This window comes from Euprymna scolopes, chromosome 28, assembly GCF_053919585.1.
Source record: "Euprymna scolopes isolate OS-2025 chromosome 28, ASM5391958v1, whole genome shotgun sequence".
NCBI classification, from domain to species: Eukaryota; Metazoa; Mollusca; class Cephalopoda; order Sepiida; family Sepiolidae; genus Euprymna; species Euprymna scolopes.
Window position 1 is genome coordinate 56,105,203 of NC_136509.1, and position 72,089 is coordinate 56,177,291.

A 72,089-nucleotide genomic window follows, 5' to 3' on the forward strand; every position below is an offset into this window, starting at 1 on the left:
CTTCAGGTCCAACTTATTGAAAATTTTGTACTGTGATAGTTGGCGTATGATATCCGAGATTTTGGGAAGCGGAAAAGCATCCAAAAGTGTAAACCGATTTATAGTTGCAGAATAGTCAACGACCATGCAACGTTTATGTCTTTCATTTCTAGTTACTAGTACTTGGGCTCTCCATGGGGAATTCGATTTGATTATGATACCTTCTTTTAATAATTTTTGTATCTCATTCCGGATAAATTCGCAGTCCGATGCTGAGTAGTTTCTGCTTTTTGTTGCGATGGGTTTACAATTCTTTGCTAAATTAGCAAAAAGAGACGGTGGCTCGATTTTCATCTGAGTGACGTTACAAATCTGTAAAGATGGTATCTTTCCGTTATAACGGAATTCCACCCGGTTATGCAATTGCATGAACTCTTGTCCTAGTATAATTGGAGCATACAAGTTGGGAAGGATAGACGCATATTAGTGTAAATTTGTCCATTAACAGCGATGGACGCAACACAGTGTCCTAATGTTTTGCTCGTGAGATTCGAGGAAGCCATGCTTACCGTATCATTAGAAGGTAATATACTAAGGCCGAGTGATCTCACGATATTCATTCGTATAAAGTTATGAGTGCTTCCACTGTCTACCATAACTTTCAAACAGGTACTATTAATTGTTGCATTTACTACAGAATATTGTGTGCATGGAGTGCATTGGGATGACGCAGTGAGGGCAATATACGCAGAACTAGTCCTGGTATTATAAGTTGTTTGTTTTATTTTAGATCGGCAGACTTTAGAGAAGTGGCCCCTCTTTCCGCATTTAAGGCAGTCAGCATTCCGAGCTGGGCAAATATTTCGAGAATGGTTTTCTCGTCCACAGAATTGGCATCTGGTGAAGTGAGTCGCCTGATTATTTCTGGAAACAGCAGCACATTCATTAGTTAGTTCCAAACTAGAGTTATTTTCAGATTCATCTGCATGAATAGATGTCTTTGCTACAATTGATGTGTCATAAGCTGCTGCATTATGTTGGGCCATTTCTAGACTTCGTGCAGTTGCTACGGCATGATCTAGGTTAATTTCAAAACTTTCAAGTAATCTCTGCCTAATAGTTGAGGAAGTGAGACCTGTGATAAATGCGCATGTTGAGAGGCAGTAACATCTTCAAATTTACAATCCGTAGAAAGTTTATTTAGTTTTAGGAGAAACTGATCAATTGATTTACCTTGATTTTGTTTCCTAGTGGCGAGAAGGTGACGAGCAAACACAGAATTTACCGGTTTTACATAGGTTGCTTGAAGGATGCTAATAGCCCCCTCGAATGTTGAACAGTGAGATATAAGAGAATAGACCTTCGGTGAGATGAAATTAATCAGAATACTTAACTTATTCGGAGGATTTTGAGGATGAGCGACTGTGAGAGAGTCGATGCAGTTGATGAGGGTACGATACCAATGATTCCATTCGTCAGCGGTTGTATCTGACGATCCTTCGAATTTACCAGGTCTCAGTATAGCATCCATTGTTGCTTTTAATTTTTAATTTTATGTTGAATAAATTGTAATGAAAAATAAAGACCTTTTAAGATATTAGAAAGGTTTTATTCAACATAATAAATTCAGCAGGTACAACAACATGGTCGGTAACGAACGACTAAGCTGGGAAAAGGCGCCAATTTCGTTCTATTTGTAAACATCTGGTGCGCATGCGCACTAGCGCTCTAAACTCACAACAGCTTTAACAAAAATTATTTCAGTTATGTCCTATGTGAGTTTGCGTTGTTGTTATTTTCATATACTACTTGTAGACTAGTGTACGCACCATCGGCTGTCTAGAGAGGCACATTGGTAATGATACTGCATAATTTAAACAGATTCAGCTATCATGTAAACCGTGGCCTACACAGAGAAATGGACATCTTTATGTTTCACTTTCTATAAGAGAAAAACCTAAACGGATAGTTGCTATTTTAAGAAAAGATAAACGGTTTATGAGACTTTCATTCTGAGAGATTAAATCTCAAAACATGTAGAGGTTATAAATGACGTTTGTTATTCGAAGCATGCTGATCCGTAAGACATTTCGTTTAACTCTCGTGATTTTCTTTTGTTTTATGGTAAATGTTCTATGGAAAAAACAGCAGGAAATTACTAGAGACGAATATGTGACTCTTTGTTCCTCTTCGAGTTGCTCCTGTTGCGGATTATAACAGCATGGCTATCGACACGCAACGTTTAGTTATTTCCTCTATCGTCGATCTAGAACTTTATTGATAGTATCGACTTAATACTTTCCTCGGATCTGAATGCCCAATTCTCTTTATTGGGCAACTTTAATGTCTACAAAAGCGATTTCATTGATTTCTCGAACTCAACAAACCCAGTTAGCAATAGCACGTAAGCTTTTTGGTTGTCCGTTCCTTTGCATAAACCGTCATCTTCCTGATCCGCCTCCCAGATTGTGAGAAAAAGCGAGCCTTACTTCTCAACAGCAATGCTACATGAATGTTGATCACCACGTAATAATGATAGATATCACTATAATCTGTAGACCTCAAACAGAAGCATCGTTACTTAAAATATTACCAACGTGATGAGTATGAATCGATCAGTGCAATTACTATTGTGTATAAGCACCAAACTTTTCAACTTTAAACCACTGTTAGAACTGAGAGTATGTATATTAAGATGAACATGACTAGTAATTACATTGTATCACGCCAGTTAAGAACTTGATTTGTGGAATTCCAAATAACAGGCGATCAGCAATTCCTCCACTATGAAGTCGCTTACATGGCAATGAACAACGCTGAATTGCTTGGCCAATGGTTAGCCCGAAACTCTATCTTGGGCTTTACAAGCGCCTCCTTCACTAATTTTCCATTATAGATAGAAACTGCATTATATGATTTGATCGTTACTGCTTTCCATCATAAAAACTTTGATGCCTCCAAAGCATGTGGATCAGATGTTATCTCTGATAGAATCCTGTATATAATATTTTGATTGCAGAAATTCCCCTCTGGACCAAATTATCGTAGATTTGCAACAACAGATGCCACATACAAATTTATTGTGACTATTAGCCACTACATTATCTAACTTTACACCTTCGTTATAGACAGATTTACGCCTTATGAATCCTACAATTCACCCAAAGAGAGAAATCATCACTATCGCCAATATTATTTAAAAAAATTAGTTCCTATTTTCCCCTACAATTTATAACTGCTCTCATCGCCCCCACTTTATGGCGTGTAAAATTTTACACAGTACACTTGTATTGCCTCGTCACCCTTATAGTCATAAACTGATAGAAATAGCGTTCACTTCCGATTCGCAGATTCGGAAAATAATGATTTCTCCCTTAGCAAGTTCCACCTTGTCGGTTCACGTTACAGTTGGGGAAGCAGGAACCCGGAAGGGAATTCCAAAGTCTAGCAGTTCTGGGGAAGAAACTACTAGAGTAGAAGGCTCTCTTACATCTAGGGATCTCTACTGTGAAGGGGTGAGATTTAGCTGCTTGTCGGGTTTGTCAGGGGTATTTACGTCGAGGGAGTACAAGTGCTTGCAGTTCGTCAGAGCATTCTCCGTTAAAGTACTTGTAGAACATGCAGAGGGATGCTACATTTCGTCGATGGGACAAAGGCTGAAGATTAGATGACAGTTCAGGACCTATCAGGTTGGCAACTCTCTTTTGAACCTTGTCTAGGAGCGAGAGACTAGTAGCAGATGCACCAGCCCAAATATGACAACAATACTCCATACAGGAGTGAATGGTGACCTTATAGAGGTACAGGATACTTTCGGGCGTTAGTAGCATTCTAGCACGGTAGAGAGAACCTACCTTCTTTGCAGCGGTCTTGGCAATACTCTCAATGTAATTGTTCCAACTCATGTTTACAGTGAACGTTAGGCCGAAGAGTTTAAAGGATGTACTTTCAGATAAAGAGTCTTTGGCCATTGCTATTGGTGGTAGAGATGGTTTCTTGTAATTATTGAAAGAAACAAGTTTAGTATTGGCAGTATTGAATGTGACCATCCATTTTTGTCCCCATTCCACTACAGATTAGAGGTTATCCTCTAGTGTTTCTGCCTTTTCTTTAGATATGTGTTCATTTGTTTTCCTGTCATGTCTGTTATAGAGTGTGGTGTCATCAGCATATATACTCATCTCACTGACAATTTTGTCAAGGAGGTCATTTATGAATATTAGAAATAATAGAGGTCCAAGGATAGACCCTTGAGGCACTCCCACATTTATATCATATTGTTTAGATGTATGACCATCAAGGACAACCCGGATATTTCGCTTATCTAAGAAGGATTTAATTATGTTAAGTATTCGTCCAGTGATACCGTATAATCGGATTTTCCTGAGAAGACCCTCATGCCATACCCTGTCAAAAGCCTTAGATATATCTAGAGCTACTGCTCTATCCTCCCCTACTTTGTTCAGTGAATGGTATATATGTTCAGAGATTACAGTTAGGATGCCTGCTGTGGAACAGACTTGCTTAAATCCATATCGTTGGTTGGTCAGAAGTTTAGTATCTGTAAGGTGATGGACTCTAGCTTGGTTAATTATGGACTCAAATATTTTAGCAAAAAGTGTGAGGAGGCTAATGGGGCGATAATTTAATGGGTCAGTTCTTTCGCCAGAATTCCTGAAAACTGGTACCACAGAAGCAGTTTTCCAGCAGGCAGGAAAGCAGGATTCATTAAGGCATTTGTTGTAAAGTTTGGAGAGAACTGGAGCTACTTCGCAGAGCACTTTTTTAATAGTACAGCCGGGATGAGATCAGGTCCACATGCTTTTGAAGTGTCAAGATTTTTTATGATAGCATGCACCTGAGAAGGAGTGATTTTCAGATCATCTAGTGTGGCGTCTGTCTGCAAAGGAAAGTGAGGGAGGGGGTAGTTAGCAGGGTCCAGTGTGGAGTTGGAGGCAAACCGACTGGCAAGCATGTTAGCCTTCTTGGTTGCCGAGCAAACAACCTCATTATTGTTGGATAGTGAGGGAATTGTTGATTGCCCATTATTTATTATTACTGTTGTAGATTTTCCAGAAGTCACGGGTTCCTAATTTCTGTGCTTCAATGCGTTTTTTTGGTGGATTCAGTAAATTCTTTCTTAGCTGTCGCTATTTCTTTCTTACAGTTACTTCTGGCTTTTATATACTTTTGTCTGTTTGAACTGGACTTATGTCGGTTAAATCTGTGGTATGCATGCTGCCTTTGTGCAATGGCAGCTGCACAAGTAGAAGTAAACCATTGGGGAGAGTGGAGCTTGCTATAAAATTTCCACATGGGAACATGTGCTTCAATTGCCGTTTTGAACCATTCAGTGGTCTCATTTGCGCACTGTTCAGCAGGAAGTGAAAAGATATTTCGCCATGGAGCATCTCTGATGAGATCCCTGATGGCTTCCCAGTCAGCCTTTTTATAATATCTCGTTGTTTTGAGCAATGGCTATTCAGTTTTGGCTCTAGAGTTTAAGGCGATTTCAACCATTATCACTGCATAATCAGCGTTCTCAAGTGGGCTGTGGGCATTCGTAACACAATTATCGGGAACTGTTGTCAGAAACAGATCTAGAAGTGATGCGTGTTGTTCTTGTTGGTCAGGAAAACGGGTCGGAAACGTAACCATCTGTGATAGGGAATGAGATATAGAGAAGCTATGCGTTGTGCTACCAGCTGCGTCTGTGTAAGTAGAAAATCCAAGCCAGTTGCTGTGGTGGACATTGAAGTCCCCAAATACATGCCCTTGTGCGCTAGTGTCGAGAGAGAATGCTGTATCTATACTATCAGAGACTTTGTTTATTAGGGTACAGTCCTGGGTCGAGGGAGATCGTTAGAGAAAATAAAAGTAACTAATGTTGCACACAAAGGCTTGATCGTCCGATTCTAGTTTTGTTTCTCTAGTCAAGGGGAGGGTGTTTCGACTATAGACTCCAACTCGTGCATATGTCTGTCAGAGTCCTTACGGCAGAGTGGGAGATATCCAGGCATGTTAAAGTAGTTAGAGGGGATGGAGGAGTGTAGGTTAGTCTCACTTAGTGCTAAGATATCTGGGGTGTTTGTTAGGAGAAATGCTTCAACATCATTTAAATTAGTTCTAAGCTACGGATGTTCATAAATGCAAGCCTCAAGGGAGGAGGCAATTTGGTTTTGTTTGAGTTTTGTCCTGGTTTAAACGTAATTTTTTATTGTACTGTGATTTTTTTTAAGAGTTTCAATTTAAGTAAGGGGTGCTGAACAAGAGGTTATGCAGAATACCGGACATGCAACACAAGTAGACCATCAGTTGACCTTCCATCTACTAGGATTGTGGCCTCAGGAAAGCCCGCCGGGAATGAGTGCAGGGTCCCTTTCAATACATGACATGGCACTACAAACATCCCAATATTATTCAACTGTTGATGGAGCAGCCACTGTAAGCGCTGCTAAAGAGTTAGGGCTTTGTGCTACCAGTCGGGAACAGCAGCCAGGAACTGTCAATCCGGTACCCTCAACCCATCAGACGATGGTTAACCTAATCTACTTGCACTGGCGTTATAGCATTCAGGCACTCCGAAGTGCTCAGTTTAGAGGGATGGGATGTGTCTGGAGTGGGGAAAACGGTGTTCATTGCCCTAGTCAGGAAACAAGATCGACCACTGAGTGTTTCTGTCGAATCCCTGTGATTTGACCTCTATGCCTAGCTAATAGGCAAAGAAGGAGTATGGAAGCTGGGCAATAGACAGTGCCTATTTACTCCTTAAGCAGTTTAGGTTTGCAGACCGGTAATTTGTTTGAGTCACCAGTTCTAGGAAGGTTGCCACCCAAGACTGGAGAGGCCTCCCTCCCCTTAGGTTTAGTTTCAGAGCTTTCCTTCTCCTAGACAGATGACCTGAGAAGATCTACGGGCCCATCAGCACCGAGAGGGTTTGCCTCATGCCTGGGTCCTAATCCAGGTATTTCTGCGACCCCACGTGGGTAGTTAATGTTACTGGGTTAGTTTGTAAAGGTTATATATATCTACTGAAAATTTACACTTCTCAAAGTGATTAAGGGACATTGCTATTTCATGGTTACTGGAGGAGAGGGTGAGTAAAAGTACATGTAGTGGAAGCAGCTATATTTGCAGCAGGTTTGTTGGAAGGAGTTAATATATGGTTTAATATCTTTCCTTTAAATTTATAATTAATTTTTTTTTATGTTGGCTTAGAAATAGGATAACGCGTTACATATTAAGATAATGCTTGATATTAAGAATTAACTGAAAATTTTGTTGCCCAAGCTTTGGATATTTTACATGGCAGCAGGGTTAAGATGTATATTCAATTCGAAATTAATGTTTCTGTTTAGAGAAGAATTGAACCAGGGAACTTTACGTTTGCATTTTAAACTTCAAGTGAGCCATCATTTACAGATAATTTTATAAAATCAACAGTAGACTTTCTACGGTGCAATTCAGACTACAATGTATTATGAAGTTAAGTCACTGCAGGCAAGCATGTGAAGCTTCGGTTGAACACTTTGTAAATATATTTTCACCCGACGCGTATTTAAGCAATTAAGCAAAGCCCACTATTTGTTTGTAAAACAAATGATTGTTTGAGCACTTTTTGCAACGGGCAGGTGTGGATTTAATACACACTCGGGGAGAAATATTTACGGCACTGATTCGTGGTCCGATGGTTAGAGCTGTCAATGCGACGGTTGTAGGTTCGATTCACGGCTGGGAAAGGTGTTGTGATACAACGAAACAGTACTGTGTGTGGATGACAAAATATATATGAACACGGAAATTCTAAATTTTATATATATATATATATATATATATATATATATATATATATATATATATATATATATATATATATATAAACTGTAGAATTTTCGCGTTCATATTTAGTTTTTAATCAATGATGAAACATGGCCATTTCTTAATTTCGATCGCCACAAGCAAGAACTCAAAAAATAGATGTTAATATTGCAGATATTCAAATAATAGACATCGCTTGCCACGACATACAGGCATCGAGTCGGACAAAATAGATTACAATTGGCATTCCACAAATGCTTTAAATTAAATCCTGCTAGTCCAGTCCTTCTTCATAAACGCTAAAAGCAACTAGAAATCCTTTGTTTAACATTAAATCACAGTAACCTTCTTTGCTATTTTTCAATACCCTATAACGAGGGTCGGGGAAAAGAGAGAAAAGTGGACGAGTGAGAAAGATCATGTGCGCACGTGAAACCAATTTCATATGAATACTTCTATTCAGTGTGTATTCTGCCCACACCAACACGCGCTTAACAAATACAATAAGTAAATAATGGAAGTCGGAACATTCAACAGTCGCGAACCTCTGTCTCAAAATGTGTGGGCGTATTTAAGATGTCCACATTTCATCAGTTCTGCTACGCCCTTGTGTGCGCTACGCCTTTGTCAACGTCTCATGCAATACGCAACGCCCATTGGCCAATCACATCAGCATTTCCAACATAAACTTACTTTCACTTTGAGAGTTTTGTTACACGATAAAACGTAGACCGTTGATCCGTTAACACAGTGTTTCTACAAGTCGATCTGCACGCAACCTTTTTTTTCAACGCTAGGAAGATGTCGAATATGTTACGGAAATTACTAGCATTTCGACTAAGCGTGCATTCCCTAGTTTTATATGTCCTCTTACTGTTCAATGTTGCCGAATCTTTACGCATTGGTGCATTCAATATTCGAGCTTTTGGGAAAAATAAAATGAAAAAAGATGACGTCATGAAAATTTTATTAAAGGTAAGTAAAAAAGTTTTTTTTTTTATTTTGAACAGAAACATTTTACTTTATTACACTTTATTACATATTTAATTATTGATTAATTGGTTCGATATTAAAGTTTTTAACATGTGCTTTTGTGGCGACCTTTCAGCTTCATTATTATTTAAGTTCACATATTTTGGAATGAACGTTATAATTTAAAATACTGATTTCAAGAGTTAAACCATTGCTGAATGCAACAAATATTATGGCCAATGGCGAGAGAGGATAAGCGAAGTATCCAAACTCTCTTTCTCATACTATTTTTTTAGTACTAGGACTTATACTTGAGTTTTTAAGGCATACAATTAAATAGTTTGTCCTGGGCATCACTAGGTTATCACTAGCTCTCTGCAATCTACTGATTATGACAATAATGTGGAATGTGTTCAAAATGTGTTCGCAAACAAGAAAAGATGAATGGCTATTCTGTAACTGAACTACCTCCCTTCAAGAGAGGGGGTCAGATGAAAAACATATTTTACAAAAAATGACTTTTCTCCATAATGAAGAGATATGTTATATTTATTTCTGATTTTTTCCAGAGTTTCAAGCAACATCAAATCTTAGAATAAGACTCGTTTTCATTTACATATTTTTTTATCAATTTGTAATTGTTCTTCATATTATTTGGATTCATCGAACTGCTGTTCTATCTTACGTGTGATTTTCACATCAACCGAAACGTTGTGAAAATCACACTCAAGATGAGAACAGTAATCCGATGAATCCAAATAATACGAATAACCAATCCTCATCTCAAAAATTCAGAAACGTAATAGTGATTGTTAATATTAAAATTAAAATATTCATAACAATTTTTAAACTTTTATTATAATCCGTGTATATTGACAATTGTGTGTTTTAAATCGGTTTATTCAAGTGGGGGTGTTACTGTAGGTCTGACTGCAGGTGTAATCCTCGGCCAATTATAAGAATCGGATACTTCTTGGGATGAAGTGCTTGTGCCGTAATTGGAGAGATGTCTCACAAACTATTATTTCCTGCCTTAACAAAATACAAAATTGACTATGATAGCTTGTGGGGGATCTTTTCTCCTCTATATAACAACGCCTTTCTCACGGAATAGACGTTGATGCTCTTTCTCCCATTCTCTCTCTCTCTCTCTCTCTCTCTCTCTCTCTCTCTCTCTCTCTCTCTCTCTCTCTCTCTCTCTCTCTTTCTCTCTCCTTCTCTCTCTATCTATCTATCTATCTATCGATCGATCTATATCTATTTCTATACTCTATCTCTCTATTCTATTGTTATTTCCAATGAAGGTGCTCGACTGAGCTCCAATGATTTTTTCTTATAAGACAGTAAAAACTCGTCTTTTGTTCCAATGATAAAATATTTTCCTTTCACCTTTCATTTATCTAAAATCAGGCGAAATTTTCATGAACAAAGTTTATTGCCAAAAGTTTTTCCGACTTGTGGAACATACTAACGCATGACTGCTTCTCTGCTGATTACAACGTGGTCGTCTTTAAATCCAATATCAACAAATTTTTGTCATAAACCTCGAGCACCTTCTTTGGAAATATAACAACGGGTCACGTGTACGTTTCACATTTCTTTACAACAGACCATCGTAGCATGTCTTGTATGTGTCTTTAAGACACAAGACTTTAAATTGGTTTAATTCTCAATCGTTAGTTCGTCACTTCCAATTAATTTGAAAACGAAGATGAAAAAGATTGTGTTTATTATATTTGTATCGAACATAGAGGTGCAATTTTCTCAGCGATCGTAGACTTTGTTGTTAAAAATGTTTGTTTGCAATTACTGTAAAAAGATAAACACAGTTTAATAATAGCATCTTTATTCTTTTCTGAAAAAAATCACACACACTATTCTTGCAAATAACATAGGTTGATTAATTGGTTCGATATTAAAGTTTCCTGTACTCCTTAGTTCCATTCTTTTTTTTTTCTTTTTTTTTTTTGTTGTTTATTTTTTTTTTTTTTTTTTTTTTTTTTTTTACATAAAATATAAAGAATGAAAAAAAAAGCACATAAAACAATGAAGTTGTCAACCGCGGAGTGATGTAAACCTCTACAATTAAATTAACTAAACTAATGACTCGAAATGAAATTTCGTATCAAAACATAAATGCACGAGGAGAACCCTTTCATGTAGCGTCGATATTAAAGGCTCCTCTAAATGGAAGAATATTCTTTTTAAATAGACTACTTTTCAAATCGCTGAACATCATAGATTTTTAAGGCAACTCGTCAATATTAAACGAGTGGAAGTTTGACAGAATTAAACCTTTTTTCAAATTAGCACAGAAACGTTTTTAAAAATATTTGGAGTTGTTTCCGGACCAGTGATTCTTTATCGCTATGCCGCGATATACTATGATAACATGTCACACAACGTCACAAAATATTCTCACAACATACACATATTTGAATCATTTTGAAATAAATTTCAAATAATTCAACAGCTTAAAATGAAACTTATGGCATATCCCATCAATATGTGGTGTAGTCATTTTGGACGATGATAGCGTCTTTGAGCATTGCAAGAACAGCGCCAAGTATTAATATAAATTGAGTATAAAATGTTATGTTATAGCGCAGGAAGGAAACAAAGCATATTAAACGGACGTGTATGTTTATTAAAATGGAAATAAACGAAACATTGGGAGACTAGAAGGGGTCACCAGTTAGCAAGTGCTAACTAAAACATTAACAGAATTTTGTGAATAAAAAATTGAAAAAAAAAAGAAATTTTATAACAAAACATTTTTATATCTACGATTTTATAATAATATAAGTTATTTTCAATCAGTAATTGTTCATTTATGCAAATTCGTGTTTGGTTTTTAAAAAAAGTTGAGTAAATAGTCACAAAGATTTGAAGTGTCTATGTCAATATGTTTATAGTATGAATGATACGAGTAATAGGCAATATGGTATTGTGTATATGCGTTGGTTTACCTTGTTCTTGTTAATGTGTGTGTGTGTGTGTGTGTGTGTGTGTGTGTGTGTGTGTGTGTGTGTGTGTGTGTGTGTGTGTGTGTGTGTGTAACTGTGAATAGCAATTCGTTTCTGTTTGCCTGACTCTCGCTAATGTGTAAGCATGAGTGCGAGATGAAGAAGTGTTCCTTTTCGATTCCCTTAACCAAAGGTATAGGGATGAGGATGGAGCATACGTTATTGGGTCTTTCATGTGCCTTGACCAGATTTCTGGAGAAATCTTATTTCGTTCATCAATTTTTTTTCTGTTTGTTTGTTGGGGTTTTTTTTAATATTTTTATAAGTTTGATTAATTTAACATAGGATTATTACTTTTGAGATTTAAAATGATTTTCATTTCTTTAAAATATTTTGAGTTTACACGATTCTGTGAAAACTAACTTGCTTTTAAAACTGACGAGGAGAAACAATCCTAGTGCAGTGGAGAAAGAAAGAGGGTAACTATTTGCGACATTTGCTTTTAGCGTTCGTCCAAATCGTACCTCGATTCAAATATATTTTAAATTTTAATAATAAAAAAAAAAGAATTTCTTAGATTTAAGCAATACTATTTTATTCTAATATTTTATTTCTTAATTACGTGATTTTGGTTTCCCAACGGAAAATAAGATAACAAATAAGAAGTGAGAAAACTATGTTCAACTGAAGAAATAATTTGGATGAGGTTCACATTCTGACATTGAAGAAATGTAATTCAAATCTGCAGACTAATAAGTTGCGCAGTTGATCTGAATGAAAAAGAAACTCTGCAATCAACTAAATTCATATTTTCGTGTGCATCTTTTTAAGTTATAGTTTTATATGAAGATTTAAATGTATACCTTTTAAAATTTTTCCAAACTTACTTTGATATTTTCTCATTTGCTCTGAAGTGTGCTGATAGTAAAAAAAGACAAAAGAAGAAAAGGGTTGAGAAACACTGTTCTACATCTTTTATGGTGTGTAATGTGTTGTTTGGCTAAAATTTTGACAGTAACAAATTTAAGTATTCAAATCTTTCATGTGTTATAGATATCAACTGTTTACTTTTCTAGCTAATCCTCAGAATATCTCACAGTATCAACACCAATGTGCCTCAAAGTCTATTCTATGTCCTTTTTAATCGTCAGTAATTTTATAATTTTATGAACCACATTCCGAGATTATTCGTTGATATCTATGCTGGCAACACTATCTATGGCATTGCATTGCATTGGCCTTCGGGACAAGATCAAAGTGTTACCATTTTATTGTTATCTTTTTTGTTTTTACACGTCAATAAAAAATGTTTTAAAAATTGGGAGTTACTAGGACGTCCCCCAAGATGAAAGGGTGAATGCGGTATTATGGTGAAAGAAGATACTAGCTGGGAGAAACTTTTGACTTTGTTTAGTTCTGGAGCGACAAGGATGACCAACGACCCCCAAAATCCCCCCTTTTGAGTTGGCCATGTGCCTAAGTTTTTTGTTCACCGTTAATTTTACTGTATTTTTTTAACATGAATAAAAGATTTAATATCTCAAAGTGTAGTATCTGTTCCGGCAGATGCTGCACTTAAGATAATTTGTACCAGTCAATGGAGGGGAACCCCTCTATACTGGGACAATTATTATTTTTGGTAACCAGAGTGACCCCTTTTAGGGGAGCTGGTTTTTACCTCACATTAAAAACGGCCTTGTGCCTAATTTGCTCAGTGGGGGAGCAAATAAATACCATCTGTTCCGGCAGATACTGCAAGCAAAGACGATATGTGGGGGCGACTCCACATATAAGACCTTGGTCAATGTAGGGGCAACCCTTTATACCAATTGTCACTATCCAGCTCCCCTACTCCCCGGGGAGTTGGTCCCCATTTCCCCTTAACTCCTCACATTAAAAATCGGCCTTGTGCCTAATTTGCTCAGTGGGGGAGCAAATAAATACCATCTGTTCCGGCAGATACTGCAAGCTATGACTAGCTATGACTAGCTATGACTAGCAAAGACCAGATGTGGGGGCAACCCCACATGCCTGACCTTTAACCAGCTCCCATTTCCCACCTCTCGGGAGCTGGTCCCCTTTTTCCCTTCACCCTCCCTTCACTCCTCACATTAAAAATTGGCCTTGTGCCTAATTTGCTCGGTGGGGGAGCAAATAAATACCATCTGTTCCGGCAGATACTGCAAGCTATGACTAGCTAGGACTAGCTATGACTAGCACAGACCAGATGTGGGGGCAACCCCACATGCCTGACCATTAACCAGCTCCCATTTCCCACCTCTCGGGAGCTGGTCCCCTTTTTCCCTTCCCCCTCCCTTCACTCCTCACATTAAAAATCGGCCTTGTGCCTAATTTGCTCGGTGGGGGAGCAAATAAACACCATCTGTTCTTCAGATGCTGCAAGCTATGACTAGCTATGACTAGCAAAGACCAGATGTGGGGGCAACCCCACATGCCTGACCTTTAACCAGGCACAAGAAGCTGGTCCCCTTTTTCCCTTCCCCCTCCCTTCACTCCTCACATTAAAAATCGGCCTTGTGCCTAATTTGCTCGGTGGGGGGGGCAAATAAATACCATCTGTTCCGGCAGATACTGCAAGCTATGACTAGCTATGACTAGCAAAGACCAGATGTGGGGGGGCAAACCCACATGCCTCACCATTAACCAGCTCCCATTTCCCACCTCTCGGGAGCTGGTCCCCTTTTTCCCTTCCCCCTCCCTTCACTCCTCACATTAAAAATCGGCCTTGTGCCTAATTTGCTCGGTGGGGGAGCAAATAAATACCATCTGTTCCAGCAGATGCTGCAAGCTATGACTAGCTATGACTAGAAAAGACCAGATGTGGGGGCAACCCCATATGCCTGACCATTAACCAGCTCCCATTTCCCACCTCTCGGGAGCTGGTCCCCTTTTTCCCTTCCCCCTCCCTTCACTCCTCACATTAAAAATCGGCCTTGTGCCTAATTTGCTCGGTGGGGGAGCAAATAAATACCATCTGTTCCGGCAGATACTGCAAGCAAAGACCATATGTGGTGGCAACCCCACATATAAGACCTTGGTCAATGTAGGGGCAACCCTTCATACCAATTGTCACTATCCAGCTCACCTACTCCCCGGGGAGTTGGTCCCCATTTCCCCTTCACTCCTCACTTTAAAAATCGGCCTTGTGCCTAATTTGCTCAGTGGGGGAGCAAATAAATACCTCAAAGTGTAGTATCTGTTCTTCAGATGCTGCACTTCAATTTCTTGTTCTCTGTCAGTGGAGGAGAAATCCTTCACGACTGAGACAATTTTTATTTTTGTTCCTTTTCCCACGTTAAAAAACGACCCTGGTGTCTAACTCTGTCCCGTGGGGAGGCATTGTAAATAGGAACACTATCTATGGCAGAACTTCAAAGGCATTGATGATGAAGATCTTGATGATTCTCTCCTTTCCGACCAACAAATTGTGGTGCAAAAGAGAAAAATCTGTTTTGTTACTTTTAACAAGTGTAGAACCACACTTTTTTTTTTCTGTCTCAGTTGAAATAAATGCAGTATTTCTGCTATCTCTGGGAAGGTGCCACTCAAACCATTCATTCTAATCGTGCCAAAGTACAAAATCGATGTCACAACATAGACCCCCAACGTTCGTAGACTTGGATGACAACAAGAAAAGACAAGAAAATAAAAATTACGTATATATATATATATATATATATATATATATATATATATATATATATATAGTGACTGGAAATAACTCCCTGTAATTAAGTCCTGATAAAATATAATTCTTAGAAGAAAAGAAAGTGTATAGCATGAAGTTTTATTTAGAATTCAATCTGGGCGCCAACATTCGCCACCAGCTTCTTAAGCCCCCTGGGAACGGCATCAAGAGATTTCACATGAAACTCTTCTCCTCTTTTACTAATAAGTCACAACTTATGAAGACAAAAAAATCAATCGAAGATGAATGTTAATCATACAAATGACAATTGAATGATGATGAATACTATGAGAAGATTGAATATCTCCACATACCACATACTCCAAACAACAACTGACCCAAAAAGTAGCAGTTCTTCCCCCTTTGTCAGAAACATTACCCATGTAATGTGACAACTAAAAGACAAAATACAAAGACAGTCTCGTAACTCTTGCTTGCTCACTTTATTTATGAACAAATTAAAACATTTTATTATAAAAAATAATGTTTTCAAACAATGTTTATTTGGGGGTGAAATTCGAAATAAAATAATTATAACTATTCATTACTTAACTACTACGAATTCATGTTAATCACTGTCGCATATGAATAATGTACTCTTAACAAAAAATCATGTGATGTGCAGCTTTTCTTTTCGATGGTATGCCGTCTGCACATCACATTTTTTTTAGTTTCTACATTTTTGATCAAATAAGAACATCCAACATTTTAGTTCAACTTTCTTTTATTATTTTTTTATTATTATTATTTTATTATTATTATTATTATTATTATTATTATTATTATTATTATTATTATATTATTATTATTATTATTATTATTATTATTATTATTATTATTATTATTATTTTTATTATTATTATTATTATTTTATTATTATTTTTTTATTATTATTATTATTATTATTCATTTTTTATTATTATTATTATTATTATTATCATTATTATTATTATTATTATTATTATTATTATTATTATTATTATTATTTTAAATACTCAATTCCGTTTACTATTTCAGAGTAATATACTATTGTTCAATGCTCAATTCAAAGATGATATAGTGTAGTATCTGTTGTGTAGTCATGCTACTCACCTCTGGGTAATAGCCCTTTTTTAGAAGCAGTGTTGTACTATCTGCACTGTTTTCATGAGACCATCCTCCTAAGCATTATTTTCTCCTTAGAAGGGAGAGGTTAGCATATGTTCGTTCGTCATAGTAATAAACATGTGAGAAAAAATAGTATAGTATTGTTAATTAAAATTTTATTTTCGGAAAATGTAGATGTAAGGCGTGGATTTTTCAATAAACGCCAATTAGGATCCATTTCACAAGATATTTACATCGTGAACAGACATCCACTTCTTCTTAAGTACAAGAAAATAAAATTTGCAGATTTTCTTTTTATATAATCTTGTCATTTAGAGATAAAATACGTTTAAAAACAAATTTCAGAACTGTATATTCTAGATGGGGTATATCTTAACCGGAATTTGTAATCCTAGAGTCAGAATCTCCCAGACAAGACAAGCCTTATTCGTAAATGTATACAACTAAGGACAGAAACATAGTGACGTATCATCTGTATGTGGATTTATCAGGGTTCGGCACACCATTTCATCTGCGCATCGATGCATTTGGAGACTACTTATCTTTGCTCGCTTGGTTGCATAGCGTGTCATTTTTTTTTTTTTTTTTTTATCATATTTTTTTAATGATATCCCCATCAGGTGGAGGGATGGAGAAATGAAAGCCACCAATTAAAATATGATGGTAAGTAAGATTTAAAACGCGATCACGTGACATAAAATGAAATATATTCTCAAAAACTGAGCAAACTCTTGAACAAAATAAAAGTTCCTTGAAGTGTGTCTCGTTATTCTGAGCTCATCCTGTGACGGCTATTGCAATAGTTGTTAATTTCGGGCGGTATCTCTCTTTTTCAAAAAGTCCCCCCCAAAAAAAAAAAATAGAAGTATGCCGTAAAAAAAAGGTTATATTTAACAGTAAGTCCATATTTACTGATTTATATGTGAAAGATTTTTGAAAAATATGTAAATATACAAAGATTTATATGTGAAAGATTTTTGAAAAATATGTAAATATACAAAGATTTATAATTTAAATGTGGCTTCATCGGTCTGTTTTGTTCATACGTCACATCACTTCATCATCCCGGTGTCCTATATTGCTAACAGCCTACTAAAATATTTGTTTTACCAGCAGTGCTTCAAGCAAATTACCTCACCCTTTCTATATCATATATATATATATATATATATATATATATATATATATATATATATATAGAGAGAGAGAGAGAGAGAGAGAGAGAGAGAGAGAGAGAGAGAGAGAGATGTCGTGATTTTAAATCTTTGTATGGAGACATAAAAGTGGTGCAAAAACTATTGAGTGAATTAAATTTATTGTGAACTAACAAAATGTTCTTCTTGAAACAGACATAAAATTGTGCAAAATTATCTTAAATGCTTATTTACATTTCGATAAAAAAATTTGAAAGAATAAAATGCAATGCAAACATCACAATTGTAATATTTCATATATTTTGTCATGACGACAAACATTTTACAAAGTTGTATAACCGTATCTATTCTGAAACTACATTGCCCAGGGTACTTGGATAAGTATATTTCATTTTGATTATATTTTCATATAATAATAATATTGTGGAGTCTGGATCCGTGCCAAACATTCATAAAAAGAAAATACATTAATCCCCATGGAAATACTGTGCATGCCTCGATGGCGTTTAAGGAGTTTAAATTTACCAAAATTATTAAAATAAATATCATTGAGTTCACATTCCTTATGAAATAGATTATATATTTGACACCCCCACTCCAAAGTAATAATTTTGTAAAATGTGAGAAATAATTTTTAAAAAGTGATTGGGGTTGGGAGCAGGAAAACATAGTATACCGTTTTCAATCCCGGACAGCGCCAGGTTTTCCTTGTAGTTCAAAATAGGAGTACCAAATTCAATCTTAAGGGGAAATACGAAATACATTTGATAAAATGTTGATATATTTGATAAAGGCAAGCAATTTTATTTATTTAATTTTTATTATGAAATCCAGTAATTGACACTTTTCATCCACAAAACATTTCCCTTAAGAGAGTGTTAGGGTTAGGATTAGGTGTGGCCATGAAATCAATACTTTTTTCCCTCATTTTATGTAATTCCCCTTTTTATTAATATAGAAAAAAAGTGTTTTTTTTTTCTCTCTGGGGAAATTTATTAACTGAAATAATGAATAATGTCTTCATAATTAAGCGAACTTTCCCAGGATATTTTTGTCTTTTCTTTTCTTTTTTTTTTTTTTTTTGTATTCAATACAACCAGATGCTGACGACTTCATTTAAAAAAAAAAATTCAATTTTTTCTCATGGACAAAATTTCTTTGTGAAAGCACAATTCCAACAGATTTTTCCCACCATGATTAAAGGTTTAGCGTCTAAAACAAATCATCATCAGTCTGAAATGGAAACACCCATTATGTGTGTGGGTAGAGTTTACAAAGTTCACAGGGGATTTTATAAATTTAAAAGGGGCTTTATAAAAATACTTAACTGCTCGTGATCCATCGAGTCAGTGTTTGTTATATAAGTTATTAAATATATCATTCTTAATAAGTTAATAATCATGTTTTACAAAAATGATAAGAAAGTGTATAGCATGGAGCTTCATTTAGAATTCAATATCAGTGCCCACGTTCGTCACCAGCTTCTTAAGCCACCTATTATCATTGTTTATTAAATTGGTTCCACAAGAATTAATAATACAAATCATTTTAAAAGGACTGTTTCATTATAATTTTTTTATCTGCAGTTATCAAGTGATTTCACATGAAACTCTTCTTTTATTAATGAGTCACAACTTATGAAAAAAATCAATCGAAGATGAATGTTAAACATACAAATGACAATTGAATGATGATGAATACTATGAGAAGATTGAACACCTCCACATACCATATACTCCAAACAAACTGTCCCAGAAAGTAGCAATTCTTCTCCCTTTATCAGAAATATCACCCTTGTAATGTGATGACAAAAAGACAAAATGGGAAGACGACCCCATAACTTTTGCTGGCCTGCTTTATTCATGAACAAGGATTTCACAAAGTCAGAAGACATTGTGATGTCATAATAGACCCTTCCTACTCTTTTCTCTTCTTTCTTCCCTCCTATTTCCTCTCTCTCTCTCTCTCTCTCTCCCTCTCTCTCTCTCTCTCTCTTTCTCTCTCTCTCTCTCTCTCTCTCTCTCTCTCTCTCTCTCTCTCTCTCTCTCTCTCTCTCTATATATATATATATATATATATATATATATATATATATATATATTCCCTCGTTCTCGTTTTCCTTTAATAATTTGTATCATTTCATTCCTCCCACCACCTCCCTTATCATTGACCTTTCATTTATTTTAATTTTTCTCAATCGTCTAAATATTCATGTACAGGTGCACGGTGACAAGCAAGCAAGTTAACAAAATCATCAAAGTTTTAGCAGGATACTAAATCATTCATGACCCAATGGATCAATATTTGTTATATATACTATTAAATATATCTTCCACCATCTCCCTATCCCACTCTCTCTTGTCTCTTTTTTATCTCCCCCTCTCACATCTCTGTCTCTTTGTCTTTTTCTTCTTCCTCTCTTCTGAATATCAAGAAATAAATTTATTAAGAATAATTTCTTTTGGTGATGCCATCACATATACAGAGGCAAAAAGAGAATCTCAAAAGGCAGCAAGAACGTGCATATGAAGTTAGTTTAACTTCACATATGTGTTCTTGCAAAACAACGGATTCGCTATTTCCATGAAAAGCGTTGATACGTTAAATTTTGGGATACCAGAATTAGCGTCACAGGATAAAATTTTATTACATTAAGCAAACTAAACTAAAATAACAAAAGATAACATAATTAGAAATGAATCTATTCCAATCCTACACATGTTAAAATAACCGCATGTTCATAATAAGGGCGTATGATACCCAAACAAAACAAAAGAAAAAGAGGTCAAATAAACTCAGCCGAACCTTTTTTCGAGAGAACCTCTGCCATTGGCTAATGAAAACATTAATATGTGGAAGAGAATAGTAATAAATGTGATTGGTTTGTTAACTAAACTAAATGCTACATGGATATATAAAAATAATCATTAACACGAATTCCATGCACTTAGCTTCTATGTGCAGGGATGAAACATGGACGTCTCTGGATAGCTTAATTGCCATAAATATATTTTCATACCTCACTACTTAGCTATACTCACATACTGTGTATTGTGGAAGTCAATACTGAAAAATTTATGTCCTCTTACAAATATTAAATCAAGATATAATGATAGTAATTGTCTGTATTTTTGAGATGAGGTGTTTTCATTGATTGAGATTGTCGGACTGACTTCCTCATCTTGGTTGTTATGGTCACAACGTTTCGGCCGTTTTGCCCTCCGGCCTTCATCAGGTGTTTCGTATCGAACTGGGGAACCGTTTGTTAGGAGTCTCGAACCCAACCTTTATTATTATTATGTAATAATAAAGGTTGGGTTCGAGACTCCTAACAAACGGTTCCCCAGTTCGATACGAAACACCTGATGAAGGCCGGAGGGCAAAACGGCCGAAACCTTGTGACCATAACAACCAAGATGAGGAAGTCAGTCCGACAATTTCAATCAATGAAGATATAATGATATTCTAGAATTTTTATTTCAGTTTTAATCAAAAGTCATTGCATGATTTTAATTCTCAAAAATGTCTAAAAATTAAGGCATAAAAGATCTTAAGAAAAATTGACATTCAGGAAATTTTGTTTAACTGGTATGTGATGACTGGATCAAATTCAATACAAATCTGATATATTTGAATTTTCAAATGGGAGAGTGTGTCTAATTTATGCAATCTCAAAATCCTTTAAAATACTTCAAAGACATTGAAGTTTAGAGATTTATTAATTGATGTCTAATACTTTTTGTTAAAATTTCACAAAAGTCGGGGGTATTTGAATTTTCACACATGGATTCCACTCCTTTTTTTACTCCATGTATAGAACTAAATATACCCCACATTTCTCACCTTTACCTCTAGCAGCTGTGGTCCAAAATTCATGACAATTGGTTAATTAGTTTTGGAATGAATCCTGTACATATAAACGTATAAACATATTTAACTTTATAACTTTATAGATATATATAAACGTATAAACATATTTAACTTTATAACTTTATAGATATATACAAACGTATAAACATATTTAACTTTATAACTTTATAGATATATATAAACGTATAAACATATTTAACTTTATAACTTTATAGATATATACAAACGTATAAACATATTTAACTTCATAACTTTATAGATATATATAAACGTATAAACATATTTAACTTTATAACTTTATAGATATATACAAACGTATAAACATATTTAACTTTATAACTTTATAGATATAGTGATCCACAGACGGACTGTGGCATTACATGCTTTCAATTAAGATTTAAAACTCATCTGTCTTGCAAGTCTTTTACTCTCTTGAAATAATTGCGAACATCATCTTTTAAAAAATTCTCCTTAAGTTAATTTTACGTATTCATTGAATGCAAATCACAAATTTCCAGGATTAGCACTGATTGTGGGGCCTTAGGCATGTCCATTCACAAAGACAGTTCTGTATGCATACAAATTAAGTTATTAATTGAATCTTCTCAACACCAAAAAATATATGAAACATGAAAACTGCAGATAAAAAATGATAATGAAACAGTCCTTTTAAAATGATTTGTATTATTAATTCTTGTGGAACCAATTTAATAAACAATGATTAAATTAAAAAAATAAAAATTAAAAAGTTTTGATAATGCTTGAAAAAAATATTTTTGAATAATTAAATAAAAGAGAATAAATTATATTCAAATACATTTCAATCATGCATCTGTTAGCTATTAAACAAGAAACGTCCATCGTAAAAAGTTTCAAATTATCAGTGACAAACATCGATTATAATCCTTTTTTATGAAATATTACAAAATATTGTCAAAATAAATCAATAAAATGGTTTTATTTGCTAATATGTATTGTTGAAGTTACAAATATTTTTAATATGTATTGTTGAAGTTACAAATATTTTTAATATGTATTGTTGAAGTTACAAATATTTTCCATATTATTTCTTCTTGAAATAACATTCATCACGGCTCGCGGCAGCATTTTTATAAAGAAGAATGGATTTACTAACTTCTCCAGCAGAAGCCGTTGCATCCGTTTACCGGTTAGTTTGTTGTCATTAATGACCACTCACTGTGGAGTGGAGGAATAGCCACTTGACCATTTAGCTTTGGTTTTGGTTTCATATTTAATGAAAGTGGTTTAAAATAGAATAAGCTTCCACCTTGATTAGATGAAATGACTAATTTTAACGAAATGTCAAAATGTTCATAAAATGTTTTTTACTAGCAGAGAAATGGCACAGAATAAAAGAGATGGGCCTATCTACTTGACAACACTGATTATATTGTTCTCTTTCCGGTTTTTCAGACACATTATTTAGTAGAATAGATTCATGTGACATTTATTATTTATCTCCCTTTTTAGTCATACTTATCGTCTGGAATTGAAACAAAACTAAAAATATTAAGTAACTAACCATTTTAACCCAATGTTACCCGGTTATAGAAAAATAATTTTCATATTTTAAAATTGGGTTTATTTTTTATTATTTCATTTTAGATTTCTGGAAGGTAAATGTCTTATTTCGAATGTAATACATAAATACAACGTTGTTGATAGAAATAGAACTAGAACGTACGAGTATGTAGAGTCTACTGCATGTAAGTTGAAGGATAAATTCAGGAACCTTATACTATCTTTTAACGTTTGAATAGCACATTTTGTTTTAAGAACACAGTTGGAAAGTTTACATAATTGGCTGGCTAATCATAAAGAAATAGTGATTTTATAGGACATAACTTTGATAAAAATCGACTAGATTAATTTTATATATTAGATTACACATATTTTTGTCAAGAACATTCAATGTAATGATTTAATACATTAATAAGTTTAGAAAGATTTTCTTAGGATTCCTATACAGTTAATGTTGAGGCAACATTTTGACATGTTTTATTTGTTGTTCAAGTTTAAAAGAGAAACTACCATCTGTTATAACACCATGATAGAATAATATTACAGTTTGGTTTGTTTGGTACATATGAGTTATGCCAAATAAAGTTGTCAATTGGAATCCCATAGGTAGGATAATTATTTTATATTCCTACAAAATATTACTCTTAGAAACGTTACTTTCAGAAAACATTTTTTTCAGCATTGGTAATCTTCTTTGTTCCCAACACGATTGACCCTCAGCCTTTGGATGAGTGCAAAGAGGACTAGAACCTTGAGAGGTTTGTTAGGAACAGTGAAAGTGTTAAGGAATAGTTTGAATGTCTAAAGTCAAAGGAATTGACCTGATGTTTAAAGAAAAATATTAAACTAAAAACATCTAAACGTTTAGACTACTATGAAAAAATAAAAATAAAAATAAAATAATAATAATAATAATAATAATAATAATAATAATAATAATAATAATAATAATAATACCACCAACAGATGACAATGCAATCGATTGAATGAAAAACATCAAAATTTTTTGTTCTTTTTCTCCTTTCATTTTTAATCAATAGTTTTATTCAGAAATTCTTTGCACACCCAGTCCCTAATGAATATTTTCACAGCTTAATTCAATTGAACTAACTTCCATTAATATGTGTACTTTGTCTCCAAGGAATTAAAGGTCATTACTTTCCTTCAATTAATATCTGAATTTTTCAATTCACAGATTCATTTGTAAAAACTAAAAGTTGTGATGAAATCAATTAATTGCTTCACATATGTAAACGAAACAATGAAAACATTGAAACAAAACAATAAAAAGTAAGGTTTATCAGTTTCTTAATTGTATAAACAAAAAAAATATTTTTAAAGAATTATTCATAAAAATATAAACGAATTTATTTTTATGCATACATTGTAACGTTTCCTGATATGTGGGAACATAACTCGTATGGATGTAGAACGATTGACTGTATGTTGTCTGAAAAGGACTTTGACAGAATTGGTCTTGTAGTGAGGAGACAACTGACCACATTTCACAAAACTGGTCGAGGCGAAATAGGAGAAGTGAGCAAACAAACGTTGTCGCTTCAGTGATTGAATCGAAAGGGGAGAAAGGAGAGAAGGTTTGTAAACATGTTGCTCCCTTAATGGTCACACCAAAAAGAGTGAAAATAGGAAGTGTACGTCTGAGTCACATTTTTATGTGGCTAACAATGTGGATAAACTATCATGGCCAACTATCATGCGATCTGGGAATCCATGCATTAGGAAAAAAACATAACTTTAGAAAAAAAAATGGAAAATAAGGAAATCAAAGGAAGAAGAAGAAGAAGAAAAAGAAGAAGAAGAAGAAGAAATATAGGATTATATACAGAATTTTTATATTTAGAAGTCAGAAATACATCTTTTAATTAAGCGAAAAAACGTGTAACCAAGTTGAACAAATTATTTCTTTTTAATCAATTGAAATCAGACTATAAAGTTATTCTGACATTTTCTTTTTGTTCTAAACTTTAAATATAATAGAACTAAATAACCACAGCCAGACAGCCTCCTTTTGATGATTTCTTTCTTTAAAATTTCTTTCTTTAATTCCAAGTTTAATTTTAATATTGATCAGTCAGTCAGTTACAAAAAGTGATCAGTTTCATAAAATTTTACCAAGATCTGGAATCATAGAAACAAAATTGTTTAATACAAGATGATGCCCAAAAATGTCACTCATGGAATAGTTAATAAAATTCAAAATCCTCCCTAAACTCCATATTTGATACAAATAAACTTCAGTCTATGCTTATGATAAATGAAGACACTTTGGTGATCATCTCATCCGTACAAGATGTGCTCTTGAGTGGGGTTCATAGTCACTGCACCATAATCCCCTCACACACACATATGAAATTATCTAAAAAATAACGTCTATCAAAACAATCCGAAGTATTATTGCTGCATCCTTCAGCCATCAAACCAATCAAAATCAGGACACTGCCAAGAGAGAGAAGTGTCAAACTTGTTGACAATTTTGCACTTTACAGGGTTATTCAAAAATCAAGAGACTTTATTCAAAAATTAAGAGACTTTATTCAAAAATATAAAGACTTTATTCAAAAATCAAGAGACTTTATTCAAAAATATAAAGTCTTTATTCAAAAATCAAAAGACTTTATTCAAAAATATAAAGACTTTATTCAAAAATCAAGAGACTTTATTCAAAAATATAAAGACTTTTTCAGATATAAAAAAAAATTATTTTTAAATTTTACCCTTAATGGTAGAATCAAATCAAGGTATAGAGAACAATATGAACTGGGATGGTTCTGCTAACAAGAAACCCAGAGTAATGATGAATGAATCTCTTTTTGAGTTAATAAAAAGGCTTGTTGGGCAAAATGTACCTGCAACGGAAATTATGCAGATGACAGGAGAGAGCAAGTCTACTGTGTATAAAGCAGTTTCAAAGATAAGAGAAAATCCAGATTCCTCTTATTCTGAGAATTATGGAAAATCAGGGCGACCTACAACACAGCATCCTGACTTGGTAAACAAGGTTAAAAATATTATTAATGAAGACCAGTCGTTAACTCAAAAAGGGATTCAAACAAAGTTTGAAGAAAAATTTGGATTTACCCCGAATCAAACCTCCGTTTGCAGACATTTGAAGGAAGCGGGGCTGACAAGAAAAAGGCTGAAGTGGAAGGCAGCTGTCGTTAACACGAATAATCACCGTGAAAAAATGAGAGAATACGCCAGGGCTTTTGTGGGATATCGAAACCGCGAAGTTTTGTTTCTGGATGAAACAGGCTTTAATTTGCACACATCCAAAAATTATGGATATTCGCAAATTGGTGTAAGCCCAGTTACTTATGTGCCCCCTTCTAAAGGACAAAACCTATCAGCCTGCTGTATTATTTCACAGTTCAGCTTATCCTATTACAAACTGATTGATGGATCGTTTAATGGGGAGAGGTTTCTTGAGTTTCTCGTCGGGGTTGTTAATGAGGGTGTTTTAAGGAGAAATGTAGTCTTAGTAATGGATAACGCCCCAATCCACAAGACAATTGTTGTTAAAGAGTTTTTAGAATCTCACCAGATTGAAGTTGTATATCTTCCCCCCTACAGTCCCGACCTTAACCCTATAGAAAATTTTTTTAGTATGGTTAAGTCTAGATACTCGCCATAAGACCTCGTGCTGTTACTAGGGAAGAATTAAAAATTAATGTTGGTAATGTTTTGGAAAACTTAAATGGGGAGGATGTGCAAATTTTTGAAAATCTCATAAGAAAAATGTGGGACCTAATCTACCAAGTAATAACAGGTATTGAATAAATGAAATTATAAAGTCTCTTGATTTTTGAATAAAGTCTCTTGGTTTTTGAATAAAGTCTTTATATTTTTGAATAAAGTCTTTATATTTTTGAATAAAGTCTCTTGGTTTTTGAATAAAGTCTTTATATTTTTTAATAAAGTCTCTTGGTTTTTGAATAAAGTATCTTGATTTTTGAATAACCCTGTATATTCAGATGTGTTTATCATAGAATTGAAATAAAGACTGTTGAACATTCATGATTGAAACTTGGTGGACAGGTCAGGCATAGCTTGGATTGACTAGAAAAGCCTGATCCGAGCAATCAACTAGTCACGCCATGCCCTATCTATAATTTCATACCCAACCGTATTATTCAATCTGTTTTTTTTAAACTTCCAAACCTTACTTCTCCTTTTTATTTTCCTCCTAAATAAATACAAGAAGGCTTGAAGATTATTTATACTAAAATATGATTGGATTGCTGAAAAAGTTCTGAATTTTATTAACAATTCTATGGTGACATTTTATTGGGGGTGGGGGTGTCACCATATATTAGTTTTCTATAAAGAGAAGACTATTACATTTTATCACTGTTAAAATTGGTAAAAAGATATGTTGGTCCCACCATTTTTATTCTGTTAAAAACAAGTTATAGAAACTCAGTTCAATCTTGACAGAATGTTTATATTTTTATGGATAAAGTGTACATTTCAATGTCTAGAAATTATTTTTACAAAAATAATTTACAAAAATCGGATATTTCTGAACATTTTTAGTAAAATCAATTTGAATATTGAATTTTAAAATATTGCTTATTTCTATTGAAACCTCATATAAAATCTACAGAATGATGAATAACTCTCATTCTGCTGAAGCCCACAAATGCCGTTTTTTTTATTAAGATTGTTAAACTATGATGGTAGTTTAAAGTTAACTTAATTTTTTATTGTAAACATCAATGGTACTTGTGGTACGCAAAAACTTTCTGGTGATGTGTAAGTACTTCCGGCATCATATGAGATTTTTTTTTAATATTTTCTTCACAAATGTTCACTGTCTTACACAAGGTAGTTTGACAATAATTTACCATTTTTATAGTCAACATTTTTTTAGTGTTATTTATTATTATATTTATTTATTATTAATTATTTATTATTATAATTATTATTTTGTATTTTTATGTATTCTTTTTGATTTCTTCTAGTTCTTGATTTATTAATTATTTTTACTTATCTACACGATTTGATAACAGACTGAAGCTAAACCGTGATCTGGCATGCATATGGCTTCGTAGTTATTTAATGTGGGAGCAGATTTCTTTTATAGTATTTGATCTGTATAAAATCCCTTTCCTGCAGTAAGGAAATACCATCTACTCAAACGTTTTATTCAGAAAAATCACATAAGAATAACGAGATAGATTGACTTGGCAATAACATGAAATAGTAGTGCATGGACAAGATGGAGGTTGAAAACATGAATGCACATACTATAGAAGGGTTTCTTGCTATGCTAAGGACAAAGATTTTGATCAGGCCCGTGATTGGAGAGGAGGCGCCATATTAATGAGATGTTAGTCTACATTGCCGGTTAAATGATTGAGGGAGTTTCTCGATCGCATGGATTTTAGCGTTCAATTCGACAAATCGACTGACGTCATCAACTATTCACAACTATTTGCTTACATCCACTTCACAAAGTATAATGTTATGAATACTGACATACCAATGAGCTAGTAACTGTCCAGTATAATGAAAGAAAAGGATAATTTCTTGAAGCAGAATGAACTGGATTTGGGAAAACTGTATGACAGGGCACTATCTATGATCAGTTGAAAGTCAGATTGTCAAACCCATGCAAACATGTGTCAAACATGTGTCATTATTGTTTATTACACAGATTCGACCTTTTAACGATTACTACACAACCAACTTACATTCATTAATCCTTATCCTCAAGTGGCTTTCGAGCTTTGATAAGTGGTGACCCCCAATTAAAAAAAAGAAAAAAAAGATGCTTCCTCCAAAGTGTTTAGCATGTTTGCATCGAGAGAAACTGCAAATTTTGGCGAAACAACTGCCCTGAATATTCGATTACTCAAGTTGCTCAGTGAAAATTTTGATTCCAGCAAAATCTGTGCCTTCTACAACACAAATTTGTGCTTGCGATTCTGAGCTAATATGACAAGATGTCTCTGTTTTTACCCGTTGAGATATTACATTCTATGTTTTGTTTAAAAGAGAAAAAAGAGAGACATTGGTCAACTAATGAACTTCCTTCCTTTGCCCCGTGTTGTTTTGATCCCTTGGGACATTGCATTCTATATTTTTGTTTTGTGTTCATTAAATTTCATTGCACGATAAAATAATTGATCTACATATATATATATATATATATATATATATAATGTCAGGTCATTTTTTCTTGTCTTGTCGAATTGTGATCTGGGTTATTTCATGATGGTACTAATCAAAGAACCTAGGATTACCTTGCCATTTGATTCGTAACACTCCACGACCAACATATTACATTTTTTTCTTTTCTCAACACAATATGTAATCTTCTTCTTCTTCTTCTTCTTCTTCTTCTTCTTCTTCTTCTTCTTCTTCTTCTTCTTCTTCTTCTTGTATATAATAAAAGAGACGCAATTTTTCCCCTCTGGACGAAACTACCTTAGGTTGCAAACAACAGACGGCGCATAAAAAATTACCATGTTTACGTCATTAGCCATTACGTTATTTAACTACAGGCCGCAATTACATACACATTATTTCGTTATATTACAAAATTAGATTTAGTCCGAGGAGCGCCATGACCATCATCGTCCTAACCTAAAGAGGAAGTAGCTAAAATTTCACCCTCACTTTACCGACTACTCTTACGATACCATTCTACACTGAGTATTTTTATACTTTTACATACTTTTCCTGGGTGTTAACCGCCATTAACTGAATACACATTTCTTACACATACGCATACTCTTACCCCTTACATCCGACAAAATGATTTCTCCCTGTTAAATATCCGGCGCCGCTGATTGGATGAGAACTATTCATTCTACAATTCCAGCATTCACTTATTCCACCAAATAAACAAACACTTACCAACTATTAAACACGCCACCATTTTTCTGTACGTGCAGATTAATCTTACGTTTTATTTATTATTCATGGATTTGTTCCGCTTATACCCTCTGATCTTATATTATTTACTTGTGAAAATATTACACTCCTAAAACATAAATGCTGACCAGTTACGCGATACAATTCCTGTTTATAGCCATTTGGAAGGAGAGATAGTTACAGATAGAGAGATACAGAGAGTGGGAGTGAGAGAGACAGAGAGAAATAAGTTGTTTTTATTTTTTACACAGCTGACGTCAATGTTTACGCTTGTAAATCAAAAATAAGTTATGTGATAAATCTATGCCTGTCGTACTACTGCATTGTATTTTCTAAAGATTAATTGAATAATGTTTATTTTTACAAGAATGTTTACACATTTAACAAGCGTTAAAAATCCAAATTATAAAACGGGAATGAAGTTGGCTTTTTTTTGTAAACGAAACTGACTTTGTTTGATAAAAATTTGTTTGGTGTAACCACAGAATTTTTTTTTCATAAATAATAAAATTGATTAAAGTTTATTATTACAAAAATGTTTATGCATTTGTCGAGCGAATAAAAATAAAATTATATAGGAAAAAACACGTTCAGTATTTTAAAAAAATCAAATTCATGCAACGGGGATAGTTTATTTTGACAAGAATATTTATGCATTTGTCTACCGATTAAACATAAAAATATACAGGGAAAACCACGTTTTTACTATTGTGACACTCTTGTAACAACTTTATTCCATTTATTTCTTTTTTTGGTGTATGAAAAGTTATTTGTGTATTTTTCTTACAACTGCCCAACCGTAGTATAAACCCACCCAACCTTCCCATGTTAAGAACGGCTTTCGAAATAAACATTCCAACCTCCCTGTGTTAATAACGACTTCCAAAGTTGGGGGAGGGGTTATTCCGAAAGCCGTTCTTAACATGGGGAGGTCTGGTTGTTTATAATACATTCGCACAATGATACTCTGCCCTTTCTTTTATTTTTCATATTAAAATTATTCCTTTACTTTTTTTCTTATTTTTAATGCCTGTTTAATGCTCACGTTTCTTTTTGCGCAATCGGTATAATCCGGCGGTTTCCGTCGTTCACCGGGCATTGCCCACCGAGAATCACTCTTAGAAAATATTACTCTTAGAAACGTTACTTTCAGAAAACATTTTTTCAGCATTGGTAATCTTCTTCGTTCCCAACACGATTGGCCGTCGGCCATCGCCTTCTTGTATTTATTTGGGAGAAAAATAAAAACGTTTTTAAAAAATCAGATTGAATAATACAGTTGGGTATGAAATTATAGATTCTAGGGCATGGCGTGACTAGTTGATTGCTTGGATCAGGCTTTTTTAGATAATCTAAGCTAGCTGAAGTAACGGGCATCATGGGTCAGCACACGACTTAAAACTGAAAAAGTACCGAAGTTTGACAATTAGTATATGTTCTCTTTTTTTCTTTTTTCTTTTTTTGTAATATTAAAAGCGTTGAACAATACAAAGTACAATTTTAGGTACTTATCTATTTTTGGTACCGTGCTGAAATAATATTGTTTTATTTACAATGCCATTTTAACCTGCCTGAGGGGAGGGTGTTTTGTCAATATTAAAAAATTAGCAGTTCATTTAAAGCTTCCTCTTTTAAATGGTAAAAAAGTTAGGATGATAATACACGCACCAATGTTAATTAAAAAAGTTTGAAAATTAACATTTATTCAAATTCAGTTCATTGGTGCGTGACTTTGTGGCCACCCTGTATTAAATTACACTTACATAGTGTTACATACAGGTGGGGAGTACATATTATTATTACACTTATCAAAAAAATTAAACAACTGATTAGGCTATTTTGGCAGTACAGACCTTAGTAATTTAATATTTGGGCGACAACAAAAATAACAGCCGTATTGGAGATTTGCGCGGGGAGGTGGGGGAGGGCATGCTACCACCGAGCAACGCCGATTAACGGGTTCTGCTAGTCAAGAATAAATTCCAATTTGGAACCCAATTGGGTCTTATCGTAACATGGGGGCTCACTGTGAAATCAACACCAAATAAGAAAGGTCTCACCCTTTGGATTATAACTCTTGTTGAAATGCCAAAATATTTTGCACTGACAAATAAGGCAATATGACGGACAAGGAAGATTTTCTTAGAAACCGATTCCTAGAGAAATTACAGAGTCTCAAGAAGGATGAATTAATTGAAATAGGAAAGAAGCTAAATTTAGAGGTTAGGGGAGCCATGATTGAGCCTGTTGATTAAAGTGACCACTGAGCATATGGTGGACAATAATATCTTCGAACACTGGAAGAATTACCGTCAGAGATAATGACTATGACGCTTGGTCAAGTCGAACTAAAAAAGGCTAGAATAATGGCCAGAATGGAGATTGAGAAAGCTCGAATCGAGCAAGAGATGAGTATGAGTGAACTGAGTATATTTCATCAACACAGGAGGACAAGCAAAACAAATTCGATGAAACAAGTTTGCTTTGTTCCAAAATTCGTGAAGAAAGATGTAAATGACTACTTCACGCATTTAGAGAGAACTGCCCTGAACATGAACTGGCTGAAAGAATGCTGAGCAATGCTTTTGCAGACAGTATTAAACAGCAAAGCACAAAAGACGCATGCTGCACTTCCAGCAGAAAACTGCATGGACTATGAAACAGTAAAAACTGTGATCCTTAAAAGATATGAACTAGTCTGCAAGTATACCAGCAGAAATTTAGGAATTTAAGAAAAAGCGAGGGCAGACTTATGTGGAATTCATAAAATTAAAATAAGAATATTTTGACTGCTGGTGCAGTTCCAAAAACGCGGAGGGAAACTTTGACAGGTCGAAACAAGTCATATTGATCGAGGAGTTCCAATACTATGTTCCCAATGATATGAGGATACACCTAACAAACAAAAATGATATGAGGATACACCTAACAAACAAAAACGATATGAGGATACACCTAACAAACAAAAACGATATGAGGATACACCTAACAAACAAAAATGATATGAGGATACACCTAACAAACAAAAATGATATGAGGATACACCTAACAAACAAAAATGATATGAGGATACACCTAACAAACAAAAACGATATGAGGATACACCTAACAAACAAAAACGATATGAGGATACACCTAACAAACGAAAATGATATGAGGATACACCTAACAAACGAAAATGATATGAGGATACACCTAACAAACAAAAATGATATGAGGATACACCTAACAAACAAAAACGATATGAGGATACACCTAACAAACAAAAAGGCCAAAACCGTGCTATCTCCACATCAGCAGATGAATATACAATAACACAAAAGAGGAATCAAATAAAACCCGAAGAACTCGTGCATTTGCAGATTGGGGAACAACGTACAGTAAAAGGGGATAATAACAATTCACATGTTCCCATCGGGAACTCTCCAATCACACCAAGCCAACCGTTAGTAGCAGGATTGCAGAGTTGGAGTCAGAGTTGGAGTCGGAGTCGGAAGGAGTGTAAGGTTTTAGCTGGAGTCGGAGTCGGATTTCTAAGAGTACAAAGAGTCGGAGTCGGAGTCGAAATTTTTTATCCAACTCCAACTCCTTAAGTCCAATGAATTTATTTTTTTACATGGTTTTCCTTGTTTCGTTTTACCAGTTTTCTTTTTATTACATTTTCTAACCATTTTGCAGGGGAACTATGTGGTGAGTTTAGCAGCAAGATGTCTGTTTACATTACACTTGAACTTCTGCATGTCAGTACAGTTGGAGAAGCAGGAAACCGAAAGAGGATTCCAAATTCTAGCAATTCTGGGGAAGAAACTATTAGAGTTTCGCTGCTTGTCAGGTTTGTCGGGGGTATTTTCATCAAGGGGGTACAAGAGCTTGTAGTTCGTCAGAGCATCCACCATTAAAATACTTGTAAAAGAAGTAGAGGGATGCAACATTTCGTCGATGGGACAGGGGTTGAAGCTTAGATGACAGTTCAGGACCTATCAGATTGGCGACTCTCTTTTGAACACTGTCCAGGAACGAGAGACTAGTAGCAGATGCACAAGCCGAAATGTGACAGCAGTACTCGATACATGGGCGAATGGTGGCTTTGTAGAGGTACAGGATAATTTCAGGCATAAGTAACTTTCTAGCACGGTAGAGAGAGCCCACGTTCTTCACAGCAGCCTTGGCAATGATCTCAATGTATTTATTCCAACTCATGTTCCCTGTGAATGTTAACATTAAGCCGAGGAGTTTGAATGAAGTACTTTCAGGTAATGTATCTTTAGCCATAGCTATTAATGATTGGTTAGGTTTCATGTAATTATTAAAGGCAACGAGCTCCTCTTGGCAGCTTTGAACGTTACCATCCATTTCTGATCCCGTTCCACTACAGACTGAGGGTTTTCCTCTAGGTTTCCGCCATTGCCTTAGATATGTGCTCATTAGTTTTCCCCCACGTACCTGCTATAGAGCGTGGTGTCATCGGCAAATATACCCATGTCAGAGATAATTTTATCAGGTAAGGATCAATCCCTGAGGTACACCTGCATTTATATCATATTGTTTAGACATATGACCATTGAGGACAACCTGAGTTCTGAGAAGGATTTAATTATGTTAAGCATTCATCCAGTAATACCATAGATTTTATTTTCATGAGAAGACCATCGTTCCATACCCCGTCAAAAACCTTAGATATATATAGGGCTACTGCCCTCCCCTCCCCTGCCTTATCCAGTGCTTGGTATATACGTTCAGAGATTACAGTTAGAATATCTGCAGTAGAACGGGCTTGCCTAAATCCATATTGATGGTCAAACAGAAGTTTAGCAGCTATAAGGTGGTGGATTAGAGCTTGATTAATTAAAGACTCAAATATTTTGGCGAAAAGTGGTAGGAGGTTTATTGGACAATAATTTAATGGGTCAGTTCGTTCGCCAGAGATTTTGTAAACTGATACCACAGAAGCAGTATTCCAGCCGTCAGGAAAGCAAGATTCGTTAAGACATTTGTTAAAGAGTTTAGAAAGAACTGGAGCAACCTCACTGAAGCATTTTTTTTTAATAGCACAACCGGGATGAGATCAAGTCCACATGCTTTTGAGGTGTCTAGGTTTTTTATGATATTATGTACTTGAGAAGGGGTGATTTTCAAATCATCTAGTGTGGTTTCTGTCCACAAAGGAAAATCAGGGAGGGAGTGGTTTGCTGGGTCCAAGGTAGAGTTTGAGGGAAAATAATGGGCAAACATGTTAGCTTTCTCAGTTGCTGTGCAAACAACCTCATGATTGTTGGATAGTGAGGGAATTATTGATTGCCCATTATTTACTACACTATTGTAGATTTTCCAGAAATCATGAGTTCCTAATTTCTGTGCTTCAATGCATTTCCTGGTGGTTTCAGTATATTTACTCTTAGCTGTTGCTACTTCTTTCTTGCAATTGCTTCTAGCTTCTATATACTTTGTCCGTTTGTACAGAACTTATGCTGGATAAATCTATAGTATGCATGTTGCCTCTGAGCAATAGCAGCTGCGCAAGTAGAAGTAAACCATTGGGGAAGGTGAGGTTTGCTATAGAACTTCCGTGTAGGAACATGTGCTTCAATTGCTACTTTGAACGATTCAGTAGTCTCATTTACGCACTATTCTGCAGGAAGAGAAAAGATATTTCTCCATGGGGCGTCTCTGATGTGATCTCTAACGGCATCCCAGTCAGCCTTATTTTAGTATGTTGTTGTTTTGAGCAATGGCTCTTCAACTTGGAGTCAAGAGTTTAGAGTGATTCTATCATTATCACATTCCATTAGCATTTGTTACACAATCCTCAGGATCTCTTGTCAGAAATAGATCCAGAAGTGAGGCTTGCTGGTCCTAGCGATCTGGGAGACGGGTCGGGAATGTTACTGTCTGTGTCAAAGAATGAGATATAGCAAAGTTATGGATGATGCTACTAGCTGTGTTAGTGTAGTTAGAGAAGCCAAGCAAATTTCTGTGGTGGGCGTTAGCATCACTAAATACAGGTATTTGAGCGCTAGTGTCAAGAGAGAGTACTACATCTATGCTGTCATAGACATAATTGATTATAGTACAGTCCTGGGTTGATGGAGAGCAATAAAGAAAATACAAGTAGCTAACGTTATGTTGTAAATTTAGTTTAAAGCACATGAAGGCCTGGTCACCGGATTCTAGTTTAGATTCCCTAGATATGGTGAGGGTGTTACACATATAGACTCCAAGTCCGTTCCTGTTAAAGTCTTTAGGACAAAATGGAGGATAACCAGACATGTTAAAGATGTTAGAGGGGATGGAGGAGTGCAAGTTAGTTTCACTTATCTAGGGAGTTTGCTAGGAGAAATGATTCTACATCATCTAAGTTAGTTCTAAGTCCTCGGGTACGTGTAAATGCAAGTCTCAAGGGAGGAGGCGTAAGTGTCTGTCTGGTTTGAACATTTTTTTGGATTGAACTGTCATTTCATTCTTTTTCGTAGTTTCAGATCTAGATTGAGGTGCTAGGCAAAACGGATGTGTATAGCCACCATCATGCAACACGAGTAGACCATCAGCCGGCTCCTCATTCACAGGAATGTGGCCTCGGGAATGTCCACCAGAGATGAGTGCAGAGTGCCTTTCCATGGGCAATATGGCACTACAATATTAACTGATGACAGAACAGCTGCTCTAAGTGCTATCAAAGTGTTAGAGCTTCTGTACTGTCAGTTAGAAACAGCAACCAGCAACTGTCAAACCTGTCCGACAGGAGTAGTCTAGTCCAATCATGTTAGCATATATGGTAAATAAACACCCCCAAGATGCCCAGGTATAGGGGAAGGGAATAAGGCAAATATGGGGGACGGCATTCATTGCCCTAGTCAGGAAACAAGGCTAAGCGTTTCGTATCTCTAATGAGTCCTTGTGGCCACACATCTGCTCCTGGCCAATAGACAAAGAAGGAGTACGGAGTATAGATAGGCAGAGCCTAACTACTCCTTAAGCAGTTTAGGTTTGCAAACCGGTGATTTGATCAAGTCACCAGCTCTAGAGAGGTTGTCGTCCAGGAATGAGGAGGCCTTCCTTCCCTGTTTGGTACTAAGACATATGAAGTCAATGGCACAGGGTTACAAATTGGAGTTTTCCTTATCCTAGATGGATGACCTAACCAGATCTATTGGTCCATTAGCATTGAGAGAAACACCTGGCTTTGAAACGAGGTGCAGGGATTTCCCTGCACCTCGTTTCAAAGCCAGGTATTTGTATGCTCCCGTATGGATAGTTAGAATTGATAGAGTTAGTATCAAAGAATTAGTATTTGCTTTGAAGTTACACTCCTCAGAATAGGATTAAGATTGGTTACGTTTTTAAAGGAGATATGTATGAGTTTGGGGTGTAGATTAAAGGTGAATATCTACTAGGGTTAAGAAAAGATCAAGTATGGTTTGTGGATTAGTGACTAATTGGAAAATTATAGTAAGAGCTAGGGTACGTTTCGAAATGTGCTTTATGTGTTAGTTTTCAAGTAAAGATAATCACCAGTACTTTATTCCATCTAATGAAAGAAAGATATAGTTGCTAGTTAATCTAGATCACTCCCCTCTTCTGAAGAGAAGTGTTTGGCTTCGAAATGCCATGGCCTAAAGGGATTTTCCTATCCCGAAATACTGTAGTCCCTTTTAAACTGAAAGCATAATAAAATTTAATTGTAATTTTTTTATCCCTTTGTTATTTTAACTTATTCTATAAACTAGTTTGTGTTTTTAGATATATTTATAGTGTATTTTAAGCCATATTTCCAAACTCCCATTCTTATCTGAATTCATTTTAACTGGCGAATCTACTCTCCATGTTATACAATAAAATATGATAATGAAATTTTGTAAGATGGTCTTGCATTTAAAAACAAGCTTTAAATCTATTTAACATTTTTACCATCCCTTAATCTGCCTTTAAAATAAATATTACTAAAAAGTTAATTTATTTTATTGTATTATTTTATTCCATTTCTATATTCTGTGCTATCTACCCGCTTGAAACTATTTTCCCAGATTTTTCTCGCATGCCATTTGTTTGCAATATATTAGTAATAGTTAGCAATATATGTATAGACGCAATAGAAAAATTGGAAATACGCATCTGTTTTCTAGTATTCATCACCTTTGGTAAATGAATTTGTATGCTTTAAATTATTAATACAGAAATCGAAAATTATACCGTTTCAATTAAATAAAAGAAGGAAGTATTAAAATCAAAGCATACATTTGGCTTTTAAGGCAGCTCCCTCTTACTGCTCTAAAATAAACCCTAATCTTTGCACCCTAATTCATTCCACGTGGAGACACAGGTCTTTTAACTAAACCAACATGGGTCACTCGAAGAACCCCAAGTTAAGTGCATCTATATATGTGTTGTGTAGAACCTCTTTATGTAGATCTAGTTCCATCATTTCTTTTGTTTTCTTTGCTTTATATTCTCTTACATATTCAAATAATTATTAATATCCTATTCATTTATTTTAAAACAAATTAGTTGCTAGAGCAGATTGGTTTTCTCACAGTACTTGAAAGATAAAATTTCTTGTAAATGTTAGAGGAGAATCTTGACAAAATTTTGGGTTCGTCACCAAAATCCGTTTTTCATTGTAACAAAAAGGAAAGAGAAAAAAAGGGGGAAAAAGCATTTATGGCAAATTTCTCGGAAAAGAGTAACTAGTGGAAATGAGCAAAAGAAATGCAGACCCGAATAAGTTTAAAATGATCCAAGTTTATTAAAATAAAAAGTTATCGATTGCATTTATTTCCCAAGGCTGGGGTTAAAAAAACCCTTAAGCAAACATATAAAAATACATTAAAAAAAATACCAAAAAAAGACGTCAATCCTTACTTGCAAGAAAGAACATATAAAAACGGAAAACAGTTCTTGTTTAGAATTCAGTCCTTTTAACAAAATGTTCAGTCTTTCTTTGACAAAATGTTCTTTTTTTTTCTTTTCCGAAAGGACAAACAAAAAGTTTCTTTGATCTAAAATGGGAGAAAGAAGTAATTTCCTTTGTGAAGGCTCAGGTGCCTTTTAAGTCAAAGGGGAGAGAAGACCGTAAAGCCGCTTTGGTAGGCTTTATGTGTGCAAATACGGGGTAAATTCTTGAATTATGGAAGATTTCCTTTCTGAAGGAAACTTCGGTTGAAAAATCTTTCAAAGAGGGGATTTTCTTTCTAGGGGCGATATTCTGCTCGTCTCGTCGGCGAAATTAATTTTTGTTCTTCTTAGAAAAGAACTTCACAACACACGGCTGTTTCCTTCATTAGTCCTTTGAGAATAATAATTTACCAGTTGTAAGACTCGTTTGTCTTTTAATAACCGGTATTAATCTTCCAGTCGTAAGACCTTGTTGTCTTATAATGACTGAGAATAAAATAACGTTAATAGTTTAGTACCAACAAATGAAGTTCTAAACAAACGTCTTTCTCCAAAGGAGGAGAGAAAAAAAACGTAGAATTTAACGTCAAGAATCCTTTTTGACGGAGCCGATTAGCGTCCTTCTTCTTGGTCGGCTAGATTCGAACTGACGAAAAAGGGCAAAAGCCCTCTCCTCCTCCTCCTCCTCCTCCTCCTCCTCCTCCTCCTCCTCCTCTCCAGAGAGCAGGAGTGGAGCTGGCTGCTAGAAAGCGAACTATACTGCTGCTGATGATGATGGAAGTGACCTGCCGGTCAAGGAATGCGTTCCTTGACCCAATGCGGAGATGTTGAATGGGTATAAATAAAAAATAAATAAAAATTATTTCTCTATTAAAAATTTCAACAATCTATCTCCAATCCTGCGCTTATTTATGAAGAATAGAAAAATCTTTGAAGTAATAAATTCAATATCTTCATCCATGTGAGGGCGCAGAAATACCTGGTGTAGAAACCAGGCGCATAGTTAACCCTCTCAGTGTTCTTATATGTTCTTTCTTGCAAGTAAGGATCTTGTCAGATCATCCATCTAAGAGAAAGAAAACTCTGATAACAAAACTGAGAGAGGGAGGCCTCCTCAGTCATGGTTGACAAACTTCCTTGAGCTGGTGGCTCAAACAAATTCCTGGCTTGCAAACGTAACTTGCTTAAGGAGTAGAAAGGCTCTTCCTATCACTGGCTTTCATACTTCTTTGCCTATTAGTCCGATCAGAGGTACAATACCAGGAACTCACAAGTGTCACCCTGTGCTTGGCCTTATTTCCTGACTAGGACATTGAACTCCGTTCCTCTATTCCCTATTTTAAATTTCTCTCTTTCTCTCAGAAACTAAGAAAATTTGCTTGCATGCCACTTGTGCTCACTAGACTTGTTTGGGTCGGTCTTGTCTGAGAGGTTGAGGGTAACTGATTGACAGTTTGTCTTGCTATTGTTTCCGACTGATAGTACAGGAGCCTAACTCTTTGGTAGCGCTTAGACTGGCTGCTCTATCATTAGATGTATAATATCAGGATAGTTATAGTGCCATGTCGCGGATGGAAAGGGACCCTGCTGCTATATCTGGTTGGCTTTCATGAGACCACACATTCTAGACTGGACTCGGTTAATGGATCACTGTGTGTATATATTTGGCATCAAAACAGGCCCACTTTGCTCAACACTCTTTCCCTAATCTAAAATTAAACAAAAACATAATTAAATGACAACCCAAACAAGTATCACGATAAAACCAGACAACCACCGAAACAAAACCAATTTGCCTCCGCCCTTGAGGCTCGCTTTCACAAATATCCGTGGGCTTAGAGGTAATACAGATGATGTAGAGTTTTACCTTTTAGTAAACTCCCTGGATATCTTAGCATTAAGTGAAACAAACTTACACTCTTCAATCCCCTCCAACTACTTTAACATGACGGGATACCTCCCTCTTTTCTGTAAGGACTCGGATAGATGTATGCATGCGCTTAGAGTCTATATTCGAAGCACCCTCCCTTAAACTAGAGAGAAAAATCTTGAATCAGATGACCAGGCTTTTATGTGCTTTCAACTAACATTTCATCACTGTGTTAGTTACTTATATTTTCTCTGTTGTTTTTTCATCAAGTCAGGATTTGATAGTATAGATGCAGCACTCTCCTTGGATGGTAACGCCAAAATACATGCGTTTGGTGACTTTAATGTCCACCATAAAAATTAGCTTGGTTTCTTAGGTTACACAAATGCAGCTGGACGCTCCATTTATAGCTTCTCTATAGCTCATTCCCTCACACAGATAGTAATGTTTCAAACTGGCCTACCAGATCGTGAACCCCAGCAGGCTTCACTTCTAGACTTATTCCTCACCACAGTACCTGAGGATTGTGTGACTAATGCCCACAGTCCACTTGGAAATGCAGACCACCTTGTGGTATCAGTTGACATCACATTTAAATCCCAACCTTAAGGTGAGGAACCATTACTTAAAACAACAAGGTACTATAAAAGGGCTGACTGGAAGCATTAGAGAACACATCCGAGATGCCCCATGGACTGATATCTTCTCTCTTCCTGCTGAACAGTGTGCCAATGAGACAACTGAATAGTGCAAATCAGGAATTGAAGCACATGTTCCCACACGGAAGTATTATAGCAAATACCACTCACCCCCATGGTTCACTACAGATTGTGCATCTGCAGTGGCACAAAGACAGCATGCATTCTGCCAGCTTGTACGTCATGAATCAAATACAAATAGGCAAAATTCATAGATGCTAGATATCATTGTAAGAGAGAAATAGTGACAGCCAAAAGAAAGTATGCTAAAATAATCAGGGAACGCATAGAATCACCAAAGATAGGAACTCGTGATTTCTGAAAAATCTACACTAGTGTAGTGAATAAAGGACAATCAGTAATTCCTCCACTGAGTCACAACCAGAAGGTTGCACGCATGGTAACAGAGAAGACCTCTAACTCCACCTTAGAGCCAATAAACAACTTCCTCCCAAATTTCCCTATGTGGACTAAAGCCACATTAGATGATGTAAAAAGCACCCCTTCTCATGCTTGCGATATCATAAAAAACTTAGACACCTCCATGTCGTGTGGGCCTAATCTCATTCCTGCATTACTAATTAAGAAATGTTTAACTGAGCTAGCCACCATCCTTTCCAAGCTCTACAATAAATACCTTGCTGAATCTTGCTTCCCTACTAGCTGGATGATGGCCTCTGTGGCACCAATATACAGGAATTCTGATGAAAGAACAGACCCTCCCAATTATTGCCCCATTAATCTCTTCCCTCTCTTCACTAAAATCTTTGAGATCTTAATAATCAAGCACTAGTTCACCACCTCGCAAAAGCAAATCTTCTCTCTGGCAAACAGTATGGATTCAGGCAATGTCGTTCTACTGCATATATTTTAACATTTATCTGTGAATCCATGTACTGGATAAAGCGAGTGGAGCCACAGCTGTAGCCTTTGATACATCTAAGACCTTTGACAAAGTCTGGCACAAAGGGTCGCTAATGAAAATTAAATCATACATTATAACTGGACGTATACTAAATATAATTAGATCCATCTTAGACAATAGAAGCATACAGGTTGTCATTGATGGACATTCATCCAAGCAGCATAACATTAATGCGGGAGTGTCTCAGGGGTCGATCCTTGGACCATTATTATTCTTGATATTCAAAAACGACCTCCCTGATAATACTGTGTTCGAGATGGGTATATTTGCTGATGATACACTGCTCTATAACATGCATTAGGGAAGAACAGATGTACATAAATCTAAGACAATGGCAGAATCATTAGAAAATGACCTCCAAACCATAGTTGAATGGGGATGCAAATGGATGGTAACATTTAATGCTAGTAAAACTAAGCTGCTCTCCTTTAACAATTGAAAGACGCCTCTTGAACCGCCTGAGAATTCTACTTTCAAACTCCTTTTTTGAGACTATTTTAGCATATTTTACTTTGTGGGCAATATGATCTGGAATAAATACATAGAGGACATTGCAAAGACTGCTGCAAAGATGGTGGGTTCCCTCTATCGAGCTAGAAGACTACTCACAGCTGAGAGTATCCTGTACCTCTAGAAGGCCACCATTCGCTTATGCATGGAGTATTGTTACCACATCTGGGCTGATGTATCTACTACTAGCCTCTCCATCTTGGATAAAGTCCACAAAAGAGTTGTCAATCCAATCTTTCTCACTTTATCAACTAAGTTCCAGCTCTTGTCTTATCGTCACAATGTTGCATCTCTGTGCATGTTTTAATGCAATGTGTTCTGATGAACTCATTGCACTTGTACCCCGTACATATCTCCAACAAACCCATTTAGCAATAAGATCTCACTCCTTCACTGTTGAGGTCCCTAGATGTCAAAAAGCTTTCTATTCTAATAGTCTCTTCCCTTGAACAGCTAGACTTTGGAACCCCCTTCCTGTTACCGGCTTTCCTGGTCGTACTGTTATGCAGAAGTTTAAATGTAACATAAACCAACATCTTGCTAATCTTTCCTAGACACGGTCCCAAAAAGTAGCCTTTTATGTCCAAGTGGTGATATGTATAGTTAACATTAAATAAATAAATAGAGCTGGTAGAGTGTATATGTGAGTATATTTATCATACAAGTGAATGTTAGACATAAAAAATGATATACATGAAAAGTAATTATAAAATGCTGAATAGGTGTGGGAGGTTGGTATATGGATCTGCAGAATAGATTTCCACATCGTGGTCAAGGAGTCGGGAGTCGGAGTCAGAGTTGGGAGTTGGACTCTAAGATATCAAAGGAGTCGGAGTCGGCATTCTAAAAATTCAAGGAGTCGGAGTCGTTGGACTTTCACCATCCGACTCCACAACCCTGGTTAGTAGGACGAGAAATGAGACCCAAATTGTGTTTCAACTGCAGGAAATCAGGACACATAGCAGCTCAGTGTCAAAAAAAAAAACACTAACCTAGATTTAAAACAGATCAAGAAGCTAAATATCCAGGCTAAATAGAGCACACACAAAGGAACACGTAAACCAGAAGTCAAATAGGCCTTTGTCCGATAAATGCCTTCTCATTGGCTGATAGGAAGGGCGCGGTGGATACTAGAAAGCTGATTGTCTAACTAAAATTTCAATAGAAGATGCGCATATAAAAACGACAAACAACCACAGAATTCGCGCATAAGCCTGAAGAATCCTAGAGTGGATGAAACGCAGAATATTCAGTGTAGCTTAATCGCCATATACATTTTATAACTTATTATATATATATATATATATATATATATATATATATATATATATATATATATATATAACCTTGTTGTTATGTCCAGTCATTTTTTCTTGGCTTGTCGAATTGTGCTCTAGGTTATTTCATGACGGTACTGATCAAAAGACCTAGGATTACCAGTGGATTCGTAATATTCCAAGATCAGTAAATTGATGTTTTTTTCCTTTTCTTAACACGATACATAATTGGAAATACAACCTCCCTCTCGCAGGGGGGGGGGCCTTTGTAGCCTTCGGGCCAAGATCAAAGTGTTGTATCTTGTCCGGCAAATGCTGCAATCAAAGACCATTGTCCTTGTGGCAATGAGCTTCTGGTCCATGTAGGGGCAACCCTATATACCAAGAGGCTCTCACTATCCAGTTCCCATTCCCCACCTCTCGGGAGCTGGTCCCCTTTTCCTTTCCCCCTCTCCACATTAAAAAACGGCCTCATGCCTAATTTGCTCTCGTGAGGAAGCAAATAAATACAATCCATCGGGTCGTATCATAACACTTTGTTGTTAATTCATTGTTTTCTATTTTTTTTTTTTTTAATAAATTCATACCTGTTCAAATCGAGTCCTTTATGAAATCGGATGGTACGTGGCGTTTGTATGTAACCTTAAAAGGGTTGGAAACTACTAGATTGGATAATTTTACTTCATTTTCTTCATATATGTTCGTTTTTAATTATAGTATACCACTTTTCTTCAATGTGCTTTTGTACATAATTATTCTGGAACGTATTTCGGTTAGATTTGTTCAATAAAAAGACTTTTCCTTTGTCTGATAATACGTTTTTAAGTAATTCTGCTTCTAATTCTTTTCTTAATATTTCTTTTAGATCGTTGGTCGATATGATCTTGTTTTTATTCAAGAAATTCGAAACATGAACAATGACACAGTGGAAGCCATGATGCAAAAGGTTAAACCTACTACAAGGTCAGTTTGAAGTTATTGAATAAAACTAATGAAATGTTGATTCTTCACTTTTTAAAATCATTTTTTAACCAAAATGTTTTTGTCTTATACAGGGAAAAGTTTGACTATGAAATGACTAAACCACTTGGTACTGGATCATATAAGGAACAATATGCCTATTTGTACAGGTAAGAGAATCCTAAAACATGCAAATCTACTTTCAGACCACGTATGGAGTTGTCATATTTGGGCTGGTGAATCTCTTTCTCATTTGAAGGTTCTTGATAAATTGCAGAAACATATCTGCAATTTGGTTAGCCCCCCTCCCTTTCTTCTTCACTGTACCCCCCTTTCTCTCTCTCTCTCTCTCTCTCTCTCTCTCTCTCTCTCTCTCTCTCTCTCTTAGACGTGATGCTGCTAATCTGTTTTATGAATACTATTATAGCATGTGTTCTTCAGAATTATTTGATCTATTACCTGCTTCCTTTGTTTTAGTTCGTTTGATTATCGAGTCGCTATTTTAATATGCTAGTCTTCTTCTTCTTTTTCTTCTTCTTCTTCTTCTTCTTCTTGTTTCTTTCCAGGAATTGCAAGATTGTGGAACTTTCTTCCTGCTCACTGTTTTCCTTCTACTTATAGCCTTGGTCCTTACAAGATCGTTAATAGGAATCTCCTGACTTTGCGATAATCATCTTCCGTTCTTGTTGGCTCCTTGTCTCGAGCGAATGCCATAAAAAAATATCCATCAAATATCATTCTTTTTAGCAGGTTAAATGATATTTGGAAATCCATGTTTTAAATGTACACAAGAAAAACAGTGTTGGTTAAGTAGTCCTCACACTGTAAAATCATTTGTAAAGGTGATTGTTCTTCAACAATAAACTATGACGTTGAAGAAAAGAAGCGACATTTGAAATGAATTTGAAAGCATTTCTACCTTAAAATTCTTACTAAATTGTCATGTATCAAAAGATTAAAAGTTTAGAAAGCCATTTACATCTAATAATTTTAGAGATTAAAATAATATTATCTTAAAAAATTAATTATAATTTTATAACAATTAGGTTCAATTTATAATTTAAAACTAAACGATAATAAATAACAAATGTCACTTTCAAACAAACCTAACTATGCAGTAGAAGCTACTGGAAATATTTACTCAGCTTATGAATAAGAACGCCTCAAATGTAAAATGTAAGAACGTACAGAAGATGGTTGGCAAAATACAAAAATGGAAATTTTGCCTTTGAAGAGAAAGACTGATCTAAACATCCTGTTGAATTTTAAGGGGGATCACTCAAAGAAAACCTTGTATTATCAATAAAAGAAATAGCAATGGAGTTATCCGCAAGCCATGCAAACGTGTATTATCATCTTCAAAAGTTGGAAATGTCCCTAAGCTTAAAAAAAATGGCTGCTTCGTCATGAATTTGTCAGCAGATCACAACTCACGATTTATGCGATTGACTTCAAATAATTCGTGTCACATGTTGTGTTTCTTCAAAAATAAATATAGCAGTAGTCAATCATAGTTGAGATCAACAGAAAAATAACACTGCCTTAAAAATAATATAACTTTATAACAATTAGGTTCAATTTGTAATTTAATGACCAAACGATACCACAATAAATAAATATAACTTTTAACCATACGTAAGTCTTTTTTTTTTCTTTTTTTTTTTTGTTTACATGGAGGTCACCACCCAAGGGCCACTCAGGGATCAGGGTTATTGTGTGTACAGTAATCAATGGGATAGTGTAGTAATATTATTGGAGAATTGATAAAGTGTCATCACTTAAGGGGGTGGTTCATCAGGAATTTGTTTGTGTTGGACTTGAAGACATCCAGGTTGAAGTCGGGAGGGAAACAGGCAAGCGGAACAGAGTTCCACAGGCGTGCAGTTCTAAGAAAGAAGCTTTGTTCATGGAATCTACATTTTGATTTAGGCACAGATAAGGAGTAGGGAAAATTATTGATGGTGGTTTCAGCTAGTCGGGTGTTTTTTGAAAAAGATTGGCGAGGGGGGATCAGAGAATGGAGCTCAGACGAGCACTTGCCATGGAAGTAACGATAGAACAAAGATAGGCTCGCTACGTCTATTCTGTGGGAAAGAGGTTGCAAGGAAGAGAAAAGGGCATCCCTTACTAAGCCACAAAGTCTATTTTGTACTCTGTCAAGGCAGGATAGGCTGTTTTTAGCAGCTCCTTCCCAGATGTGGCAGCAGTACTCCATCCTTGGACGTACTTGGCTTTTATATAGATAGAGAATTGCATCATTAGTGAGATATCTTCTGGAGCGGTAGATGGATCCCACCATTTTCCCAGCGACCTTGGCCACAGACATGTATGTGTTCCATTTCAGATCAGGAGTAAAGGTCAAACCCAGAAGCTTACCAAAACATGGGTCCTCCTCTAGACGAGAGCCATCCATTTCAATTGATGCCAGATGGGGATCAGAGCGTTTATGATGTAGACATAGGAGCTTGGTCTTAGATGCATTAAAGGTAACCAGCCACCTCTTTCCCCACTGTACCATGCACTAAAGATCAGAGGAGAGAGAATCAGAGAGAACATCATCATTTACAGCCTTTGATAGTCGTGTCATCAGCATAGATGTCAACGAAAGATTTTAGTATGTGTTTTGGGAGATCATTGATGTAGATCAGGAAAAGAGTTGGGCTCAGGATGGACCCCTGAGGGGCTCCAACATTAATACTGTGGGCCTCTGATTTCTGCCCATCAACCGCTACTCTTATGAGCCTATCAGAGAGAAATGATTTAATGATCGAGAAAACATTTCCAGTTATACCGTAGCTGGAAATCTTGTGAAGTAGGCCTTTATGCCAAACCTTATCGAAGGCCTTCGATATGTCAAGAGCAATTGCCCTAAAATGAAGCCTTTGTCGAGAGATTCGCTACTCCTATGAGATATAACCGTTAGCACATCTGCTGTAGATCTAGCAGAATGCAATGGAAACAACTTGAAATAGTCACTCAACCCGATGGAGAAGAATACTTGAATGAACAAATTTGCAGAAGATGGTTTACAAAATTTAGAAATGGAAATTTTGCTCTTGAAGATGAAACCTTATCAGGACGTCCAGTTGGGTCTGAAGCGTGCCTGTTCATCGTCGTCTTCCTAAGCTTGGAAAATAGTTGCCTCGTCTGAAGACAATCATAAATCGTAAGTTGAGATTTAAAGATAAATTCACGATAAGGTATCCATTTTCCAAGCTTAGGGGCCTTTCCAAATTGTTGAAGATGACGATGAACAGTTATATGATTTGAGGAAAGCTTCATTGCCAATTCTTTAACTGATTCTACAGAATTTTCTTTAAGTGATGCCACAAAGAGCTTCACATAAAACTCAACTGGACATCATGAGTTGAGTGAATATTTTGAGTTGCTTCTGCTGCAGTTCGTTTTTCTAAACTCATAAAACATTATCTGATTCAAATATACCGTAGATATTATCATGCGTTAAGTGAAACTTAGTTAATTTTAGTTAACTTTTCCTGTAAAACAAACTTTACTCAAGTTAAATGTATCCAAATATTATTTAGCTCCATTTATTCCCACTTACTATTGAATTTCAGAAAATTAAAATCGGGATAGAAATTACGGGATGACATGATATAAAAAATCATTATTTCTCAAACTAAGGTGTTCTTTACTTTTCTAGGTCAGACAAAATCACAGTGAAGTCCAGCTTTGTTTATGATGACGTTGGCAATAAATTTGTACGTGAACCTTTTGTGTTAACGTTCACCTCACCATTCATGGGTTAGTATTTCATTTTGTTTTTATTTGTTGTCCCATATGATTATAAGTTTATATAAGCATTACTTTATATTTTTTAAGATTCTCAATGAATGAAGCATATGACATTTTGAAATTGTGAGAAGAGAAATAGGTTTTAAGGCAATAACGTTGTAGTTTTTAATATAGTTGTCCTTTATATATTTCCATGTCTGGCATGAAGTTGTAACAGGCATGAGAAGACATGTTAAGCTATTTCTCGTTTGGCTTCAATTTTTTCTTTTTTTTTTTTCAAGTTCACATGAAAAAAGAAATGCAATGTACTTAAAACGATTCTTTACAAATACGTCCGTAAAACTCATAATTTAGATAAAAGAAAGATTGCTGACTAAGAAGATAGTTTTTCAAGAACACCAGAGCCTCGACATAAATGAATGTGAAAGAAAACAAATCACATCCGATAAAGAAGAATGTTAAAGATAACATTGACATTTCAGACAACATACCAACATAACTACTTTAGGATGCTAGAAACAATATATTGAACTTGTACAGCAATGAACAATACAAAAATGATGAGATGAATCGTTACCAGATAATAAAAATTTTAAAAAATATATAAATTCCAATCTGTGCGGTTTCATTTCTCTTTTACTCGTCCTCCATTTTTTCTTATTCCCAACACTCTTTAAAGTTGCTTAGAAATAATTTCTCCGATACACAAATGTGAAAAAAAAAAACGTGACACATGATAATCCAGGAAGAAAATAAAATAACAAAGTGATACATTTGTTATCTTTGGAGAGTAAACTACTCTTTATTTAAGTCATAAAATGAATACAGCATAAATAATGTGGTCACGTGAATGAATCTATTTTGGTCATAACTCATATCATTCAGCATTAACTTCCTACAGTTGCAATTTAAGAGTATGAGATATTTCTTATTCATCCTTACTAATCAGTTGACTTAAGACAGATTCTTCTTGGAAACTGACAAATTATAAGTTATCTTCCTTTATTGAATTAGAGAATTAAATTGCTTTTGGAATTCAACACAAGCCAATTCTGCAGCAAAGACGTGCGGCTTCTTCTACTAGGATAGAAAATTTCTCTCACCTGCCAACATCTTATGTCTCATCATTCGCCTATGCAAATAGTATTGTTACCACATATGTACCAACCGCGAGTCTTTTCTTTTTGGACAGGGTACAAAAAAGAATTCCTAACATAATAGGTCCTGTACTGTCTGCTAAGCTCTGTTGCAAAATTACATCCCTGTGCTTGTTTGACAAGTATTGCACAGAATGTGTTCTGATGAACTCATTACCTCTGTACTCTTTCAACATAAATAATCTCGACACACCTAATTAGCTGTAAAACCCCATCCCTTGACTGTGGAGGTCACTAGATGCTGCAGAATCTTCTACTCTAATGACTTCTTTTCTCGAACCCCATGCCTCTTGAATTCCCTTTCTGCTTTCTGTTTTCTCAATCGTACCAACATGCAGAAATATATATGCAACGTGATTTGACTAATTCCCCACCCAGGTTTCCCCCCTATAAATCTAACCCCTATATGAATAGCTCCTTATGCTTCAGTGACAATCTGCCTTATGTGAGAGTATGTCTTGTATGAGACCAAGAAACAAATCCATCTGTTTTTGGTTCATGTAATTAACGGCATCGCCTTCTCATAACTGCCAAGACGGTTTTATCAGTTAGGATGTATAGGTTAAATATTTGATCCGTATCTATAGCGGAACATTTTTTACTCGTATCTTTTTCCAAAATGAACTTAAATAAGAAAAGACAAAATAGCAAGCAGATTATTTAGTTTTACTTTTTTTATTTTTCTGTAATCTGCATAATTTAAAGAAATTGTGATCCCGGGTAACACTGAGTTAAAAATAAAATATTTTAGACACACCATTCAATTATTCTTGAAAGTGTGCGTGAGTAAACAGTTGTAAGTGGTTTAAGGAACTCTGTTTTACTTCCCATCAACTGATAGAAGGGTGTGGCTGAATGGGTGTATATGGCAAGTTGGTAAGTGGAGGGCACGCCCAAGAAGGTTTACCTCTGAAATCTTTTCTCAGACTTTCGGCATTCACTAATAAAAGCAGTATTATAAAAATAAGCATCAGAGATGTCAGTTACAACAAAAATAAACATATTGTTTCAAATAATGTTAAATAAAACAGCTCCAAATCTTAATTTTCTCTTAAAACTCAATAAACTGAAAAGCATAATTTGTTGACTATTATTGATTAGAACAAAGCACAATTTTAAGAATTATAACCATTTCGGATACTGAAAATATTTATAAGAAATAATTCATCATGAAAAGTCACTATCTGATGATGCAGCGGGACAAAGAACGAGCAAAGGAAGTGGGGGTAGGGTTGGTCTGGTTTACTAAATCCTTATAATATTCAATTTCAATTCATGATTGAATCATAATTTTCTAATTTTTTTCTTTACATTTTATAATCATAATCATCTGAGTCAGCTAATTATTCTTTTGTGAATTTTTAATTATAAGAACTATTCAGCATTTACATGCAGAAGCAAAGTATCTATTATAATTCTACACTTTTTTGATACTTTGTCACTGAAGGAGAAATGCTTCTGGACTGAGGTAATTTTTATTTTGAGGAAGTTAGACCTTCCTGATATTAAAACCCAGTTTATTTTTTGTCTAACTCAGCCCTCATGGGGAGGCAAGTAAATAGTAAGTTTTATCTGCAATAAAATAGCAAAGTGAACAAATTACCCTGTTATATGCTTTCTCCTTTATTTTAAAACCATTTTATGCAATCATGAATTATGTATTAAATGATCAACAAAACTCTAAAAATGTTTTTTATCAATCAATATCTTTTCAATGAATATCCATGAAATATTCAAAAATCATAAAATAAAATCGCCCACTGATGAGCAGAATTAATTTACTTGTTCAAAAGTATATCAACAGATCATTGCCCTTTGATAATTATTTTTTTTTTCTGAGAATAAATATGCCAGTTAATCATTGAAAGATTATTTTGAACAAAATAAAAAAAGTCTGCATTCATGATAGTTTTAATTTTTCAACACAAAATTTAAAGAGAGACTTATGTTTTATTAAGATGCAATAGAAAAAAGTTTATCAACTTTTCAAAACATTCTAATACTTACCACCGTTTTATTCTTTCGTTTTATATATGTTTTTTTTATTCCAGATGTTAAAGAAGTCACCGTAATTGGTCTTCATGCGATGTCAACTGCTGTGAAGAAGGAATTAGATGAATTGGCTCAAGTTCATCAAAAAATCACTCGTGAAAATGGCAATGATAATGTTATCATCTTAGGAGATTTGAATGCTGATTGCAATTATTGCCGCAAAAAATGTCAACAGAACTTAATTCTACGCAAAGACACTAAATTTCAGTGGCTTATCGCTGACGATGTTGACACAACTGTAGACGATAATACAAACTGCACTTATGATCAGTAAGTACTGTACGACACGTGTTCAATTATTTTTTCAATATAGCAACTCTTTTTGTTTTACATCAAGATTTATGTATATCCTTGTAATTACAGATATTGCATTTATGTATATCCTTGTAATTACAGATATTACAACAAAGTTCAATTTTATAGCTTCTAACCTACTTGAACTACTTCAAAAAATTGAAGCTATCACTTCAAGAAAATTGAAGATATCACTTCAAGAAAATTGAAGCCATTAATTCAAGAAAATTGAATCACAGTTAGGTTTTTGATGTGCAAGTAGAGCAGAACAGAAACAGATTTGTACATTTTTGAAAATATGAGATCGGCATATTTGGGGGTTTTTAGTCCCTGTTGAAAGGCAAAATCTTCTGGAGTGAATTTCTTAGGGTGATGAAGGTTTGTTGCTTATTTTTGGATGCAGTAAAAATGCATGTGTGAATGCAATAGTCTATAACAAGATCTAAATGTGCCTAACTATAGTTGGATGTATGCATGACGGTGGCAGATAAGTTTGAATAATTTAATAATAATCAGAAGAGTTCAACATAAGATGGGATCAAAAGAGAAAAGTAAAAGGATACTTAAGTGTAATTTGCATTAATGAAGTATTAATGAAGTACACACTTATGAAACACACGTTCATACTGAGTTAAAATATAGCAATTATGCTTTTATTGATTTTGCCATAAATGCTTCATCGAGCCACATGTGTATGGAACATTTTAAAACACTTTTGATTTGAATGTTGCAAAGTGAACATCCAGGTCTCAATATCATTATGCAACTTAGTTGTGAAATAAATTGCTGTTTTTTTTTTTTTTTGCGCACCCGTCTTCAATGTACATGCAGTGTGATGATGTATGAGTGTGAAACGTGGCCAGTAATTGTTGAAGACATACATTGCGTGGAAAGAAATAATATGAGAATGATACGATGTGAGTCTTAAAGGCAGGTTTATCACCTCAGAGGAAAATAAAATCTGGATAGTAGATGAAGATGTGTGCAGAAGAGTAGCCTTTGATGGTATGGCCATGATTAAAAAAAATGATGAAAGTTCTTGGTTTAGTATATGTAGACCAGTTGAAATAGCATGTTCAGTTCACAAAGGAAAGCCAAGAAAAACATGAGAAAAAATGATAAAAATGAACCTGAGGGAAAGATTTGGCCGGAGACGGGTTATTTTGGAAATCAATTTCTTAAAGCTGTTAAACCAATGATGATGATGATGATGATGATGATGACCTTTACTAATTTCCTTAATGATATAAAAATAATTTTTGAACGATTCACAATTAATTCCTTAATTCCTTTTTATTTATTTTAGAAATTTGCTACAATTTTTTTTTGCATAAAAAATAATTTGATGAAATTTATTTGAATGGGAAACATTTTTAAAATGTCACATTTTGTCTTTCAGATTTATTATTACAGGCCACCAATTAAGTGAAATTGTCATCCCAGAAAGTGCAACAATATTTGAATTTGATAAAAAGTACAATTTAACAAAAGACCAAGTAAGTCCATAATTTCAGGAAATAAAATACAGAGAAACCTTTCTGAATTGTTCAAATAATGCAAAATATATATCTTGTAAACTTATCCATAATTTCCTTCAAAAAATAAATTACTTATATTAGGTTTTCAATTAAAAAGAAAGAACTATCTCCTCTGAGGGATCCTTGTCACCAGGGCCAAAGAGAATTGCAACAGTTACCTTTTACCAATTCCAAAACCATAATAAGCTTACAATCATTTATTGGCCTTAAACTACGGAATCCCATATTGTTGTCACTTCCTCATAGGAAATCTTTATTGCTACTCAGAGATACCGAATATCAGATGTCCCATCCTACCAAACATTTGTGGATTGTGATTGATGAGCCTATCAAGTATATTGACACTTTGATGCATGCAAATAGAGGAGGGAGGTCTCTGCTCTGTGATCGCTTCTTAGCAAGAGTCCATACTTCATTCTTGTCAACCATCTTTTTCAGGTTTCCGTACATCTTATGATAATTTTGCCATTCATAATACACCTGAATGCACTCACCCAACATGTCAAATCTGCTCTTTCATGCAGGAACAGGAATCAGACACAATATTTAGGATTTTACTTGCAGAAATCATCTGCGGTTATCTTCTTTACCCCAATCACTCTGTATGGAAAGTAATCCAGAACGAATGTCCAGACCACACGTGAAAGTAAGGCACATGTCCATCTAAAGGATTTATTGTCATCAGAAATATAAAGACGTACCTTTAAACTGTGATGATGGCTAGGAACGGCCTTGTGTTCTTTCTTGGAAATGACCTCTTCTTCCACAATGGGATGCGATCGTCTTCTCCACCCCTCCCACAATGCATACTTTGCTAACAGCTATGCATATTAAGTTAGAGCACTTCATAAAACACCAAATGAATCAGATGGTAACCCGATACTTCTATATCTTGTACTTGGTCAAGTAGATAAGGTTGTAATCAGTATGTTATTAGATTCATAACGACAGCAAAGGATCTAAGGTACCTAACTGCTCATGTACAAAAGTGGAGGTCAGTTATACTCTCCATGGAAACCTGACCAATGACAATAATTGTAAATAGTATTTAGTGCCACCCAAAAAAATTAGTTGAATCTACATTCAGAAGTTTGCTGGTTCCCAGTTATGAGCTGGTCCATAGAAGTCTGCAAAACAGAAGATGTCAAAGGTCTGAATTGCAATGGACATAATCCTAATTCAAACGAATTCAAGTCAACCAGACAAACTGAACTGACTATGATGATAGTTTTATCTAACAAGATTATCATCTTTAATCATGTGGTTAATATAACAGTAAACTACGATAACAAAAATGAACACACATATTTCTGACTTTACCTTTTCACATCTCCTTCATACTTTAAACTTAATAATATGAAAAGTTTTTCCATCCTCCCCCTTTAAATGTTCAGATATAAGTTATACTTACCCCCCCCCACACACACACACACCTTTATTTTCATCTACTTTATGCTCTTTCAGTTCCCATTCTCCCCTTCTTCTCTACCACCCAAATTTCCAAGTTCGATCAACAAGTTCACTATTTGCCACTGAATATGCCCAACATTATACTCAACCCTCATCTCTTTTCTCATGGCGATCACCCCTTTCTTCTCTCCACATAATTCGTACAAAGCATTTACAGCAAAAACTCGTCCTTTTACCACCACTGCAAAAAAACTTTCCTTTCTTCCCTGTGTGCTAACATCAAATGCAATTTCCATGAACAGAATTTCTTTCCAAGAAGCCACAAAATTGGTTCCCTGAGGGCTACAACAACATCATCTTCAAATCCAATGTCAACAAATACTTGTCATAAACCGTTTTTATACATTAACAATGTTTTTAAAAAAATTATTCATTTTCAATACTTTTGTAATATTTATCATCATTCAACTGACAATCTATCCATCTTATTAATCTTTTATCCTCAAGTCACTTTTAGCTTTGATCCATTATAAATAACAAAGATGTCAGAAATACCTTCTCCAATTACATTTCTAAATTTTTGAAATGAGGATTGACTATTCATATTATTAGGATTCTTCGAATTACTGTTCTCATTTTGAGTGTTATTTGCACAACATTTCAGTTGATACAACCTCCGCAAAATACAATTGCGAATTACTTAGAACTTCTATCCAGTCATGATTGACGGAACGAGAGCATGCTACTCCCATGGATTAAATAAAGGATTCCATTCGAAATTCCATGCAGATGCCCAAGTTTGACATTGACCAAAACATTGTGAAAATAACATTGAAGATGAGAACAATAGTCCAAAGAATCCAAATGATATGAATTTCTGTTTACTTTCTGTTATCAAAAGAAATAGTCCATTGTTAAATTCCTGATGTGCTTGCCTTTTTATATCTTTTTTACATTTACTTTTTCTATACATATAAAACTATATGACTTTTTAAAAATCTTTTCAGGCCATGAAAGTCAGCGATCATTATCCTGTGGAATTTATTTTGAAAGAACCAAATCTAGAGCCAGTCTCTACTCCATCTCCGACAACACAACTTAATGCAGTTGCTAAAATATCAAGCTCACCATTTGCCTTGATTTTCCTTTTATTAATCTTCTTTCAATAAAGTCAATTGATCTTATGACTCTTCTATGCTTTTGTGATTTGAAATAAAATACAAAAGATTTTTTTATAGCTTTCTTCTAGAAGCTGTTTATTAAAACCCCATGCAATATTTTTGAAAATCTACTGGACAAAATTTTAATCATTTGATAAATCCAAAAGTTCTTTGGTTGTTTTTATTTTAAATATTGCCAATCTGCTTTCGCTTAAAACTTGTTGACTATGAACTGAATGTTTAAATAAATAAATAAATAAATAAATAAAAAAGATAAAAGAAGATTCCCATTGGACTCATTTTTTTTTCGAGTAAAAAGAAAACAATTTTCGGATTGTCTTTTCCCGCCTATAAAGTGCAATGTTATATCAAGAAGAATACAATTTTCACGATTAACAATCATCAAAAGATTGTTTAAAAAAATATAATTTTTATTGGCTATTTTTTTATCTAAAAGCTGATTCCCATAAATGCACTTTTTCTTTGCATGCAAAACAATTCAACTATGTCAGCTTATATTTATAAAGATGACATATTGTAAATTATTCTGAAGTTCAATTCAGTTTTTTTTCTTCTGTTTTCGATTTAGCAAAAGTTTCGGTGTGGATAAACTTTAATTGTTGGAATTTTGCTCAGAAATATTTCTTGTTTCTCAGCATAAACTAACTATATTCAACATGATTCAAGATATTTACCTCATTTGCTGAAGATAATTTTCCATTTGTTTTTTAATAAAACAAAATTTAAAACAATTTGTTGTTTTCTTTCCTTGAAAAACTTTAGATGAAAATTTCATGAATGCTTTTTGTTTCTAAAATATCAGGTTGACAAGAAAGTTCTTGCAGTTTTTACTTTTAAATTCAGATAAACAAAAATTCAGTTGAAACAAAAATGATTGAAATAAGCACCATCAGAAGCAACATACTTTAGCCAAAACAATTTACCGTAAAAATCTTGCGTTCTGGTGGTGATGAAGTCGCTGAAGGTGTTTTTGATATCGCTTAGGTTTTTGAAATATTTCTCACACAGAAAGTTGTCAAGATGCTTGAAAATGTGGTAGTCGGTAGGTGAGAGATCTGAAGAGTATGGCGAATGAGCCAGAGTTTTGTAGGCTAATTCGTTCAACTTATGCAGAGTCGATTTAGCAGCATGCAGTCGCGCATTGTCATGGAGCAGTGGGCCTTTTCTGTTGACGAATGCTGCGTTTTATTGTCAAATATCTGATGCATTTTATCCATTTGTTCACAGTACTTCGTCGGAATGGTTTTGCCAGCATTCGAAAAACTGTAATGGATGAGACAGGTTGCAGACCATCAAAAAGTCACCATGACCTTCTTTTAGTGTAATTCTGGCTTCAGGAAGTGTCGTGGAGCTTCGTCGGCATCTAACTACTGAACTGAGCATCGCCAGTTGTCATAAAGAACCCACTTTTCATCGCAAATCACAACCCGGTCAAGAAATGGGTTGTTCTTGTTGCGTAAAAGAAGAGAAGATGACACTTCATAATTGCGTTTCTTTTGGTTGTTGTTCAATTTGTTCAGTTCATGTATGAAGTGTTTTTGTCTTTCCAAATGATTTGAAATCATTGTATACGTTACACCTAATTCAAAAGTTCTCGAGCAGTTGTGCATTTGTTTGGCTTCGACTAAGGCTCTTAATTGATTGTTGTCAACATCCTATGACCGACTCCTATGCTAATCATCTTCAAGACTCTCATCGCCACCATAAAATTTCTTAAACCACCATTGTGCTGTGTGTTCAGTAGTGGTTCGTGGGCCAAATACTTTGTTGATATTGCAAGCTGTTTCATCAGCTTTACAGCTTAGCTTGAATTGAAATAAGAAAATTGTGCAAATGTACTTTTTCCCCATTTTGTATTCAACGTTCTGAAAAGAAGGCAATTGTTTTAAAACTATTGTAATTTAAACGGTATATGAAGTAAAGGTTTATTATAACAAAACTTATTTGAAAATACGTCATTTGAGATTCAAATTAATAATTCTGCAAGAAACTTTTTGTCAACCTAATTTATATAAGTGAACATGTCTGTCTGTCTGTCTGTGTACATTTCCCTATGCAATAACTGTCAATTTTCAGTCTACAGACTCGAAATTTGATATACAGGGTACTGAAATTTGGGAAAATATTTCTAATGCGTTTTCGGACAGAAATTTAGCTGTTAAGAGGTCAAAGGTCAACGATTTGACCTTTGAGAACTCTACCAAACTCCTCCGACAATTTTGGCTCTAAAAACTTGAAATTTTAGATATAGGTTCCTTCGACATGGATCTAACTTAATAACTTGATTTGAGCCTAGGACGATAGATGTTAACGGGTCATAATAGGGGTAAAAGTTAAAAAAATTTACCACATTTTTTTTGCTCAACATACACCTCCTAACACCCGGGCAACGTCGGGCTGAAATGCTAGTTATATCTATAAAAGTGAAATTATCTGTGCGTGTGTGTGTGTGTGTGTGTGTACATTTCCCCACCAAATTAAGCCGTCAATTTTCAGTCTACAGATTCGAGATTTGACATAAGGGGTATTGAGATTTGGGAAAATCTTTTTAATCGGTTTTCAGCTAGAAATTTGGCTGTCAAGGGATCAAAGTTCAACAATTTGATTTTTGAAAACTCTACCAAACTCCACTAATTTTGGGTCTAAATACTTGAAATTTTAGATGTAGGTTACTTGGATATGGATCAAACTTTTTAATTTTATTTGAACCCAACACAATAAATGTTAAGGAGTCATAATAGGGGTCAAAGTTCTAAAAAATTTTACCTCTGCAGTCTCTGCAAATCACTCAGCTAATTTTTGGTCTAAACATTTAAAATTTTACATCAAGTGTATTCAGACAAGGGCAAGCTTTTTAATTGCTTTTTAACCGAAAACTTGGCTGCCAAGGGGTTAAAGTTCAAAAGATTTGACCTTTGCGGTCTCTAGCAAACTATTCAGCCAATTTTCGGTCTAAACATTTGAAATTTTACATAGAGGATATTCAGACATGCAGCAAGCTTTTCAATCAGTTTTGGGGCGAAAATTTGGCTACGAAGAGGTCAAAGTTGAAAGAGTTGACCTTTTCAGACTCTACCAAACACCTCTGTTAATTTTGAATCTAAACACTTGAAATTTTAGATGTAATGTAACCGCCGGCAGATATGCTGGGCAGAACTGCTAATATATATATATATATATATATATATATATACACACTGGTAGCCAAATTGACTATCGAAATGCTCATATCTTTGGTTCTATGGGACAAAACTGCATGAAAATTTGCAGGCTTTTTGGAAGATTATAATACTATTCTATGGTTAAAATTGTATGACAAGTGGTAAAAAAGAACATTTTTAAACCAATTAAATATGCCCAAATCTGCCAGGCCACTAATATACACACATATAAAGTTGAGTTTTTTGTCGTACTGACATTGATATTAAAAATGTACTTTTGTAACATAATCGTGTTAGCATCTTGGGTCATGGCCTAAGCATTATGTCACAGATTCAAATGTGTAAAAAGATTAATATTGGAAGAGAAACAAAGGCAGAGAGAACAAAATGCAAAGATTAGAAGAAGGAAGAGAAGAAAAAGAAACCGATGCGTGGCAGTTGGTCAATTATGTTCGGTGAACATGAGAGATTACCCTCTCTCCCTTCCAAAAATAGTACTTTGTAAAAATGGTCGTCGTGTGAGTGTGATTTACAAGATGTGTTTTCTGGAGCACTGTATTGACAGCAAGTAGCTGTTTTGGTTATGTGAAATGACAAAATAAAAACTCTTTTCTTGATCAAGAAAAGTTCTGTTGGAGTTATCATTTTCCTCTGCAGCCATATCTACATACAATGCATTGGGTCTGTTAGAGAAAAATAGATGAATGCGTTACCAAAGTTTGTTTGGATAACGTTAGGGAAGTTTATTTGAACAGCGTTCCTTTTTTTCAATTTAATAATTATTTAAACAAACTTCTTAATATATTCAGTCATGGATATACGAGCAATTTCATAAATTTTAACTAATTTGCATATTCCTTATTGGTTGATTTGTTTCATTTAATAATTACACTCATTTCTATTTATGCATATTTTCTATATAACTGCATAGCATTTAAAAGAGAAGTTTGTAGCACACACATATATAAAATACACATATATATTATATACAGTGCCGCCAAAAAGAAAGTCCGCACTTGTCATTTTTTCAAAAGCAGCAAATTAAAGCTTAATTGAATGTAATTGTTTAAACAATCTATACCTCATTTGATTCACCCTTTATTCCTCTGTAATTTTATCTGTTCATATTTGACTTTTAATTGAAGTATCCTAGTATTAAGGTCAATTTAAAAAATTAACTTTAAATTGAGAAGGAAAAAAGAAACTTCGCAGCAACAAATGAGCGTAAAATCAGCTTAAAATATCCACCTTTTAGCATCTCTAATCATAATTGCTGTTGTTCCTAGGTTATAAAACGTAACATTTAGTCCATATACGTCGAGTCTTTCTTAATGATCGTCGTTGGATTAATCTTTCTGGTTTATCCAATTGAGAAATCGGCCGCAGATTGAAATGGGATGAGAAAATGGTAAAAACGGCTGTGCAAAAGCACCAAAACACCTGTAGTGTTTGTGATGCCCTTAAATTTGGCCATCCTAGAGTTACTTCTTACAGGGAAGACAATGCTATCAAGATTTGCAGCCTCAGAAACAGATTTGAAATGGCTCCCCAAATCCAAGAACATTGTAATCTTGTTAAAAAGTGCTCTCTTTCTATAGTTAAGAAGAGATTGAAGGAATTTAATTTGCGAGGCTATGTTCCAAGATGCAAGTGAATGATTTCTGTAAAGAACAGAAAACAGTCTGGAAATCATGATTCTTCATATGGGTTGAACGTGATTTTTAGTGACAAAAACATGATTCTTCATATGGGTTGAACGTGATTTTTAGTGACAAAATCATGATTCTTCATATGGATTGAACGTGATTTTTAGTGACAAAAACAAGTTCAATAGGCTAGGCAATGAAGGAAGGACGAAGAATTCAATCCTAGGTGTATAGTTTCAACCTGCAAGGTGCTGGAGGTTCAGTTTTGGTGTGGGTTAGGGTTATTAGTGCCAATGGTCCAGGACCTGTAGGTCGCTTGCAAGATCACATTAATTTGACCAAGTACATCAATGTTGACTGAGCATTTTCTACCCTATTTTGGCCGGAATTTGGATGATAATCCCATCTTCATGCAGGATAATGCTCCCATTCACACAGCTGGCAATGTCAAAAGGTTTCTTGAAAAGCATGATATTTCCTGTTTGGATTAACCTGCACAATCTCCATTGAAACAATCTATTGAAAACGTATAACATTACATCAAGCAACAGCTATGCAATGATAAAATTTCAAATCTGGAAGATCTTTAGACAAAAATTAAAGAGAAGTGTGATGCTCTTTCACTGGAGTATTGCTGCGGGCTAATTCACAAGAATTCTCCAAAATTCGTAAGCTGTTAAATTGCAGAAGGGCTATGCTGCTAAATAATAACTAGTTCATTGTGTTCCTGTTGTAATTGTGTTGCATTAATATTCTAAAGTTACATTTGAATTACAATTTTCCATTGTGCGGAGTTTCTTTTTGCATTCTTGATTCAAAGTTAATTTTTTAAATTGCTGTTAACACTACGATACTTCAATTAAAAGTCAAATATGAACCGGTAAAATTATAAAGAAATAAAAGGTGAATCAAATGCTATAGGTTGTTTAAACAGTTACATTCAATTTAGCTAAAATTTGTGGTTTTTGAAAAATGACAATGATGATCAACGATTTGTGGTTTTTGAAAAATGACAATGATGATCAACGAATGTTTTACACTACCATATTTTTATTGTCACCGAAATCGGTGAAATCACCCATTTTCCAATCAAAATGATTGATCGCCTGCTTTAGTTGGGGATCAACCATGGAGCACTGGGGGGAAGCTTCACATGCCTCTCCCGCAGCGACTTAGTCCACAATAAATTGTAGTCTATATTGCGCTGTTGATTTTATAAAATTATTTTGATATATAATGGCTTGGATTAAAGTTTAAAATGCAAAAGTCAAGTATCATGATTCAGTTGCACTGTAAACAGAGATATTCATTTCAAATGCACCCTTTCATAGCAAAGAACCTACTGTTGATTTTATATACCTGACCTTACTGCTTGTGCAGTGATAATGGCTTGAATTTAAATTTAAAATGAAAAAGTCGAATATCATGGTGCAATTGTGCTTTAAACAGAGACATTCATTTTGAACCCTTGTCATATCAAAGAACCTACTGTTGATTTTATATGCCGAGCCTTTCTGCTTGTGTGGTAAAGAGAACTTTTCAAATGCACTTGTGATGTTAGATTGTATAAAGCATTAAATTATACAGTGTCCAAAAGGTCACTGAAGAGTTGAAAATCTTTGTCATTTTACCATGAATGATTATTTTTTTTCTCTATTTCAGATATTTTACAAATAATATTTTGGAAATTATCGATAAGTATAACATTGAACAACGTATGCAAGTTGTGAAATTGTTTTACCAAAATCAGGGGTCAATTGTTTTGACTCAAAAAGCTTATCAACAGCATTTTCATGTAAGAGATAGCCCAATTCACGACACCATTCAAAATATTGTGCGCTAATTTGAAGATCAAGGAACTGTACTTGATTTTCCGTGAGCTGGCAGACCTTAAAACGTCATCACAAATGAAAATAGGGAAAGAGTGCGAGAGAGTGTGGAGCAGCATCCTGAAACATCAATTCGATGATGTTCAACACAACTTGGGATGTGTCGAAGCTCACTACACAATATTCTGCACAGTTTAAAACTCTTTCCTTATAAAGTGTAGCTTGTTCAACACTTAAGCCTGAACATTTTCAAACAAGGGTTTAATATGCAGTTCAAATGCAAGAACTTGTTCGAAATGACCCCAATTTTCTGAAAAAGTTGATTATGTCAGATGAAGCCCATTTTCATTTGAATGGATTCGTTAAACAAAATTACAGATTTTGGGGCTCTAAAAATTCAAGGGCAATTCATCAAAAGCAGTTGCATTCCATAAAGTGCACTGTATGATGTGCAGTAATGGAGAAGAAGATTACTGAATCTTATTTTTTTGAAGATCAAGACAAAAATGCTGTCATTGTTACTGGAGAGAGATACCGAACTATGATTACAGACTTCCTATGCCCACAAATTCAAAATAGGCCTGGATTATGGTTCCAACAAGATGGAGCAACGACACATACGGCGAGGACACCATGGAGCTTCTCAGGCAATATCTCTCACTATAGCAATGTCAAATGGCCACCACATTCCCCAGACTTGACTTTTTCTTGTGGGAATATCTTAAAGAAAAAGTCTATGTTAATAAACCCCAAACCCTGCAAGAATTGAAGGAAAACATCAGGAGCAAAATTGCAATCCAGAGATCTGCAATCTGTCATGAATAATGTTTTGGAAAGAGCAGGAATATGTGAAGCTGAAAATGGGCAACATTTAAAAGACATTATTTTTCATAAAGATTGTTTTAATTTTGCATTTTTTTTTTTTAAATTTATTGACTAAAAAGTAAAACTCTATAAACTATAAAGTTTAAAATAACATTCCACCGCCTTCACTGTAGATGTCCCCAGATGAAAGCTGAGGTGAAATTTGGAGACAGACACTGTGCCATAGCTCTCCATGAGTCAAATGTTTGCAAAATCAAGGACAAAATATTATAATCAGGGTTTGATGGGGAGGAACGGATGGAAGAGCCTCTAGCATTACAAAACAAGTATTACAAGAATTGTCTGGAGAATGAGAAAAATTTGGAGTTGAGGAAGAAGTGGAAAGATTGTATCCTCTTACAATGGAAGGGTGAGGATAAACTGGTGAAAGGAAAGATGGGCGAGATGATGTTTAAAAGGAGCAACAAGATTTCAGAGGTGACAGGAGAAATGAGTAGATGGCAGTTATTCTTTATCTGCAACAAGTCGTTGGAGCCACCATGTAGTTACTGCATGGTTGCGACTGGTATCCAGTTACATGAAAAGGAGAGCAAGTGGGGTAGACTGGGAGAACACAGTTGATTGCAAAACTGTCAGAGGAATGGGGGTGAAAGCTGTCAAAGTAATTCGGACTGTAATGAAATGGGGATGAAAATGGATGGTAACGTTTAACGATATTAAAACTGAGCATATTTCATTTAATAATTAAAGAAAACCTCAACAACCGATTGCGATGACTAATCACACTACCTGGAAGCTCATCATTCACTCTCCTTGGTTTAACATTCATAGCTTATATGAATTGGAACAATACATTGAAGACATTGCAAAGGCTGCTGCAAAAAAGTGGACTCTTTTCACCAGGCTAGAAAGCTTCTCACACCCGACAGTATCCCATATCTCTACAAAACCATCATTTGCCCACAAATAGAGTATTGTCGTCACATCTGGGCTGGTGCATCTACAACTACTTCTTAGGCAGGGTCCAAAAAAGCATCTCCAACCAAATAGGTTCCACATTGTTTCCTGCTTCCCTGACTGTACTAACATGCCATGTTTAAATGGCATGTGAACAAAAAGCTTGCAGCTCAACTCCCTACATAGAGCCCCTGTAGACTTGGTCCTAAATAGTAGTCCCTTACATTCAAGTGACAATGTGCCTTGTTTTGGGTGAATAAAAATAAAAATAAGAAAACAGATTTTGATGTAAAAGAGAGGACCTTGTTACTGGAACTTGACACATGAAACAAAAATAAGAATGGCGTGTCATGATGCAAGCAGTATTACAACTGATGTGATTGTGGAGGTAATTTGGTGAAAAAAGATGCACCATGATTGAGGAAATCATCACATTAACATGATCGAATTAGATGCTGTTTTGAAATGCATCAATTTAGTTATAAAACAGAGATTGAAATCAAAACAAGGAGCGAGTCACAGTAATGAGTTGGGTGGACTCTACATGAAGGGGGGGGGCAGGGAGAATACCATCAAAGGTGCTAGAGAAATGATGGTTAAGTGGAAATTAGGGATATTTAAAGGATTGATATCTGAATTTGGACTGTGAATAAAATTTAGTGTTTTATGTCTTCAGAGACAAACAAAGAATATACACTAACATAGATAATAAACAAAGAGTAGTCAGTCGAGAAAGAAGTATGCTATCTAGAAACTGGCGAACTAGAAGAGTTACATGGCATGCACCATATGGGAACAGATAAGATATTATATTTGGTGAGGAAAGTTGATATTATATAATGGGAGGAAGTTCAGGTGGTCAAGAATTGCATTCAATATCAATTAATCGATCCTGCCCGTAATATTATCAACGCCCTACCCACAAAAAAAAATAAATAAAAGAGGAAAAAATATAACAAAATACAAGTAATAAGTTTATCAGCAAAGCAATGAGGAGGAAGTTGCTCACTAAGGTAAAGGAAGTTGAATAGGATTGTTTGGTGTGATAGACAAAAAACCCAAACATATTTATAGTTAGTTTATGGGCAGTTTAGGTTTGACAGTGAGTTTTGCAATATTTGAGGACAGTCTTGGGTTTGCGATGGTTGACAACAGGGTTGAGGAGTAGCAAGTTTGACACAGTCGAAAGCAGGTTGCGGCCTTGACCGGACCGAAAAAGTTTTAGAGATGAGATGGCATCAACTAACAAACACAGCCTAAAGTTACATTCTGGTACAACATGGCACCCAAGGTCAGAGAGAGGAGACAGTGTTGTAGAGATTAATTATGAATAGAGGTACCCAAGAGATAAATCCCCATATATTGATGTGCAAAGACTAACCAGAATCCAAATAATGGAAGAAGTCTGAATGAAACCACTGCACAATTAAATGTTGCCTACCATAACAATAGAGAAGAAAAGGGTTAGGGTTACCAGCTTTAAAGCTCGTGGACTGTTTTGTATGCTGGGCACTCAATTTTCAGTGGGAAAAAAATCGTCTTTGTAGTTAGATTTCCTATAAATGGCATTCATTTGTACATGAGAGCAACTAATTTAATAAGCAAGAATTGGGACAGTTGAATTTTTGACAGCTGAGAACATTGTTGAGATTTGTCACTGTAGTTAAAAGAGAAGTTCCTTACATCCTAGAAGACATCAAATTCAAATTCTGTGTATTTTGAGTCTTGTAGGAAATTTAACATGACTAGCAAGACCTGTGGAAATTCCACAAGGGATTGATTCATATGTAATATATTGATGTTAGCATTCTGTAGATATTCAGCATAAATTGAGACACTCTGATATTATTGTAGCTATTTTGTTAAAACTGCAAATGTATTTATCCAAGCTAGTAGAGATGCCCGGTGTAGCCAGGTCGTAAAATATGCTTAAATATGATATTTTAATTCTTGCAGATTTCATTATATTATAAAGTTGTGGTTTCAAAAATAAAATATATATCTATATGACTTGGGTTCATCAGCTTGATTTGAAACCGAATCCAAAACTTATATATATATAAATTTTAGTTCCTTCAGCTATAATCGAAACTGAAACCAAAACTTATGAAGAATTCTTGATAAAATTATTTATAAAAAAAAAAAAATCGATTACTAAGGTGCCATCAGCTAAAATCGAAATCGAAATCAAGATTTATGCAGAATTCTTGGTAAAATTATTTATATAAAAAAAAATAGATGACTTAAGTGCTATCAGCTATAATCGAAACCAAAGCCAAAATTATTAAGAATTTTTAGTAAAATTATTTATAAAAAATTAAATGACTTGAGTGCCATCAGCTATAATCAAAACCGAAACCCAAAACTTATGAAGATTTCTTGATAGAATTATTTATTACAAGAAATGAAAGTACATAACAATTAAACGACTCGGATGTAAGCGTTACACAGAAATTAACACATACGTTATTGTATTAATATATAGATTATGAACAGTCCAGTTGTTTTTGAGTATGACATGGTTATGTCGCGGGTCCTGGATATGACCTTAAACTATATCCGATGGTGAGGGCCCAGTTTGTGGGCTTTGGGGAGTGTGGAGCCACCCTTTGTCATTGCTCCTGGGTCCATTCTGACCTAGACTAGTAGTACCTGTTAGGGTCCCAACTATGGGTTAAATAGAAACCGACTTGAAAAAAAAAACATATATTCTATTAAAAAATTGTTCTTCAAAATCACTGGATTCAGCATTAAATACCCTGTAAAGGGTTGATATACTGTAAAACAAAAACAACCAACCAACCTTATGTCACGGTCAACATTGCAAAGCACAAATATATCATAGCTCAGTGTGTCAGGCAACAAAATTCAACTGACCAACAAGTTAAATTGGCATATATTTTTAAAAGCATGAACATTTTCTGAAACATGCTCTCAGATAAAACCTTTTCAAATATGTATTTAACATTGAATCTCTTCCATTTCTGGTATTGAGAAGCAATTCACAGAAATAATTGCAGCTAAAATTTAGCAACGTTTTTCAGGAGAGTCTGCAGTTTTGTATCAGACCATTTTTTAATTAAAATCTGATTTTCAAATGCATATATTCAGTAACTTATGCTGCACTTGACCTAGTGAAGTTGGAATTTATTTTAACAAGCAAAAGTACTACATCCAACAAATTACTCTGCATAGGCAGTTACGATTGTTGAAACAAATGGAAGAGTTAGAATTTGTGCTGAATTAAACAATTCCTTCGATGCACAACAAAATCTGTTCCTTTTGCCAGATGATCTTTTCACAAAGTTAAATGGTAAAATTTATTCTATCAAAATTGATTTTTGTTGAAGGTTGAGAAGAGCTGACAATCACACACAAAGGACTGTTTAGAATTTGGAGTCATCTCGCTCCAGCAATATTCCAGCAAACAATAGATACAATGTTAAAGGAGATGCAGCAATCATAGACGACATCATTATAAATGGTACTCAGACTGTACTTTTAGTGTTCGATTACTACATTTGACTAAATTCAGCAGTATGAAGTTCATGTAAAAGAATTTTTCCAACATAGATCAAATATCTGGGATTCATTTAAAAAAAAAAAATTAAAAAAAAAAAATGGTTTCCAGCTAAACTCAGAAAATATTTCAGGCATATAAAAAATGCTAACACAAGCAAATCTCAAAATTGGCACATTTTTACTAAAACTTCAGAGTCTATACACACCTCTCAATCTTTTAGAAAGAAAATACTATGGAAATGGTCCACTAAGTGTCAGTTTTTAATAAGATAAAATGTTTACTTGCTTCAGATATGTTGGATATTGCCATTTCCGATGATTCTAATTATGATGTTGACATTTTAAACTGATTTGCCTGATGGCAATCAAAAGGCAATAGCTCACACATTCAGGTCAATGACTGCTGCTGAGCACATAAAAATAATAAAATTCCACAAAAGGCTACAGGAATATCATAGAAAGGTATTTCAGTCTACATAGCTTACTATCTAGAAAAATGGGCCACTATGCAGTTTACAATTTCTCCATCAGATACTATTCATATGATGCCATCAGTCATGCAGATGTGTTATCCAGACTCGTGGATATGCAAACCAAAGCAAAAGAGTATGAAGAGGTTATTTCAGCATTATCAGTGGAATCAAGCCACAACAAAATCCTTCATAATGAAGCTTAAAAAAAAGATCATGAGAGCTTATAATAGTAAAGCTTAAAGTGGCGATTTTAAATGGAATATGATTTCCATCTAAAGATATTTCGATATCTAAAAAGGTAGACAACTTTTTGTATCATGGCATTGTTTTAAGGTTTTAAATAACTGATAAATAAATACAATTATTTTTGAAAGAAATAATAAACATAGTCGGTGCTGTGTTATAGGGATTTAGTTTTTAGAAGAAATAGTCAAATAAAAAAAAAAAAAATAGAAATGCAGAAATTTTATTTTATTGTAAATGAAATGAAATGTGTTATGAGAAAAACTTGAGAATAAAAAGAGACGTGTTACTATCTCAATATGGCCGTCCTCTCCGTGACATAGGAAGTGGTCCAGAGCGAGGTGGAGAAATAGCAATGTCCAAATAATCACCGATTGTAAATTTTTTACTGGCCAAAGTAACATTATCATCTGCCCCACGGTGACCAGAACATGTTGTACCTATTTCTTGAAGTCGGTACATTTGTTGACGAAGATCAGGATATACCATAGCAAAATCAAAGTAAGTTCCTTTTCGTCTCGCATCAGGATTTACTTCTTTGACAAGACCAGTCAATTCCTTTAAAGTAGCATCCATCCTAAAAAGTTAAAAACAAAAAGTCACATAAGTAAACAGAAAACTACATTGAACAGAATAGTTTAACAAATTGGATGAATAATGCTTCATAAAGGTTGATGAAAATAAAAATATTCATTCCAGCTTATCTGGATCAGCTGACAAAAACATTAAATATGAAATACACATAAAGTGTGTAATTCTATATATATATATATATATATATATATATATATAATAAAGCAGCAGTTTATCAGATTATTCATCCACTACTCTTTGGCTTTTTAAGAGACTCCTATACATGTGTATATCTAATTCTGACTGCTAAACATATGAAGGAAAGTGACAATTTAAAAAATTTTCTGCAATATTTTGTATAAATATTAAAGTGTGTATTTTTATTATTATATTTTATAGTTTCAAACAATTACTTTGACAACATCAAAATAAAATATTTAAAATAACATGTTTATTAAATTACGTTTGTGGAACTTTAGTTCAAATACTTTGGATAGTTTTTTCTGTTACATTTTCTTTTTCATCTTTTGCAATAGTTGGTGAATTGTGATTTAAGTTATCTTCGTGCTGCTCATTTTGATATTTAAGGGAACAGCGAGGATACTAAAAAGAGCTCTTGGTTGGTTTCAATAAAAAGCGGGGCAATGTTGGCAGCTGGTTTGGCTGCCCCATACCCAGCATTACAATCTTCAAAGGAAGAAAAATGAAAAAAAAAAAAAATATTCAAGTCTCTTTTCTTTCTTAATTTGCAGTCTTCAATTACATCTTCCATCTGCTAAAATCTGAAATTCCAAAATTTTGAGAAAACTGAACATTTTCATCACTTAATATTCTACCTAAAGTGAAAACTTGATCTTGGTACACTTTCTGCAACCAACTACAAATTAGTCAAACATATTCTAATCGATTGTAAAAAATATAAGAATACCAGTAAAAAATACCATCAAGCACCAAACATCACAATGATGCTACTGGAAAATGTGCCAATCTTTCAAATAATTGTTTATCTGAAGACTTATAAGTCTCTTCAAGTTTTGATAGGAGAACTTAAAATTACACTTAAATAACACCCCCTCCCTCCGACTTTATTAAATGACAATTGTAGAAATACATTGTAAATTATAAAATAACACAATAAAGCAAAAATTCCTAATTTCATATTGTGAACATGAATTAAGAAAATTCTAATCTCTCTCTCTCTCTCTCTCCACCAAGCAACAACACTGGTTAAGATAAAATAACTTTAATTTGAATAAATTGATCAAAAATCACAAGAGCTAATTTTTTTAGATGAGATAGTCATGAATCCTTTGAGAATAGCTAAACTTAGCCTCAGATATTACTTTCTCTCTCTCTCTCTCTCTTGCAGGCATTTCTAGCTTTTCTGTAGGATGTTTTGTCAATCAAATAATCATGATAAAATACATTGACAATTGAAACAGAAAATCAAAAATACTTTTTTTATATTGTGAAATACAGAAAAAATATTTCATGTCGTATGTGGAATTAATGCCTCATTATGTAAAGTTTACTCCATAATATCAGCTAATAAAAAACGGGGAAAATGACTAGAAAAAAAAATTACCTCTCCATTTTTTTTAAATTTATATTTTACAAAATAAAGTTTTGATTTTCACATATATGCATGCCTTTTCAACCACAAAAATATTGTTGAGATTTTTTTAGCTTTTAAATTTTTATGTAAACTCAAATTCAGAGGCAACAAATCAAGCAAACAGAGAGGGGAGGGAGGAATATTTGATGAATGCATGGAGGAAGAAACTCGGTAAAGCAAAGAAAAAGTAAATATTAATAAAACAAAATCGGATTTTTTAAAATTTTGTTTTCGTTTATGTTATAGAGCAATTTTTGGGGTTCTTTCCCAGAATTCCCCCCATATTAAAAAACAAAAATAAAAAAAATCTCTGATGTACGTATTGAGAAAATAATAAAAAAGCGGCAAAGTTAAGACTATGTTGCTTTTTTATTATTTCCTCTGACCTTCCTTTACTGCATTATGTAGTTCCTGTTCTGTACAGAATTGTTTTTTTTTTTATATTTTCTATCCCTCTTCTCCGGTATTATATATTTCTTGGTCATTCTTGACACTGAATGTTCTTAAATGCCATTATTTTACCTGTTGGAGACAAGGCTATCTTTAGCATTTGTCGGAGAGTGATAGTATAAAAAAAAACAAAAAAAACATCCTACAGAAAAGCTAGAAATGCCTGCAAGAGAGAGAAAGTAATATCTGAGGCTAAGTTTAGCTATTCTCAAAGGATTCATGACTATCTCATCTCAAAAAATTAGCTCTTGTGATTTTTGA

General features: G+C 34.7%; 2 protein-coding genes across 2 annotated transcripts in view; one reads left to right on the forward strand and one right to left on the reverse strand.

Moving 5' to 3' along the window:
* Window positions 1-8,490: 8,490 nt before the first annotated feature.
* LOC145249643 (deoxyribonuclease gamma-like) lies at window positions 8,491-57,265 on the forward strand. Its single transcript, XM_080111406.1, has 7 exons — window positions 8,491-8,772; window positions 45,052-45,149; window positions 45,242-45,316; window positions 48,811-48,911; window positions 52,111-52,381; window positions 53,805-53,901; window positions 56,361-57,265. The coding sequence occupies exons 1-7, from the start codon at window positions 8,599-8,601 to the stop codon at window positions 56,520-56,522; spliced, it is 978 nt and encodes a 325-aa protein (XP_079967532.1). The 5' UTR covers window positions 8,491-8,598; the 3' UTR covers window positions 56,523-57,265.
* Window positions 57,266-69,397: 12,132 nt separating this feature from the next.
* Window positions 69,398-72,089, reverse strand: part of LOC145249644 (histone deacetylase complex subunit SAP18-like) — a 26,797-nt gene continuing 24,105 nt past the window's right edge. The window contains exon 3 of the mRNA XM_080111407.1: window positions 69,398-69,767. Within this exon, the coding sequence (XP_079967533.1) occupies window positions 69,485-69,767 (283 nt within the window). The 3' untranslated portion in view covers window positions 69,398-69,484. The remainder of the gene's footprint in view (window positions 69,768-72,089) is intronic.

Bases quoted from the DNA above. Each gene is read 5' to 3' on its own strand.
- LOC145249643 (XM_080111406.1), top strand. From the start codon at position 8,599: ATGTCGAATATGTTACGGAAATTACTAGCATTTCGACTAAGCGTGCAT. The intron at 8,773-45,051 runs GTAAGTAAAAAA...TATTTCTTTTAG, and splicing joins TCATGAAAATTTTATTAAAG to ATCGTTGGTCGATATGATCT. The intron at 48,912-52,110 runs GTTAGTATTTCA...TTTTTATTCCAG, and splicing joins GTTCACCTCACCATTCATGG to ATGTTAAAGAAGTCACCGTA.